The sequence below is a fragment of the Carya illinoinensis genome, chromosome 16 (assembly GCF_018687715.1).
Source record: "Carya illinoinensis cultivar Pawnee chromosome 16, C.illinoinensisPawnee_v1, whole genome shotgun sequence".
Classification (NCBI taxonomy): Eukaryota; Viridiplantae; Streptophyta; class Magnoliopsida; order Fagales; family Juglandaceae; genus Carya; species Carya illinoinensis.
In genome coordinates, this window is record NC_056767.1 from 6,394,223 (window position 1) to 6,466,311 (window position 72,089).

At 33.1% G+C, this 72,089-nt stretch overlaps 6 protein-coding genes across 7 annotated transcripts; 4 read left to right on the forward strand and 2 right to left on the reverse strand.

Annotated features, from left to right (window-relative positions):
• Positions 1-5,198: 5,198 nt before the first annotated feature.
• LOC122299564 lies at positions 5,199-6,394 on the forward strand. The gene is made up of 2 exons (XM_043109935.1): positions 5,199-5,432; positions 5,852-6,394. The coding sequence occupies exons 1-2, from the start codon at positions 5,276-5,278 to the stop codon at positions 6,202-6,204; spliced, it is 510 nt and encodes a 169-aa protein (XP_042965869.1). The 5' UTR covers positions 5,199-5,275; the 3' UTR covers positions 6,205-6,394.
• A 1,639-nt stretch (positions 6,395-8,033) lies between these two features.
• LOC122299440 lies at positions 8,034-8,825 on the forward strand. The gene is made up of 2 exons (XM_043109729.1): positions 8,034-8,255; positions 8,382-8,825. The coding sequence occupies exons 1-2, from the start codon at positions 8,117-8,119 to the stop codon at positions 8,720-8,722; spliced, it is 480 nt and encodes a 159-aa protein (XP_042965663.1). The 5' UTR covers positions 8,034-8,116; the 3' UTR covers positions 8,723-8,825.
• A 918-nt stretch (positions 8,826-9,743) lies between these two features.
• LOC122299439 lies at positions 9,744-12,914 on the reverse strand. The gene has a single exon (XM_043109728.1). The coding sequence runs from the start codon at positions 12,567-12,569 to the stop codon at positions 10,143-10,145; it is 2,427 nt and encodes an 808-aa protein (XP_042965662.1). The 5' UTR covers positions 12,570-12,914; the 3' UTR covers positions 9,744-10,142.
• An 18,566-nt stretch (positions 12,915-31,480) lies between these two features.
• LOC122298536 (uncharacterized protein At4g06744-like) lies at positions 31,481-33,275 on the forward strand. The gene has a single exon (XM_043108326.1). It carries the CDS (start codon positions 31,554-31,556, stop codon positions 32,925-32,927), a length of 1,374 nt encoding a protein of 457 aa, XP_042964260.1. The 5' UTR covers positions 31,481-31,553; the 3' UTR covers positions 32,928-33,275.
• Positions 33,276-38,454: 5,179 nt separating this feature from the next.
• On the forward strand, positions 38,455-41,994 carry LOC122298700 (probable inactive receptor kinase At5g67200). The gene is made up of 2 exons (XM_043108566.1): positions 38,455-40,093; positions 41,321-41,994. The coding sequence occupies exons 1-2, from the start codon at positions 38,611-38,613 to the stop codon at positions 41,881-41,883; spliced, it is 2,046 nt and encodes a 681-aa protein (XP_042964500.1). The 5' UTR covers positions 38,455-38,610; the 3' UTR covers positions 41,884-41,994.
• A 699-nt stretch (positions 41,995-42,693) lies between these two features.
• LOC122298698 (kinesin-like protein KIN-4A) lies at positions 42,694-57,287 on the reverse strand. Of its 2 annotated transcripts, none has more exons than XM_043108565.1 (26): positions 56,856-57,287; positions 55,914-56,060; positions 55,687-55,836; positions 54,634-54,887; positions 53,714-53,901; positions 53,503-53,627; positions 52,533-52,569; positions 51,006-51,097; positions 50,725-50,835; positions 50,246-50,359; positions 50,032-50,125; positions 49,696-49,808; positions 49,249-49,347; positions 49,052-49,165; positions 48,832-48,948; positions 48,074-48,154; positions 46,853-46,924; positions 46,200-46,293; positions 45,924-45,955; positions 45,740-45,837; positions 45,561-45,659; positions 45,193-45,414; positions 44,739-44,901; positions 43,956-44,111; positions 43,559-43,874; positions 42,694-43,142 (listed from the first exon to the last, which is right to left on the reverse strand). In XM_043108565.1, the coding sequence occupies exons 1-25, from the start codon at positions 56,973-56,975 to the stop codon at positions 43,656-43,658; spliced, it is 3,111 nt and encodes a 1,036-aa protein (XP_042964499.1). In that variant the 5' UTR covers positions 56,976-57,287; the 3' UTR covers positions 42,694-43,142; positions 43,559-43,655. The 2 variants fall into 2 exon arrangements, with proteins under 2 accessions (XP_042964499.1, XP_042964498.1); XM_043108564.1 differs by having other exon boundaries at positions 49,696-49,811.
• Positions 57,288-72,089: the final 14,802 nt, after the last annotated feature.

The following is a 72,089-nucleotide window of genomic DNA, read 5'->3' on the forward strand; positions in this document are numbered from 1 at the left end:
ATTTTCACAAAGCCTTTACCAGAAGATAGATTATGTATGATCAGAAAAGAAATAGGTGTGATGCATGCTATGAATATCTCTTAAAAGATAGACTAGAGTCAATAAAAATAGAGATAGATTTTTTAAATACTTTTACATAAACTTGAGATTCTTAGTCTCATGTTTGAGACGCTCATTCTCTTCATACAATATCATGTCATTCTTATCCATGGGAACCGGCAAGTGGAATGAAGAATCTAATAAAGATTTCAACTGTTTATTCTTCTGCCGAATGATTCATTCCCTTGTGTGAGACTCTTGAACAATTCGTTGAAGTACAACAATTTGTTCTTTGAGCTTTTCAACTTCATGATTTTTGGCTTGTAGCCGCTGAGAAAAAGCAACAATAGAGGAAGAGTAGCGAGTCCCAAGACTCACCAAGTCATAAATAGCATCAGAATCTGACTTATTAGTCAGATTATTATTTTCTTGCTGCAACATGGCACCAATGGCAGCTGCAGAAAGGACAGGAGGTTGAGATGCAGAATGCCTCATGGATGGATCCAGAGAAATATTAGAAGAATGAGCCATTGAGAAAAGAATAGAAGGCTTAAAACGAGAATGCTGAAGGAATGCAGATGAGTTATAGAGATGAGATGAAAACTTGATGCGGATTGAATGAACTTCAGGACTGATTTTATAGAGATAGCATAAAGAATAAGACAAACTATTTTCTCTTCAAATCTTATTTAGTCAAAAGAAATACAAGCTATGCTGGACACACATTGTCAAAAGTTTTCTTACTAAGCCAGCGAGATTAACAGTAGATTGTCCCTATTTTTCTAATAAACGATGAACCTCTGCTGTTATCTGCCAATGTTGACCTTGTATCTGAACCCTTTCTCGTTCCAGCTCCTCTATTCGTGGTTGCAGATCATGAGCATACAAATCTGTAAATTTTTTCAACTCTTGGTTTTCTTTCTTTAGCCTTTTATTCTCACTATCCTTATTAGCAAGCTTCTGTCGTAATTCAAATATTTGCATGTTAAGATGATCAATCTCACTCACCCTCGCCATTAACCTCCGAGACATGATCGTAACAGAGGCAGCATATTGACTACTGAGCATTCTTGATTCTGCAATAATCTTAGAATCAGCCTTACTAGAAAAACGGTTCACTGCTCCTATCATGGTATTGATGGCCTCAGGAGAGAAGATTGATGATTGATGCGTCAAGGGTTCCTGATTCAAGTCTGGAACATTAGTGGAAGAGAATTGCTCAGCCATTCTATCGTTGTGGAAAAACAGAACTCAGGTCAAGAAGCGATTATTTTTTTGGCATCCGATAGATGAAAATGATCATTTTTTTATAGAAACTCGGAGCCTTCAATCCCGTTTGTCAACAACATCAGGCGATTGTTTAATCTTCAGCCGTATTAAATTCATAGAGTTAGGCCTCGAGGCTTTGCAGCACTTGTCGGGTCACGGACGGCTCCATTTTTCAAATATCTATAGTATCTACTAACGCACCGTTTTCTTCAGTCTATTTACTTATTGCGGATCCTTTTTAATGGTGCCAAAAGGGGGAGAAGTATTAGACTAGAATATTAACACTGTTTAAATTGCTAAACTTGTTATATATGCTTGGAATTATATTTATACTTTTGCTTGAAAAACTAACGCACATTCTCAGGGGGAGCTTAAGTATTAATACAGGTTTCAGGTTCTATCAAGTATTTGTCATCATCAAAAAGGGGGAGATTGTTGAATCCAAGATTTCAAGTTTTGTGTAATTATATATTTACACATGGATTTTGATGATAACAAATGAATTCAAAGAATAAAGAAGTCTCAAGCTCAAGTTGTCTACACAATGGAGTCAAGCACATCAAGGAAACAAGCATGAGCAAGAATGGAACAAGTTCACATTAAAATTATAGAGTAATGTTGTAAATCTTTTCAAAATTCGAAATTAGGATTAATGCTCAAAATTAATATTTTATCATAAAGCATTAAAATACATTTTCCACATGTGCATGAATATTTTTGAAAATTAAATTTGAAAATTTTGAAAGATGATTGATTGTCATCTTTTGCATGTGCATGTCTTGATTAAAGGGTTGAACTTTGAAAATATTAAAGATGATTAATTGTCATCTTTTGCATGTGCATGCCTTGATTAAAGGGTTGAACTTTGAAAATATTAAAGATGATTGATTGTCATCTTTCACATGTGCGTGTTTTATTTGAATATTTTCAAAAGTGATTGATACTGTTTTAGACTTATACAAAAAGTAAAAGATTAGGTTTGAATTTTTTGAAAATGAAAATGTGCTCATTTTGTCATATGCCAAAAGTAAAAGATTAGGTTTGATTTTTTTAAAAAAGTGAATGATGTTGTCTTTGACAATTGAAAAAGAAGAACCTTTTATTTGAATTCTTTGAAAAAGTGAATGATGTTGTCTTTGACATATGAATCTTTTTAAATTTGAATATGAAGTCTCATATGCCTATAAATAGATCATTTGAGAGCTTCACATTCACAACACCAAGAGCATACAACATTCATTCAAAGCTTTCATTCTCTCTTCTCTAAGCATTGAGCCTTAATCCTTATTCATTTTGAGAGATATAGTTTGTACTGTATTGTTCTTATTTCACTCATTGAGGAGTGTTTTCTGATAACCTACCCACTATCAGTTTTTGTATCAGAAAAAGGGTGTGTATAACCCTTGTACGTGTAGAAAGTATTCTATACGGGGAATAGTTGAATCACCACTTGTAAGGTGATTGCAAGTGTAGAGGGTGTTCTACACGGATCCTTTGTAGCGGTGTTGTTCAAAGGTGTAATAGGTTTCTATCTCCACCTGAAGGAGATTGAATAGTGAATTTGAGAATTTTCAAGGGGTAGCTTGAGGCGATGACGTAGGTAGTGGGGCCGAACCTCGTTAACATACTGAGTTTGCTTCTCTCTTACCCTTACTCTTTATATTTATTGTTATTTCATATTTTGTTTATATTTTATATTATATATTTGATTTATAATTGTTATTTTTTTTTAATACAACTCAATTCACCCCCCCTCTTGTGTTAGTCATCTGGACAACATTCCTGTTTTCATGACAACTTGTGGGAAAGATGTGTGGTCCCTCCCTATCTCTAATTTATACTTTTTTTTTTTTTTTTTTCATTCATTTGTTGTCCCACTTGCAGATCGGTTTCTTTTCCACTTTGATAAACTTGAACAATTATTTTATTGGAATTCATTTATAAATTTTGGATTAAAGTTCTTCGAACATTAGGATCTTACGTAAGAGAGAGATAAATACTACACATAAAATAGACTATACAATATTATTTATTGCTCATTTTATGTCACATAATATTTCTAGAGACAATTGTAAAAAATGTGTCCCACCACTGATCGAAATCATTATCCTACAAGTCGTTACGTAGGTGGCATTGTGTGCATGTGACAACTTTAATGCCTAAGTCAATAATAAGTAAGAGATAATAATTAAAGAATACCTAATCAGACCATTTGAGAGTTACCTATTGTCCTTATATATAGGCGTAGAGAATATTGGATGAGTGTCATAAACAAATTAATTTCAAGCAATACTTAACCAGTAAAAGGCTTATTATTGACATATCAATCATATCTAGTCGCCACGTCATTCATATTCAGAGATTGAAGGATTATCCCTCTTAATAAACAGAAAAGTTAGGCCTATATTAGACTACACGGTTCCATTAAGTAGTTATCCTTTAGGGATGATGGGCCTAACTTTTTGTCCACGTGCGGGACCAAAACAATAAGACACTACCTAATTAAATTGAGATATTTTCAATTTTTTTTATTCAATTTGGTGAGAGCAATTCTAACTGAGCAATGCTAGATATAATCCCTATTTGTTGAGCTAACATGAAACACGACACCCAAGAACAAGGGGTGCGAGTTGCGACACCTCCAATATAACATTGAAGTGAGTCTCACAAATTCACAATGATGTAAAAGTATTGATAGCTAACTTTTTTATAATTATAATAATTAGTATCATGACAAGAATGTTAACAAAGCATTGATTCAGATCCTTTGTTTGCATATATCACATTTTTATCTATAGTCATGAGCCTATAACGGAAAAAGAAAAAGTTGAGTAATCATAATTAAAGATGTCTCGAATGTCTAAGTTCGGTATAAGAATCAATACCTTCTTCTTATTGTGTGGCTATTGGCGAGATAGCTATATTTGAAAAGGATAAAAAAAGAAAAGGTTCCCTACTTTTAGGTCGTCGAGTATGCGTATTTTAATATAGGTGCCTTGCCCTAGCTCCCTTCTTAGGATAATGATAGTCGTGGACCTCCCATGCACCCTGGCGAATGACCCTAGATTCGTTTCCTTTGTGCTCATCCTCTGTCCTCCTCCTTAAGTTACATGCCCATGGGCCCATACCATGTTGGGCTGAGGAAGAATGTGATCCGAGAGAGACTCTGATGTATAATATTTTCATTTCAAATTTAAAAATCTCATCTTATCATTATAATTTTTTTAAATCTTCATATAAAATATAATAAATAATTTAACTTTTTCTTAAATTTTTTAAATTTCAAAACAATAATAATATTTTAATATTTTATCTTAAAACTCAAAATTCTCATCTCTCTTACCAAACCGAACTTTATGGTGGAAAGAGGAATGTGCTTATTTTTTTGTTTATTTTTAGATTTTGAAGAAAATACCATTTTCCTTTGTATTCCCCTTCTGATTAGGATACCTCTAATGTTTTCCACGTGCCAATCTCTTAGTTGTTGTGCCCTTAGAAATTCAAGAACAAATTTCATTGCCAAAGCAAGAGATCATCCACAGTAAAAAAGATATGAGATCAGATGGTTTTAGATTATAGATAAAAATTGAATAAATATTATTAGAATATTATTCTTTAATATTATTATTATTATTAGATTTGAAAATGTTGAATTATTTATTATATTTTGTGTGAAAATTTAAAAAAGTTAATAATGATGAGATGAGATGAAATGAAACACTTTTCGAATCCAAACAAGGTCTTGAGAAAGTGCCTAAAGACCTCAAAGAATAAGTACAGCAAAAAGCTCAAGGAAATGAGCCAAGAAAAAGATCTATTCTTTTACCTTAACAAAAGGCAAACAAGACGTCCTATACCAAACCTTTTAAATGCTCTTCCATATGTATACACACATACTAGTCATTGTCTAAAGACTTCCATAAATTTATGCACTAAAAGTCTCAAAGAAAAGCAAAGGCAGCATCCCATGGCAAACAACGATGGATGTGGCAACCTAGACATCAATTACGTTGATTTTGAACCTTATTGTAGGTGGCGAAGAGACGAGAAGATCAAACGAGAAGACCCAAGAGACAGGAAAATCAAACGAGAGTTAGGAGACATTCTTGAGGTCCATCTCTATGGTATATTTGTAAAAGAATAATACAAACACAACTATAGTCTATTATTGCAAGATCTTTATATAGCTATCTAATAACATATTGAATTATACACGCACGCACAATATTATACGTATTGAATAATAGTCTCAATTTATTTGTATTTATTTTTAAATTTGAATTTTAAAATTTTCACTATTTATAGTAATTAAATTAGCACACCGGCACGTATGGTTGCATAAGTAAAATTATAATTATAGATAGTATTTTCCTTAGTAAATAATTGAAGTCTCAATGACTACTACAAGGTAGTGATCATAGAGTAATGTTGCAAGTCAAAACAAACTATATCTATTGCATGCATTCATGTGGATGGATGTGGTGTTTAATTTCTGATTTCCTAAATTTATAAAGATTTTTCTTCCTCATGTGATACTTTGTAGGATTCAAAAAGGAACAACTGAAGGTTTCCATGGCCGGGAAAACCTTGAAAGTCAAAGGAGAAATGGAGCCGGATGAGAATAAATTGATCAAAAGATTTTCTAAAGAAGTCGATATTTCCAAGGATTATCAGACAGACAACATAAAAGTTACGTTTATTCGTGGTGTTCTTTCCTTCACAATGCTTAAGAAAGTTCCCTTGTGGAGGCAGGCATGGAAACAGCTTGGCTCAGAGGGTTTCCTTTGCACGACGGAAATGGACATGGAGAAGTTGGTGAAAATCACAGCAGCAGCCTTTCTTGGGATGGCTGTTGGGTATCTTGCATCCAACCTTTTTTATTGTGAAGATGTTTAAGCTTTAAGGTTTGGTTGATTGAGCATGCTCAAGAAATATCACATTGAATGCAATAATAATAATAATAATAATAATACTAATTCATCTTGTTTAATAAATTTGCTAAATTTATTCCATGTGGTTTTATATTTGAATTGTACTCTAATTTTAAATTATTTCCTTCAATATAATTTATCTTCAACTTTGATCATTTTAATTCTTCCGTCGTAATTACGTTTACCCCGTTCATGAAACACGTGTCATGCATACCATTATAAATGTAGACACATCCCTATTAAATAGGAAATAAACTTGCAAAAATAGGGAAAAAATAAACAAAAAAGTAATTTAAAACTAAAAAATACACCCCAAAAAAAAAAAAAAAAAAAAAAAAAAAGAGATCTATAAGACATGGCCAATCCACCAACATAGGAGTTCGAGGATGACCAACTCAAGCCTATGTATTTGCTCAAAGGGCAGGCGACAAACCCGCAAATCTACAGGTAGTTTGTAAGAAAAGTTTAAAATTTTGAATTTTGGAGATGAAATATTGCGATATAAACAATTTAGAAGGTTGTGTCATATACACCAGCTTGCAAGTAAAAGAACTCGGGAGATAAATACACAAACTCCTCTCAAACTACTATTCTATTTATGTATACTCTTCAAACTATCAATTATGAGAATCATACCCTCAAACTATTAAAAAATGGTAATATAACCCCCCTTTCCCCTCAAAAGGACATTTTTTTTTAACCTTAAGAAAATATAATATATATTTTTATGTTTTTTAATTTTAAAACAAAAAGTTTCTCAATTTTAATATTTTTAATTTTTATCAAGGGCATTTATGACATATTTTTATGGAGGGATAGATACATTATAATCTTTTTGATTTTTTTAGGAGTAATTGTCGTAATTTATGGTTTGGGAGGATTGCGAATTAAGTGGTAGTTTGTCTATTTTACCCCAAAATTTTCTTAATCGAAGCGAAATCTAAAAATGGGTTTAAGAGCAAGTTGGGAATGAAATTCCTAAGGGTAAATAAACATGTATTTGTATCGCCGCTAGAAATGAAAATATCGCCTTACTAGAGATCTATTGTAACCGCAAAATTAAAGCACTATGAAAATATCTGTAAAGGCAAGAACTTCATGTTTACTTATCAAAAGTTGGTGTAGAGGCGTAGACCATTGTAATGTCGCCTTAATAGCATATACACCAGTTTTCAAATCCTCAAGAAGAAAACAGAAACAGTAATTTTTACATAAATATTACAATTATTTTTATTTTTCTTGCGAATAATAAGTCTCCATACAAAACGCTCAATTTTGTCATCATTAGACGTTACTACTAAAAGAGAAATGCTTAATTTATACAGAGATTTTATAAAAATGATTTTACGAATTGACATGACTTGATATAAAACACTATATTGTTAAGCTCTTTTCATTTTAAAATAGATATAATATTTTACATCTAACTACGCCAATTTATAAGTTCACTTTTATCTTATCTTTGCAGATATAACACTTCTCTCATCTCCCTTTGTCCTCCAAGGCCAAAATGAGTCACCTTTACTAACTTGCTGAGCATGCGTGAATGGTCTGGCAACGACTTGATGCATATGACAACATTTCCACCCATACCTTACTCATTATCTCCCATTTCTCCTTTTCCCCCAATTTTTGCAGCTCTTTGGACAGATTACATGCATCAAACAGTACATATTTGCTTCTATCACCCTTCACATGAATATGTTTAACAGCATCAAAGAATAAGCACAACAAATAACCCATGGAAATGAGCCAAGAAAAAGATCGATTCTCTTATCTTAGAAAAAGCAAACGAGACCTCCTAGACCAAATCTTTTGGATGCTCTTCTCAAAAGAGAGATCATATATACACACACTCTAGTGGTGAAGAAAAGCGAATGCACCATCCCATGGCAAACAACGACGAATTTATCACCCTAAACCGTCGTTACATTGATTTTCAACCTTATTGCAAGTGGCGAAGAGACGAGAAGACCAAACAAGGGTTAGGAGACATTCTTGAGGTCCATCTCCATGGTATAATTTGTAAAGAATGATATAGACACAACTATTGCATGATTTCAAGTATTACTTTTGTAAGGTGTTTAATCTCTGATTTCCAAAATTAATAAAGATTTTTCTCTCACATGGGTTGCTTTGTAGGATTCGAAAAGAAACAACTGAAGGCTTCCATTCATGGGAAAACCTTGAAACTCACGGGAGAAACCGAAGTGGATGAGAACACAGGGAGAAGATTTTCTATAGAAGTTGATATTTCCAAGGATTATCGGCCAGACAAGATAAAGGCAAAGTTTTCTCGTGGTGTTCTTTCCTTGACAATGCCTAAGAAAGTTCCTTTGTGGAGGCAGGCATTGGAACAGCTTGGCCGAGAGGGTTTCCTTTGGAATATGAAAATGGACATGAAGACGTTGGCATTAGCAGTCTTTCTTGGGATGGTTGTTGCCTATCTTGCATCCAAATTTTCTACTCTCCAACGTGTTTAAGGTTTGATTGATTCAGCCATTTCATGCTCATTGGATCAATATTTATCATATTGTATGTACAAAATAACTCATCTTGTCCAATAAATTTCATAAATTTGTTCCATGTGGTTTTATATTTGAATTGATTGGTTCTGCCAACTTGGATCATTTTAATTCTTATATTGTAATTTCGTTTATCCGACTCGCGGATAAATGAAACACGTGCTGTCGTGTCATGCATACCATTATAAATGTTGCGTTAGCAATAACAACAGATAGACATCGATACATACCTAGCAATAAATCTACTGGTTACTTTCCACGTCATTGACATGACATAATTTATTTACAAAAAAACATATAAAATTTAAATCTAGGAGATCGAATATTGCTGTATAAACAATTTGGAAGGTTGTGTCATACACACCAACTTGCAAGTTGAAGAACTCTTGAAGAAAATACACAAACTCCCCTCAAAGTACCATTCTATTTAAGTATATACTCTTCAAATTATCAATTATGACAATCATCCCCTCAAACTATTAAAAAATTGCAATATACCCCACTTTCCCCTCAAAAAGACATTTCTTTTTACCACTAAAAAAATAAAATATATATTTTTATGTTTTTTTAGTTTAAAACAAAAAATTTCCCAATTTTAATATTTTTAATTTTTATCAAGTGCATTTATGACATATTTTTATTAAGGGATACATTATAATCTTTTGATTATTTGAGGAGTAATTGTCGTAATTGATGGTTTGGGAGGATTGCAAATTAATTCAAGCGAAACCCTAAAAATGGGTTTAAGAGCAAGTTTGGAATGAAATTCCAAAGGCAAAGTGAACATGTACTCGTATCGCCGCTAGAAATGAAAATGTCGCCTTACTAGAGACCTATTGTAGCGGCAAAATTAAAGCATGGTGAAAACATCTATAAAGGCGAGAACTTCGTGTTCACAAATCAAAAGTTGGTGTAGACCACTGTGATGTCGCCTTAAAAGCATATAAACCAGTTTTCAAATCCGCAAGAAGACAAGAGATAACAGAAACAGTAATTTTCACATAAATATTGCAATCATTTTTATTTTTCTCCTGAATAATGACTCCCTAGACCATCCTCCAATTTTATCATCATTAGTTACTACTCAAAGAGAAATGCTTAGTCTAAACAGAAATATTATAAAAGTAATCTTATAAACCGACATGACGTAATATGACACATCATGTTGTAAATCTCTTTTCGCTTTGAAGTATCTAATATTTCGCTTCAAATCACGTCAATCACGTCAATTTATAAGATCACGTTTGTGTTAACTCCTCATAGATATAACACTTCTCTCCCTTAAAACACACCCCATCATCCCCTGTAACACACTTCAAAATATAAAAATGAAAAAGCACAACGAAGTAAAGACAAGATCGATTCAACATGGATTGAACTACTTACCCACAATCAATTTTGCCCTGGCATGACCCTCATTGATTAGGAACTGTTCTCCAAGTCCAAAATGAGCCATCAGTAACCAAACTAGGGTGATAAGCTGTCCACCTTTACTAACTTGTTGAGCATGCGTGAATGGTCTGCAATGGCTTGATGCATATGACAACATTTCAACCCACACTTTACTCATTATCTCCCATTTCTCCTTTTCCCCCAATTTTTCCAGCTCTTTGGACAGCATACATGCATCAAACAGTACAGATTTGCTTCTATCACCCTTCACATGAATAGGTTTAACATGTGTATTCACACCGAGGAGGCTTTCACAAGCAGTATGTTCCTGGGTTGGTCTTAGTCCCTTTCTGCTAAAGAATTTTTCTGCCTCAGCACATGTATCACGAAATCTTATCTGCCCAATACCTGCCACAGCAGACATCATAGTGGGTTGCATCACAAGAAGATATAGCATATAATCTGAAAGGAGCTTGCTGAATTCACGATGATCATTTGTTGAATCATCAGCAGTAGGGATTGCTATTCTCGCTGAATCATTAGCATTGACTTCCGTTTTCACTGAACCATCAGTTTTGCTTCCTTTTGCTGCAACATCAACTATGATACAGATTTCTTTAGCATTGTGCCAAAGCCAATGGATCCATCTACTCACTATGCCTCCTTGTTTTGCTGGATCAGCACTTTTGTTTACTTCTTTTTCATAGCAAAGTTCAGTAGCAATATGCCAAAGCAGAAGGCTCTCATCAAAATTAACGTTTACAACGTAGTCTGCTATTAATTTTTTATCTATTTCCAGATTCTCCACCTTTCCATATTCTTCGAGAACATAAGCACCTCTAGCTGAACATATTCTCTTGGTAGTTTCTGCATCATCTGCATCTTTAGACTTCTGCAGCAGCTCCGAAAAGATAAATTGCCATAGTTTTTTTTTGAAGGGCTGGCTAGCAACATACTTCAGCTCATCGAGTAAATCCTTAACACCTAAATAATCAACGACTCTTTTCCAGCAATATTCCCATATAATTTTCAAATAACCAATCCACTTGGTAATGCCAAACCCGGACTCAACTTTGACTTCATGGAACTTTTTTGGACGTTCCTTGAGGCAATATGTTATCAAGTTGAATCCTGACACTGATTCAGACCACCTGCGAAGTATAATTGGTGTGGCCAGCTTTGAAAACATAGTATCAGAACCTTCCTTGCATTCAGCCCACCTTGAACTCTTAATTTTGAGGTATATTTTGAAGATGCTCCCAACAATGGGAAAATTCTTTGTCTTCTTGAGAGAAGCTATAGTCCAATCCGAGAAAATAAGCATGAATAGAGCTATTAACTCCAAGCTCAAGGCACCGATCAACAGTGTGTAGGTAATTCCAATATCAGACTTACTTAAGTGAGGCTTGTGTAAAGAAATAAAGAGCGCTAGGGCCACCCAAATTGAAGTAAAGGAAAGAGCACGGAAGAAGTATCCTTTTACATCATGCACCACAACCACCTTAGTATAAAGAACTTCATAGATGAAGTTGAGTTCAACTTCTATCACTCTAAGCGCATCTTCTGGAGTTCTCACCTGGAAAAATGCTCGGCTCTCATTGCGCTCACGGAAGCTAAAGATGAGATCAACAATGAGTCCCTTAAAGATTTTGAAGAAATGGTAAGCATATTCCACAACTTCAAAATCATTTAGCCTGTCCTCTTTCACAGTAAAAAAGGCAACCTTTGATTCTTTATCAGGCTCTGCTGTCAAATCTATATCTGCAGGAAGTCCGGCGTCTTTCTTTGAAGAGTATTCCTCCATGAGCTTCGCGTAGTTGGGCCCCGGATCTGGTTCCTTAAGCATGGATTCTCGGAAGCTACCCAAGCTTGCAAGATACAGAGAACGGGTCCGTTCAGCATACTTGACGATACCTGCGAAGAACATGAGGAGAGTCGCGAGCCATAGGTCGTTGGGAATTGTTTGCAGGAAGACATAAACTGTGGCTACAACCTGAAATACTAGGCTAAGGAAGTGCCTAAGCCAGAGCTCATTATCCTCAAGGGCAAAAGCAGTTATGGTGTCCGGGCCACCAAGATGTAACAGCAAGAACGGTGACCAAAATGCAAGAAGGGCACTGTTTGCACTTTGGGTTACATTGTGGGCACCGTTTGCATTTTGGGCACCGTTCTCGCTGGAGTTTTGACTGTTGGATATGAGTCCGACAGCAAAGCTGGCAGCCCAGTCGGCAAACAAGTAAGATACCCAGATGAGCAGGATGACCAACTTTTTTCCTGTTCGTTTTCTAAACGGAGCACCCAAAATCAAAATGGTTTGCAGTAAAAGGCTTAAGAGAATAACTCCCCTGATATTCTGCTTCTCCCATGTCTTCTTGAGTCTCTGCGGAATGACCTCCACCATTGATCTCCACATTTTTTGTCACTTTTTTTCCTTCTGATCTTTGGCTTCTACTATGGCTTCTTGACCAAAAGTCTCCCTTAGTAACACAACGGAAACAATGCAAGCTCGCCCATTTACTATGCCTCTGCGCCTCGGAACCTCTATCGAAGAAATTACGCCAAGCCACAAAGATGGAGAAGCAGAAGCTAGATCAGAGCGTGTCGGTCTAGTTTGTGAATCTGTGTTGTTGGGACTGAAAAATGGAGAAGCAAAGTAGGAGGTAGGAGGACAGTAAAGAGGAGACTTGGGGTCGTCGCGAAGGTTGAGGAGACCGGAGCAATAGACTAACCCTGGTTACATAAAGCCAGCTAACACGCAGACCAGGAAGTCAAGTCGTTATTTTTATTTATATATTTTCTGTCCTTTCCTTCTGTTTTGTTTTTAATAAAGAATCAATATTTAAATAATTTCATTACAAAGCCTCAGTTCCACCGCAGATGAACGGCAATTCTTTTCTGAATTGATTTAATTATTTCAATTCAACTAATATTATTTTAACTGTTATATTTTTTAAAATTTTTTAAATAATAATAATAATAATAAATTATGTACTTACTTATTTTTATCACAAATTATCTCATTTCATTTCACTATTTAAATCTAACATAAGTCTAATTTGAAAAGTAAGTTTATATTTAAGTATTGTTTGAAATAATTTATAAATAATAATAAAATAATTTTCATTAACTTATTTTATTAAATTTTAAAAATAGAGAAGAAAATTAAATAAAATATTATATAATTAAAAAATTATATTTTAATCTTGAAATTTAAAAAGCTTATATTATTTGTTGTGTTTTGTTTAAAATTTTTAAAAAAATTGTATTAAATTTTGTATTTAAATAATAATTAGATAACGATTAAATGAAAAAAATTAAAATTTAAAATTAAAAAATATTTTATGTACCCATAGAATTTCTCAAAATTTCCAAAGCTTCTAAAATTTTTGAAAATTTTGTTTTTAAATATCACTCTACAGATTATTACAATCATATTTATTCTTTACAAAAAATCACTCACCTTGTAAAAAGTCCCCCAAAACATTGAAGTAAAAAAAAAAAAAAGATAATGCAAATCTTCTCTTAATCTTATTATCTGCAATCATATATACTAACTAATATGATAAATCTTAAACAGTCTGATCATATGTCGATTATTTAAAGAAAAATGATATGATCATAAAAAGATTATATAAAAGTAATCCTACAAATTAACGTACTTTAATATGATTTGTCAGATTATAAAATTATTTTTATTATAAAATAAATTTAACAGGTAAGATAAAATTATATCAATTTATAAAGTTAATTTTATATGATTATTTTATTGATATAATAGTACTCTTATTTAAATAAAAATCTCACTTGAAAGACACGATCATACAAAGAACATAATTTAAAAGAAAACATGAGCAGAAAGAAGATAAAGATGTTCAATATTGAACTACTTAATTGAATGGCCCTCGTTGATTTGGAAAAGCGTTGCCTAAGGCCAAAATGAATGAGCAATCAGTGCTGACCAAACTAATTAAAGGTGATAAGCTGTCCATCATGAGATATGACTCAATCTTACTTTTTGGTTGATTGAATGCTTTGACCGTGTAATCGGTTCGATTGGTTGATACTAATTTTATATTTTTTTAAAGTACTGGTTATCCTTTTAAATTAATATTACGGTTATATCGGTTTCGACCTGATTCGGTTTGGTTTTTTCAGTCTTAATAAAATACATATTGATATAAAATAATATTATAAAATTGTATGACCATTTTGAGCTAGCCGTTAAATGTACAGTGCATAATACTAGCATAGTATTGCATAGTAACTAGCATAGTAAATGGCCGACATCGCACAGTACGTATAGTGCCAACATAGTACTGCATAGTAACTGGCATAGTAAATGGCCGACATCGCACAGTGTGCATAGTGCCAACATAGTATTGCATAGTAACTGGCATAGTAAATGGCCGACATCGCACAGTGCATAGTGACAGCATAGTACTGCATAGTAACTGACATAGTTCCCTTTGTACGTCTATATATATCGTTGAATTCTTTAAGAAATTCATAAGTTTCATAACTTCTCTGAGTTCTATCTCTCTCTCTCCTTTCGATAGTTTTATAACACGTTATCAGCACGAAAGTTCTGACAATCTTGAAGCTAATAGTCCTCTACTTCAAGTAAGTTTTTCAATATATTTTTATATTCTTGATTTATATATGTAAAAAATGTCAAATCTTACAAAATTAGAATTCGTTGTTGCTCTTAAAATTATTTATCTTGGATCCTTGATGCTGAGATCCATCTGGATGCGATGAACCTGGGAGATACAATTAAAGAAGGAAATCAAGGGTCCCTGCAGGACCGTGCTAAGGCAATGATTTTCCTTCGGCACCATCTTCATGAAGAATTAAAAACTGAGTATTTAACGGTGAAAGATCCACTTATTTTGTGGAATGATTTAAGGGAGAGATATGAACACCAGAAAGCTGTAATCCTCCCAAAAGCTCGTCATGATTGGATGCACCTGAGGTTGCAAGACTTCAAGAGTGTTAGTGAGTATAACTCTGCACTCTTTAAAATTAGCTCGCTATTGAAATTATGTGGTGAAAAAGTCACTGATGATGACTTTTTAGAGAAGACATATACTACTTTTCATGCCTCGAATGAGCTCCTGCAGCAGCAGTATCGAGAGCGAAAGTTCAAGAAATATTCTGAACTTATATCTTGTCTTCTATTAGCTGAGCAAAATAATGAACTTTTATTAAGAAATCACCAGTCACGTCCTACTGGTTCTATATCATTTCCTGAAGTGAATGGTATTAGATTTACATCATTCCCAGAAGCGAATGGTGCATCTTTTCAAAGAAAAAGAGGACGTGGACGTGGTAAGAAAAACTATAGAAGTGGAGGTCCTAGAAGTGACCACACTAAAAGGGATAATAATAGATATACACCGTACCACCAGAAGTGGTTCAACTCAGAGAATGACAAAGGTCCTCAAAACAAATTTTTAAAGAAAGATGAAGATGGATGTCATAGATGTGGTATGAATGGACATTGGGCTCGTACCTGTCGTACAGCCAAGCATTTGGTTGACTTATACCAATCTTCTATAAAAGAAAAAACAAAGAAATTTGAAACAAATTTTGCTGAACCATCATATGCTTTAAATTCTATAAATGGAGAAGATATTACAAGTCTTGATATTTCTGATTTCTTTGAGGATTCTAGTGGTAGAGTTGATCATGAAAGTGTTCCTTTTTAATTAATGTATTTCCTTTATCTTATTATAAAATATTTTTATATTCTGCAATGTTTTGTAGTAATGAAAGTTTTATTTATTCTTTTATACTTGTTATAAATTATTGATGATATGATTTATCTGAGAATGGAAATGGAGCATCCCTGAAGGATCGCCCTAAATCAATAATTTTATTGAGTATCTCATATGAGTGATACTTGTACCAAAAACTCATTATGATTTATGCACCTGAAGTTGCATAATTGAAATTGTGGAAAGAATATATATTTGAATGAACGTCTCGAATGTGCTCCTGAAATAGCAATATCGAGTATGCTCCTGAAGTAGTAATATGAAATGCAAACGTTCACAATATATTCTAAATTTGTGTCAGGTATTTCAGAGACTGAGCAAAATAATGAGTTTTTGATAAGAATCATTAGTCACGTCTTACTAGATCTATATCATTCTCTGAAGTGAATGATAATGAATTTATATCATTTTATTTCCTGAAGTAAAAAGAATGATGTGTTTCATTCAAAGAAACTAAGAGATTGGACGTGATAATGAATATCTTTTTGGGTCAGAAGCTCGTATTGGAAAAGCTGTAAGCTTTCTCTTTGAGATGATATTATACAAATTATTGAATCAAATATTATGATGCATCAAAAGGTGATATGATTCAAAATATTTGTATCTTTTCATGGTTATCTTGATCATCCAAAATCAACTATGATAAGTCGAATGATTTTCATATGGACGTCCATAAAAGAACCAGAAGATTTTTTTACTATAAAGTCTTACCACCAGATGTGAAAAGAAAAATTTGCTTGAAGCAAATAAGATGAAATTATTCAACGTTATCTTGATTATCATATGTGAACCAGAAGTTCAGATGATAATTAAATTTTGGATGCAATAAGATAAAAATGTCTCATATTCTAACTGCTAAAATCCCAGCGAGGATTGAAGTCCCTGTAGGACAATTAAGAAATTCAGCAGTCTAAAAACATGTATAAAGGCATGTGAGACTTATCGATACAAAAGATAGAGTATCTCAAAAGAGAAAGGCACAAATAATTTGGTGCTCCTGAAGAGGCCATACCCACAAAACAAGCAATAAAGTCCATCCAAATTCTTTGTATAAAATTCTCCTATATAAACTCTTGAAGAGTGCCTCCTGAAGAGGTTTTTCATGAAAATGTCTTCCCTTGAAGAGGGACAGGTATCTGAAAATAACGAGATCTCGAATAATGGAGAAATTATGGATAGAAATAAAATCGTTGTCGACAACGTATTTCCATATGAGATGGCAATTGACATTACCAGAAATAATGGAGAAAGTGAATCAAGAACCGTCGAAGAAGACCGACGTAAAATATTGGCCAATATTTGAAAGAAACAATTCCTGCAGAATTGATTCACTAGTAAAATATGATGCATCGGGACTTATAGTCCAAACACCTAAAGAGGTGATGCTTGTTGAATGTCAGTGGGTATTTATGGAAAGGAAATAAAAATGTGATATATAAATCACGAGTTAGTTTCTCAATTCCTGCAGAATTGATATCACTAAGTAAAATGTGATAAATATGAACTTGAAGTCCAAACACAAATGAAACAATATTGATATGATTTTAAAGTGGTTAAATCATATTAAGATTTTTATTAGCTTGAAAGTTATCGAGAGTTTGGATATGCATGATTAACTGCATATTTATATGGATCATTGGATCATGATATATATATGAAAATCCCTGAAGGATAGGAAATGTCTGAAGCTTCTAATATGAATACATCTGGAAATATGTATTCTATCAAGTTTCAAAGATCCTTATATAATCTAAAGCAATCCAAACACAAATGAAAACAAGCTATTATTGCAGTTTATATATATGATTTAAATGTCATTGAGGCTCCAGAAGAGCTCATAAAAACTGCACATATTTGAAATATAAATCTGAAACCCTTGCGGCTTCAAGGGGAAGATGGATGATGTTATTAGTCATGAAATACCATCTTTTAATACAATTAGTATTTCAGATTCATATTATGGGTTTGATATGAAATGTGCATTATTAAAGAAGAAATAAAGCACACAGAACATTTACCAAAAGATAGAAACACAAATATGAATATTTGTGAAATATTATTTTATTATCTTGAAACAAGAATTACAGAAATTTAAGGCACTTTGCCTCATTCTTCAAATGCTCTTGTTCTTCAAGAATCTGCATGGCATCCCTATCTAAAGCGGTGGGCAATCGAAAAGAAAACTTAAGCAAGGATTTTAAATTCCTATTCTCTTGCTTTATTGATTCTTTCTTCATGTTGGACTCCAGAAGAAGTCGCTGAAGTATAGCAATATTCTCATGGAGATCGTCAACTCCACAAGTTCTGGATTGCAGTCGCTGAGAAAATGCGACAATGGATGATGAGTATCGGGTACCAAGACTCACAAGCTCATAGATAGCTTCATTATCTGCCCTACGAGTCAGATCATTATATTGCATGATAGCACCTGTGGTAGAAGCAGGAACAGCTGATGAACGAGGTGCAGAGTACCTCATATATTGGCTATGAGAAGATCGCTGAGCCATTGCAGAGTAAAAATGCAGAAAGAGATTGCAGAGTAAAAATGCAGTATGATTACAGAAAAGTGAAGAATATGAGATGTGAATGAAAATGAGCTGAATATCTCTTTTATAGAGAAAATTATGATACAACATCTCTCGTGAAGCAAGAGAAAAGAGACGAAATATAGCTTCATAGCTCAGCGGCGCTTGACAGCACGTCTGACAGCTGCGATGCCTAACAGCACGCCTGACACCTATAGAGGAGTTGAAAATCCACGGTGCTTGTCTGATCTTAAAATGCTGGCCACCGTTTTTATTAAAAAATGAGGTTAGCGGTTTAATGTTGATGAATTCTCCACTAACTGTGTTATTTACAAGAACTCCAGAAGAGTACAACTCCAGAAGAGTAGTGATGAGCAGAAAGATCCAGTTGTGATTATTTTATCAACATGGATCAAGTCCACAGTTAGTTGGATGTACAGATGCGAGTTATCTTTCAGATACACACAAGAAGATCATTGCAATTCATGAGAAGAAAGTTGAAATTGATATCAAGAAGGTACGGTCAAGTGATAATCTGGCAGATTTATTCACAAAAGCATTACCAACTGCAACATTTAAGAAGATTGTACAGAACATTGGAATGCGGAGACTTGAAGACCTTTTATCATGCACTTTTCAGGGGGAGTAACGTCTTGAAGACCTATGCTGATTGTACTCTTTTTCCTTCGCTAAGGTTTTATCCCACTGGGTTTTCCTTCGCAAGGTTTTAATGAGGCAATCTTAAAACATTTTACGGTACATATGAATATTGTACTCTTTTTCCTTCGCCATTGGTTTTTTTCCCACAGGGTTTTTCCTTGGCAAGGTTTTAACGAGGCATATTCATTATATGTGGTCATCCAAAGGGGGAGTGTTGTAAAATAACATTGTAAAATTGTATGACCACCTTGAGCTAGCCGTCAAATGCACAGTGCATAGTACTAGCATAGTACTGCATAGTAACTGGCATAGTAAATGGCCGACATTGCACAGTGCGCATAGTGCCAGCATAGTATTGCATAGTAACTGGCATAGTAAATGGCCGACATCGCACAGTGCATAGTGCCAGCATAGTACTGCATAGTAACTGGCATAGTACATATGCACAGTACCAGCATAGTACTACTGCATAGTAACTGGCATAGTTCCCTTTGTACGTCTATATATATCGTTGAATTTTTTAAGAAATTAATAAGTTTCATAACTTCTCTGAGTTCTATCTCTCTCTCTCTCTCTCTCCTTTCGATAGTTTTATAACACATATTTATTGTTAAAAATTTGTTTAAAAAAAAAAACTGTTATGTCAAAAGTTTTGATATAAAAAAAAATATTATATTAAAAAACTGTTATGTAAAAAAATTATACTATTAGTATAGCTTTATATAAATTATATGTTAATATATATAATTTATATTTATCTACTAATATCTTATATACTTATAAAAAAATATAAAGAGTTTTAAATGTATTAGGCCATCAAAATTTAGTAATAATATTTGAATAATTTTCTTTCTTTTTTGGTTCTTACTTCTTATGAATCTATTTTAAAAATGTTATTAATAAATAATATATATTTATAATATTATATATTTAAAGTATATGATCAATTAAATTTTCATGTTTAAGATTAAAATTTTATTTTATAAATTATAATAACATTATCTTATATATAATTATAATTTATATTATTATATATTATATATACAAATTATATAAAATATATAATATATAACATTAAATAAATAAATAAATAAAAATATATTAAATAGTACCGGTCCGATCTAGTATAAAAATGACAGAACTGAAACCGAACCGGTTCCAACTGATTTTCAATTTTATGAAACGGGTCCAAAACTGACACAACGGGTCCAAAACTGACACAACGGATCCGATCCGGACCGCTTTTCCAATTAAAATTTACACCCCTAGCTTTTGACAAGTTCAAACTAACCCTTTATTAGAACACCTTGAAGCCATAATAACAAGCATCTCTCATTTCATTTTAATAACTCTAATGTTTAGTTTGGACAGTAAAGTATTATGAAAAGGAAAAATATAGTTGTAAGTATAATTGTGCACTAATCTGTGTACCAATGTGATGTGATTGGTCAAAAAATAGATTTTATTGAAAACAGTGTTAATTAAATTTTAAGTATGAATAAATCAATATTGGTACACAGATTAGTGCGCGACTGTACTTGTATGTAGCAAAACTCTTATGAAAATGTTCAATTATTATTTATTATTTTATTATTATTATGTAATATTTTATTATTATCATTTTACTATTATATACAAAATATTTGAATTCACCTCACTATCTGAAAGTCACAATCGAAAGATAATGATACTAAAATTGGACATCCCCTATTGTTCATGGAAGGCTTTTTCAAACTTTTCTTGATTAAGAAAACTGTCTATACAGTTTTAAGTGTTTCTGAAATTATCACACCATATGTGTATGAGTCTCCTTTTACGAAAAAAATATTGCACATGCTTCATGTTTGTGGTAAGCTGGTATTCAATAAAGGGTAGTTGTCATTTCTTCTCCTGCTCTAAATTTTGCAGCTCTTTGGACAGCATGCATCCATCGAACAGTACAGATTTGCTTCTATATTCACCCTTCACATGAATAGCGGCTAGGTTTAACATATCATGCATGTATTCACATCGAGGAGCTGGTTTGCACAAGCTAGCTAGCATGCATCATTTTCCTGGATTGGAATTAAAAAAAAAAAAAAAAGTGTTTAGCTTTGCTACATGAGTAGGCGCTCAATAGGACTATAAATGAACCAATCTCTTTGATATGTCGCTCAATGTTCGTCCTATTAAACTTGAATCGAACTTAATTCGTGAAATAAAAAAATTGGCCGTTAAAGTGGATACCAGCTAAATTAGTAAGTAACACATACTTTACTAAATTCGACTCGATTCAATTAAAGCTTGTTAAGACCAACTTGTTTATATCCAAATCAACTCGTTAGCTCAACTTGAATAAAGATCATTCATATATTGATAAATTATACAAACACCTATGCATATATATATATATATATATATATATGTATTAGCTAATATAAGCATAACACTTTTATAATCAAATATATAATATGTACTCTAATTACTTATGCATATATATTGAATATACTTCATACATATTTATAATTTGTACAATAATTAGTCAATAAAATTTAATAATTTTATATACTAGTATATGAGAACTATATATGAAATAGATAGATGCTATCATATTATGTGTATTTATTAATAATTTATGTAGACATATAATATATTGTTATAATTATAGATAAATATTAATTGCTCATATATTAATTATTTTTAAAATTTTAAAATCTTATAATTCAATATAAATTCTACTGGTTAGTTATATAAATTTAATATTATATATATATTTTATTTATCTAATTTATTAATTATGTTAAATCTTATTAAAAATAAATAAACTACTCGATCTCGTTTTTCAAGTTAAGAGTTTAACTTAACAAATTAATTTTAAACAAAAATTAAATAATAATCTTGAGTTCAAATTCAAGCCAAGTTAGGTAAGCCAAAAATTGGCTCGACTTGATTCAATTCAATCACTGCCCTAGCTCCCAAAATTTGAGATTCGACTGTAGCAAAAGTTAAGTCAAAAGTCGTATGCAGGGGTGTTTTAATGATTACATGAAGTATGATATGAGTTGAGAAAGTACTTTAGACCTCTCAATCCAAACAATCCCTTATAGTCTCATGACTCACTTTACCCAAAAAAAAAAAAAACACAAAATGGTGAAAGTGGAGGTGAGGAGAGGTTAACTTTGAGAACGATTCTGTAGTTGACAGAATTTGGAGAGAGATCAGCCTGCACTGAAGAAGTTTCTTCCCTTTTATCTATCTCATTTCTTTTCCTCGAAATTATGTTCCTTGCTTTATATATTATCCCAAATGTTTAATTGCAACCTTTTTTTTTTTTGTTTCGTCACTTTCAGCATGTTGTATGGCAGTTCATCACCTTTCTCATTCACTAGAGCAGTTCCTTCTATCTTATTTATTTGTCACTCTTCTATTGGTATTACATTTTATACGTTGTGCCTATATCTTGTGCACTGAAGTAATCAACGTAGGAGTTCTACCCTCCATGTATGACCGGGTAGTCACCCATCCCCGCTTGGGTGGGTGACCCCACATCCAGTCCCCATCCGTATTTCTGACTATCGGCATCTGCTTGCCAGGCAAATTAACATCACCATTAGCCAAAAACACATTTTTAATAAATAAAAAAAAAATCCAATAAAATCACATATACATAACAGAAAATCACACAAATCCAGCAAGAAGTCTCAACAAATCCAACAAATCTTCATGATATCAATGCATAAAAATACATATCTATGCTCTAAACCTCATTGACCTAGGCCCACAGCCATGGGTCATAAAACTCACCCACAACTGCGGCGATGCAGGGCCATAAAACTTGTAGACCTATGGTCTTTGTAGTACTGGGCCTTTAAGTTACAAATCTACAGTGGCAATTGTGGTCTTGGATTGAAGAGATCAATTATGGCCAAGTCGTTACTGTCATAGATTGCGACTTGGCCATATCCCACAACAATCGACATAGAAGGCGGTTTAAGAGGAAGAGGAGAGAGAAAGAAAAAATAAGAGATGATGATGGTGAACCGTGAGGTCACTAAGGCGTGAAAGGAAAAAGGAAAAGAAAAGAGGAGAGGAAAGAACTTGGGAGAGAGGAGAGGATGGGAGAGAGGAGAAGTCAAGGATGGCGAGAGGATCGGAGAGAATTGAGAGGAGAGCAAAATTAGTCAATTTATAGTTATAAGGTTTTTTTGGTGAAGTATAAGGCATGTAGGTGAAATTTCAGACTGGTGGGGTATCAACCCATCCCCCGCTTGTGTACATTTCTCTGAGTGAGGAACCCACCAGGCTTTGCCCAGGCGGAGAGACCAGGTTGTACGTGAAGGCATGCTGCCTACCCCTGAATCCACACACATACTTTAATAGGAATATTTCTCTTCAATTAACAATGTCCCCTGTTTTGATTTGTTCACACCTCTCTCTAAGAAAGAAAGAAAAAAGATGTGTTACGATGGTAACTTATTTATATATTAATCAACTTTTGCTGGAGACCTTCAACCGGCCTTGCGACTAATATCCAGCCACGCGAATCACACATACTGGATATATATGGCATTTTTTTCTTGCCTTTTTCTTTTTATCTTAATCTTAATCTTAGTGAATGAGATTATGTTTGATGAGCTGATTAAGGTTAGAGAAGTGTTATAGCACTACAAGAAATATGGGTTTTTACCATGAATTTTTTTTCCCAAGCTCTACACCCATGGCAAATACTTAGCTTATAACATGAAAACTGTTCGTGGAGAAAGAAATATGATTTTTTCCACGAGATCATGTCCACGAGCAAGATTTGGTGAAAAATACTTACCTAATATCACAAACAGCATCCGTGGAAAAAGAAAATAACATTTTATCACGAAATCACATTGGACAAGTGAAAAAAATTAACATTTTACTAGGTAATTAAATTGCCATAAATAAATATTTTTTGAGATTTTAAATCTCCACCCTTGGATCACTTAGATCTGTAATTCCCTCCCATATTTCCCCTCGTCCGATCTCCCCCTCCCTTTTCTTTTTCCCTCCCCTCTCTCTTCCCCCCGTGCCGTTCTGCCTCTCTCCATCGACCTCTACTCTTCATGCCTCCACGCAGCTGACATTGCACGCCGCCACACACCCACCGTCACATCCACCTCCACTGTCGCCGACCAACCCAACCAAGCCCCTCTCTCGCGGCTTCTCTCTCTCCCGCAGATCTCCCTCTCTCTTCACCCTCGAAAACCTTTCTCTCTCGGGTTCCCAGTGCCGCCGCGTCCTCAGCCTCCGCACCACCTCCAGCTACCGGCGTAACTAGCCCCCAAAGGTCCCCAGCCCCTCCACGAGCTCTCCCTCTCTCTCTCACCATCGATCTGCTCTCCCCCGCATGGATCTCGCTCAAGCACCTCGTACAAGCCCTTCGCTGCCTTCCTCCACGGTGAAGCACCACCCCAAGTCAGCCTTCCACATGGCCGCAACACCACCTCCATGCTCCACCGCCTCCCCTTCAATTTCGTAAGCCAACCCAGAACAGCGTAACCCTCTGCTTTTGTTTACCAGATAGGTGAGTTTCTAAAGTAAAAAATGAAATTTTTTCACTCCCCTCGTCTAACATGTAGGGTTTTTGGGTTTGTTGATTTGGAATATAAGCTTAGGGTTTAGGATTTAGGATTTATTCTATGTAATTGGAGTGAGGTTTTATTTCCGGATTACTTATTTTGATTTGGTCACTATACGTTTCTGAGCATTAATGGTTCTGCTTTTTATCTGTGTTTCTTCTGGGCCATTGCCATGAATTGGCCATTAAAATTTGTACTCTGCTGTTTTTCTTTATAGTTCAAAAACCTTTTGTTCATTACAAGTGCTTTTGTGAGGCAAGATTGCTTAGAAATGGGAAAAAAAATTGTGGATACTATAGAGAATGTCTCAAGCATGAGCCCTGGTTTTCCAGGTATGAGAAGAGTTATATGCACCGTGATGTGGTAACGCATGTTACTGTCTCTTTAGCAGATTTTTTTATAACTGGAAGCGCTGATGGTAAACTCATAGATATCTTTTTTCTACAAGTCATAACCTCATAACAAGTCAACTTCAATGGATACCTCATTTAACCTAGTAGTTGTGCCAACTATTATGTTCTATGACTTCTTTTAAGGAGTTGTTTGCTTCATAGATATAAGTTTATGTATTGAGTCAGGCCTTCTTGATTGGTAGATCTCCTGTCATGTTGGAAATGGCAGTTTGGAATTCCTTGGTGCTTATCATTGTGGAGAGTGGATAATAGCATAGTTTTGAAGATTGTGAAAAGTTAGTGGTAGACTTTAAGTCATTCTTTCTCAACACAGCCCTTCATCTATTTCAACCTTTCAGGATTTTCTAGATCTTTGTCCTCTTGCTAGTTAAGTGTTTCTCTTGTATATTCCATGTGTACTAGAGTAAACATGCTTTTTCATTCAATAAAACTTTATCTTATAAAACGATAGTATAAGTTTTTGTATTTTGCTTGTGTTCTTGGGTAACGCCTATTTCATTCTCTTCAATAAAGTTACTTATACTTATAAAAAAAAAAAAGTATTATGTATTTATTAGCTGCAGATGAGGTTCTTAAACTATTTTGAATTACATTAGTGGAGATCTCTTCCAGTTGCATTATTTTTGGAGATACTATTATGTAGCTAATGTGTAGCCATGGTGATAATGAGGACTTTATTAACATTTATTTTCAGATTAATGAGGACTCTGCAGTTGTAACAGATAGGAGTAATGAGCAGTTGACATGCTTCATGATGAGGTAAATTGTGTTATGTTATTCTATTATTGGGTCATGATTGATTTTAGCCTTATTGTTAGTTATGCTCCAGGACATATTGTTAGTTAGCTCTTCTTTTCTTTTTTCCTGTTTCTGAGCAATAGCTATACAAAATTATATTGGACACATCTATTTCCTTTGCGTGAGTCCCATATACCAATTAAGGAATTTCATGCGCAAATACCATGTATCAACCTTTATGTTTCTACTAGCTATTAATTACCTTAATAATGTGCTTGGAAGTACATCCCACATTGGAAAGGAGGAACTTGTGTTGCTTCTGGATGAATATATGTTAAAATTCTTCAAATGGTTTGTCTTCTTTATAGATTAATTGGTTAATAGCATTGTGTAGAAACATCCTGTGCATTAACTTCCTGCATAGAATCTCATGTAGTTTGAGAAAACTCAGGGTATAATCCAATATCTTGAGGCATGAACCCACTAGATAATCATTGGAATCCCATGCAAACTATGGGTTGGCTTAGCAAAATTGAGCAAGTCTCAGGACACAACATGCAGAATTCATGCTATCTACTGCTTGAAGAGGTGAGATGATTTTCTGCCTTGTTATGTTCCATGCTGACAGTTTCTACAAAAAGGTTCTGCTATAGTTTTAACAATATTTCTTCTTCTATTTGAATCACTTTTCAATTATGCTTACCATTTTTATGTGTTAAACTAGAAGCGATCAATGTGTATTTTTTTACCTTCTACTCAAGCTAATAACTAAGTAAACAACTAAGGATTTCATTAGAATTTTTTGGTTATCAAGAAGTATCTCTTCCTATGTTTATGCTGTCTACCAATAAATCATGCTTAAAACTTAATTTTTCTAAACGATAGTTCATTGCTTGTGTAGTTGGGATTATAGTTGAAGGAGGGGGAGTTTTGAAACAGGTATACAACTAACTTTTTGGCTTATCAGGCTAGTGCAGAAAATTTGACATGACTTTAGCTCTGATTCCTCTTAAGTTCTAGCCCCTTAGTTTGCCTTTATCTCATCTCTTTAACTCAACCTCAATATGTGACATTAGGAATACCAAATGACCTTAAAATCTTAGACCAAAACCATCTCTAAGTAGCTGGAACTGAGAGTAACAGAAACACACAGCTCCTCTCTTTTCTTTCTACTGATTCCTCTTAAGTTCTATCTCAAAAGTGGTAGCTTTCATTACCATAGATAAGTAGTTAGAAACAGACGAAACAGACCTTATAAATCATGAGGGGGAAACCCTAAACTACCATAACCTTATAAATAATATGGAAATCCTTGGCCTGATTTGCTTGTTTCCTTGTTGAGATTATAGTGTTTATTATAGTGATTATAGTGTTTGTTCATTATCCAATGCTAATGCACTGAGTGTGTATTAATTTACAAGGAAGGATAAATGAGGACTTCATTATCTTGGATGGGCTTTTGTGAGTTGTTGGAGGCTGCAGCAGTTGGAAGTTTAATTAGAATCTGATTTCTCTGCTGCTCTAGCTGGGAATAATGATGTAAATGGTTTTCCCAAAACATGTTGAGATATATTTCTTGAATATCATGATGGTCAATCACATGCCAAGTGTTATTTATTATGTTGAACTCAAGTGTTAGATGGATAAAATATCTACATTTGTGTTGGATTGGATTACATGGACAGTAAGGTTTTTCTTGTAAACATGTTAGTAGAATTAACTAGTTTTTTTTTTAGGAAGTGTTATTAGTGTCAATTTGAATCTTGGAGGTTTGTATATAATTTTTTAGCATCTATTAGACAATTTTTTATGCCCATTTTTGGCTTAGCCTCATCTTTTTTTGCTTTTACAGTTATTATTATTTTTTTCTAAATTCTTTTAGCATTTGCCGCAAAGACGACTCACAGCAAATACTTTTTTTTTGGTCGGGAGAAGTTTTTTCCCACAAATATTGTGGTGGGTAATACTAATACCCACCAATACCTGTCATGGTAATTGCTACTCCCACAAGCATAAACGAAAATGGACGTGCTTTTGTGATGAGCTTTATTGGCTCTTGCCACGAAATGTATCGTAGGAAAATAGAGGTATTGGCCACGAATTAAACCTTTCGTGGGTGATAATACTTTTTGCGGCGAGTTTTACACCACGAGCTGCCCACAACAACAATTTGTGGGAATAGGATTTTTCCCACAAAAAGTTGGCTTTTTGCCATGAATCATCCCCTTGGTCAAATGCTGAATTTCTTGTAGTGTAGTCATAAAGAGATTTCATAAAAGCAAACTCATTAACTGACATAGTTGCATATAATATGTTAGATTTACTTTACAATAAAAGTAATTTTATAATCTAACGTATCATATCAAATTAGATCAATTTATAAATTTATTTTTGTAAAATCTTTTAATGGTTAAAACGTTTCTCTTAAGCTACATTTAATGGGAAGATTAAGCTATTAGGTTCGGATAGTGAGTTGAGATAAAAATTGAAAATTGAATAAAATATTATTAGAATATTATTTTTTAATATTATTATTATTTTGATATTTGTAAAATTTGAATTATTTATTATATTTTGTATTATAATTTATACAAGTTGTAATGATGAAATGAGATAGATTGAGAGTTCCTCTCAATCCAAACCGATTTAAAGTCTCAAGGGTGGATTGAGGTCCTCTACAGTCTACACTCTCTAGTGAATCTTGAGTACTGCTAAGTCAGAGAACATTGGTTCCACATGGAAAGGGTGGCCTATCTACTACACTTAAGTGCTGTTTGGGTAGTGAGTTGAGATAAGATGAGTTAAGAATGAAAATCGAAAATTGAATAAAATATCTTTAGATTATTATTTTTAATATTATTATATTATTTTAAAATTTGAAAAAGTTGAATTGTTTATTATATTTTATATTTGAATTTATGGGACCTTATATTGATATTGAGTACATCCTAAGATGATCCTTTATTTCCTTACTTTTAATAGTTATTTTCTATAAAAAAAAAAAAAAAAACTTATTCTCTTATTTAAAAAATATTAAGCTTGTTCTAAATTCCCATTTTTTAGTATTTTTCCAAACTGTTTAGGGTTAGTTTAGGAATACATTATATAATTAACAAATATAACATACTTACATGGATATATACAAAGGAAATAATTCGTGCCCTGAGGTACAAAAGATGGAATAAAAAAAAAATAACAACAATATTTAAAAGAAAAATGATACACATACGCCCATTTTTTATAATCATTTATAAATTATATTTTTAATGATAGAAATTTTTATAAAATTACTTACAAAAATAACATCATTAATTTTATATAAATACCCTCATTTAAAAACACGATTTTAAAAATAGTGTAAAAAAGATTAGGCGTAGATCACTATATAGATTTATTAGAAAAGAAATATTATTTATAGATGTGGAGTGCGCAAGTGCCGTACAATTTATTTGAAAAAAATAAGTAAATATAAGATACACATTAAAAAATTAATTTTTTAATAATAGAGTACTCCACTCTTTTTCAAATAGATTGCATGGAGCTTGCATATTACACGATTGTATGCAATGGCAGAGCCATCAATTTTTCTTGGCGGCGCCAACTTTTCTATTACACCATATGTTTATGTAAAATGAAAATATTACAAAATTATAAAACATATATAAAATTAAATCTTGATAATTTGACAAATAATGTAGAAATAAAAGTTTTAAAGCACAACTTAATGTCAATTTTAGATTTTTGACGATAATTTTATAGAATAATATTTATCTATTATTATTTTTGTAAATATGAAATATTTAAAAATTATTTTCTTCGTATAAACTAGCTATATATCAAGTGATCTTTTGGAATGCCATTTTTCATTATAATATTTAAGCTAATTTATCAAATTTTATGTAAAATTTATATATTTTGGTATCACATTAAGTATAGAATACTACAACTGAGACCTTAAATAAACTTTTTCTTGCTCAATGTAATTTAGAGAATAAATCATCTCTGCTATTTTTTATATAAATCATCTATCTTAAATAGTTTTTATGATATTTTCACTTTAGATTCTATATTAAAAAACTTAATGTTGTATAATAAAAAAACTCCGAGTCAATGTTAATAATTTATTATTTCTCCTAATCATAGTTTTAATTTAATTTTAGTGTGGCACATCCTTGAAAATAGATGATATATAAAAATTATACAAAACCTAAGAATTATAGAAAAAAAAATTAGAATGAGACATTTCAATGTATATGAAAATTTTACAAAATTTTAGAAAGCGTGAGAATAAGGAAATTATAAAATTTTTTGGAGGCCAATTTCTATATACATGATATTATGAATAAAATTTAGAGGTTATTTTGAATTAAAAAATAAATAAAAATTGGTAGGTTCATGGCCTCCCTCAACTCATATATAGATCCGACTGTATATATTATTACTCATTATATAATGAAAAAATATAGTTGCAAGCATAATTATGTACTAATCTGTGCACCAATGTGATGTGATTGGTCAAAAAGTAGATTTTATTAAAAACAGTGTTAGTTTAAATTTTAAATATGAATAAATTAGTATTAGTACACAGATTAGTGTACGACTGTACTTGTATGTAACAAAACTCTTATATAATTACAACGACTTATAATATATATATATATATATATATATTTGAAAAAAAAAAGTTTGTACCGATCGAACTATATATGTGTCGGTGGTCGTCCGCACATATATGTATATTTTCCTGCTTGCTGGGTACGTACTTGCTTGCTGGCTACTGCATAGGATCATGAAGATGCAAGTGATTTTGAGAAAGAGTAAACACCTTTATTCTGCCAATCATTTTCCTCTGCTAGATATTTTATTCCATGCTTGCTTTAGCTTTCCCTTTCTTCCTCCGGACTCCATTGTTGAGCCGCTTTTATCTCCTCTCTGTCTAGAAAAGAACAGAATATAGAAAATGTTCAGGGTACACCATCCCCCTTTTACATATAAAAGTGGGAGTTTTGGATAATTGGATCAGTCCTTTTGGGCGCACAGCTTCTCCTTCTTCTTCCCCCTTTTTTTTTGTTACAAAAAGAGAAACAACCAAAATCACGTGGCATAGTTTTTATATGATCTAATGAAATGAATTGGCTGATTAATTGATCCACACGATTGGAATATTTCCCATTTAATTTCGATATATATATTATATACTCCAAAATGATTCTACTCTTAAATATACAAGTAGAGTCGTATTAAAACCATTATAAAAAAAAACATACTTTTTTTCTTTAAATAATTTAGAATCTCATATATCACTTATCATTTATTCCTGATTAATATAAATTATCGCAAACACGCTGATCATATATATATACACACATGATATTAATGAGATTCTATCTTTATTTTGATTTTGGACCACTCAATTAGAAATTTCTATCTTCTCATGTAAATTAAGAAAGCAAAGTTGCAAGCTTAGCTTAAAAGGAAAAAAGAAAAAAACAAGTGTATAAAGAAAGCCAAGAAGATCAAGTAGTACTTGGCACTGATCTGCTGTTTCCACAACCTTCCCCTCTGCTTTCTAACAAAGTGTATCAAGAAAGATAAGAAATTAAGATTTATAAGTAGAGGCCAAGTACTTCTGCTGTCTGCACAACCCTAGCAGCTTCCATCCCCCGATCTCTCTGCTTTCTTTCTGCTGCACCAAGATGCTAATTCCCTGGGTTCTTTCAGCTTTGTTCGTCCTTTCTTCCTTTTTCTCGCATGGCTATGCACAGCCTGCTCAATGTCCCCCAGCACCAAGATGTCCTCTAATATCACCACCACCTCCTCCCAAACCTTTAATCCATTTCCCCCGTCCCCGACCGCCTTTGTACCCACCTACGCTCAATCTTATGCCGCGCCAACCTCGGAGAAATCCCGGACCCTTGTCCAACCGAGCTAGAATTCTGTTCATCACTCAGGAGCTCAAAAGGAATATCACCTACGACCCAAATAACTATACTCGTACCTGGGTTGGGAAAAATTACTGCGTCTTCAAAGGTTTCTATTGTGATACCGTACCTGACCTGAATATCACCGGCCTCGCCGGCATTGTCTTCAATGGGGCAAGATTTGGAGGTCGTTTCTTGAACTTTTATCGCTTTATCCGTAATTTACCGGACATAGCTATCTTCCATGCAAACTCCAACAACTTTAGCGGCGTAATCAATCGGAACCTCAACCAGTTACGCTACTTGTATGAGCTCGATCTGAGTAACAACAAGTTCTTGGGAGGATTCCCGGCGAGTGTCCTTGGTGCCACGAATCTGACCTTCGTGGACCTCAGGTTTAATACTTATGCAGGATCGGTCCCGCTTCGGTTATTCAATATGGATACAGATGTGTTGTTTATCAACAACAACGGATTCAACAAGACGATTCCTACCACATTGGGGAACACGCCGGCACTCTTCCTCACCCTCGCCAACAACAAATTCACCGGCCCCATCCCTCGCAGCATTGGCCGAGCTTGGAACACCCTGCTCGAGGTGCTGTTCTTGAACAACAGATTAACCGGTTGTCTCCCCTTCGAAATCGGCTACTTGAACAAGACGACCGTGTTCGACGTTGGAGGTAACCTCTTGACAGGTCCGATACCGCAGTCATTCGGGTGCATGACAAAGCTGGAGCTGCTCAACCTTGCTCATAACCAGTTCTATGGGGCCATTCCCGAGTCCTTGTGCAGGCTTCCAAACGCGTACAATTTCTCGCTTTCTTACAACTATTTCAGCCAAGTCGGCCCGGCGTGCCGGAAGCGGATTAAGCAGAGAAGGCTTGACGTGAGGAGGAACTGCATTGCTGGGCTTCAGCAGCAAAAGTCAGCCGTTGAGTGCTCGCGTTTCTTCTCGAGGATAACTCGAAGCTGTCCAAGAGAGAATACTTTCAACATCGTTCCCTGTACTGGGATAAGTAATACTGCGGCGGCGTCCTTGGAAGAAGAAGATGAAGATGAAGAAGGTGTAGTCATTTCTTCCATTGATGACATGACCCCTCCATCACCGAAAACCTACGCCGCACTCGCGAAGCCTCACCATTTATGATAATAATCGGATGGTACGTACGCATGCGTAGTATGTAGTAGCACTGAGCCAGTTCGTAAAACCTAAGGTAGAATAAAGTTGTCGTCTGAGTTGATCAGCTTTTGCATGTAATTACCATTTTTTTTTTCGTGAATGTTGATGCAGGAGATCAGCTCATGCATGTTCTCGATCTGCATGCTCCTCTTGATCTTCCTTCTTTTTATTGTTTGATTTTTGGAAATGGGAATTCATCGATCCTAGCTACTTTGTAATGAAATTTAATAACTTCGTGTGGGTTTGCTTGGTATATATATAGCTATCATGTGTTTTGAAAAATAAAAAAAAGTCCATCTTTGTGATCTTTCTCTACCTTCTCTTTTTTCTATTCATGGTTCTCCCATTTTAACTGGAGCCTCACGTTATTTACCATACTTCTGTTCTTGTTTCGAAAATAACTAGTAATTTGGATATAAGAAATAATTTGTAAAAGTTTAAAATATACCGGTTGGTTTGGATTCAGAAATAAAATACGATAACTAGTAATTTGGATATAAGAAATAATTTTTACAAGTTTAAAATATAGTACTGGTTGGTTTGGATTCAGAAATAAGATGAGATAATTTTGGATGAAAGATAAAAATTGAATAAAATATTATTAAAATATTATTATTAATTTTAATATTTGAAAAAATTGAATTGAGATTTGAAAAAATTAAATTATTTATTATATTTTATATAAAAATTTAAAAATATTATAAAAATAAAATGAAATAAGATTAGATTAAACGCTATAAAAATTCAAACAGGCCGGCCTCTTCAATACAATCTCTTTGTAAAAAGACAGATTCCACTTTAAAAAGTGTTGAAAAAGAAAAAATTAGATTTTTTAAGTAGGACCTACTTTTTATAAAAGATATGTGTGAATTTTGTCTATTTGAACCTTGTAGGTAGGGCTGTTCATCCGGGTTTCAGACCGGGTATCCGGATATACCCGGCCCGGAACCCGGGTTTCAAATCTGGGCCGGTTTTCAGCCAAGTTTACACGGGTTACGACTTGGGCCGAAACCCGGGTGAATCCGGATTTTTTAAAATCTGGAATCCGGGTTCCGGAATGTACCCGGGTTTTTTTTTTTTTTTTTTTAAATATTGTGAATCAATGGTTCCGGAATCACATAGCACAAAACAAAGGAAATCCCAACCAGAACTCTAGCCTCCACCGATCACAAAACCAAAGATGTTCGAACCATTTCAATACTAGCACATTGATTCATAGAAATCTCTAACATGAAATAAACGAATCTGTGGCTAGTACTGCTCTGATGAACAAAACAAGCTCACAACATGAAAGAAATCAATCTATATGTCAACCTTTTTTTACCAAAAACCCAACTTTTTTTTTACTCTCAACGATAAATCTCCCTCTTTACATGTCTTTCTATTCCGATTAACAGAGAAAAAACAAGGTAAAAGTAACAAAAAACAGAAAATGAATCCAAACAAAAACCAGAAACCTTTCTTGTTAATACTAAACCTTCACATCTAAGGTTGAAGAATGAGAAAAAAAATAGAAAAGGATCGGGGCCTTACTTGAATGACCAGTGAGTAGCCAAAAAAATGCCAAAATGAAGAGAGAAATGGAGAGGCTTACCGAGTCTAGAAGGCTCGGATGGATGTCGATGAGAGATGGGTTTGAGAGCTTGATGGGGTATGAGTGTGTTGGTGGGTGAAGAGAGGGGGGGTTGAGATCATCACGGCGGCGGCTAGGGTTTTGTAGGCTGTTTGAGAGAGAGAGAGAGAGAGAGAGAGAGAGAGAGAGAGAGAGAGAGAGAGAGAGAGCAGATGAAAGAAAGTGAATCAGCACTCATTTTCACTGGTGAGGAGTGAAGAGAGAGAGCGAGAGAAGATGGGATATGACGGCTAGGGTTTCTTTCGCCTATAAGAGAAGACAGGATATGGCGGCAGACGAAGGAATCGAAGGCACGGCTAGGGTTTCTTTCGCTTGTAAGAGAGAGAGAGCGAGAGAGAGAGAAGACGAGATATGAACTATGAAGTAGTGAGCTTATATACAAACTCAGTTAATCGGGTTATGAATATGAAACTCGGATTTCATACCCGGATCCAGACCGGACACATCCAGTTTTAATGATGGGGGTTTCGACCCGGATTAAATCCGGGCCGAAACCCTGAACTGGAATCTGGATATTCGGGTTCCAGACCGGGCCGGAAAAAAATCCGGCTCGGATGAACAATCCTACTTGTAGGTAGATAGTTGTTGCCAATATTGCTTGCCCCTAAGTTACATTGATCGAGTGCATTCAGTTGGATTTAAGTGTTGAAAAGTGTCGAAGTATGTTATAAATAGTAGTGAAGAAGTAAATAAAAATTAATAATAAAATATTGAATAATAGTAAAAAATAATGAATAGTAGTAAAAAGTATAAGAAAAGTAATAATAAAGTAATTAATAGTAATATAGTATATCGAGAAGTGTTGATGTATTCTCAACATCCAAACACAGCCAACTTTGCCAATATTGTTTGTCAGTGCGCTTGAGGCAAGCTTCGTTGCTCGTCCAAAATTGTGCAGGCCAGACGTACGCTCGAAGCAAGTTTCATTGCTCACCCAAGACTTATTTTGCATGCTCGAGATCTCAAACCTTATTCTGAATGGAAAAATGATAATGTTACAACTATTTTACTACCTATTTACTATTCTTTTTGTATTTTTTTTTAATTTTTTGTTTTACTTAATGATTAAAGAAGTAATTATTATTAAAATTATATATTTTTTTAATTTTTTCTTAATAATTAAGGAGGTTAAAAAAAATACATAAAATAAAATAATAAAAAAATAACAAATTTAAATCCTTATAGGTAGTAAATGGGTACCTATCACTACCCATTCTGAATGCTCACATTTCTCTCCTAACCACACCTACCTACTTGAATTTATTAATTCTTTCCACGTGAAACTCTTCCAAAGTCAAATTAAAGACAATTAAAATACACTTATTTCTAATTAAATAAATTCACACATGTTGATTCATATCTTATATAATGGAACGAGAATACAATATAAAATATTATTCTTTATAGAATTATCATTTCATCTTATTATCTAGACATGTTTTATAAAATAATATAGAAAAATGCTAACTGCAATTAAAAATATTTATAAAAAACTTAATTTTCTCAATGTATACATTGAAAATTATTAAATTTGAACTAAAAAAATGAGTATTATATATAAAATTATAAGGTTCTGTTTGGCCATTGAGATTTTTCAGAAGAGAATTTTAAGTTTTAAGATTAAATATTAAAATATTATATTTTAATATTATTATTGTATTAAAATTTGAAAAAGTTAATAAAAAATTGAATTATTTATTATATTTTATATAAAAAATAAAAAAAATTATAATAATAAGATAAAAATTTTATGTAGCTAAACAGTACCTAAATGCACGTAATATTGGTAAAAAAATATATAGATAGGAGAAATTTGTTTATTAGTACGAGATTATAAAGAAGTACTGTTGAGTCACAGAACACCGCCCAAGCTCAAAAAGTAAAAAAAAGGTCTGGCTAGTGGCTACCACGGAGGAAAGGTCAGTCTTTCTTGTGAGAGAGAGAGAGAGAGAGAGAGAGAGATGGGGCCGAAAGGCTACTGGTCTGGACAGCAAGTGACGAATCATTTTAACCCCTATCAGATTAACCCCCATTTAAAAAAAAAAAAAAAAGGTTTTGGTAATGAAATGTGTAGTTATTTAAAATAAAATCAAATTTATTATTAAAAAATTATTATTTTTATATAAATTATGTATTTATTATTTATTAAAAATAATTATGTGATATTTAGACACTCACAATTATAATTTCATCTGTGTAATCTTTAAATTGGATACTCATTTTTCAAAATAACAATATTAGTCAAGTGACCCTTATATTTTCTTAAAGATAAAAAAATAAAAAATGTCATTTGAACTTGAAGTCTTTCATGCTCCACAATATTTATATACTATAATTTAATTTAAAAAATTTAAATTTTAAAATTAAATTATGTCACGTAAATAATATATAATATAAAGTTATTGAAATATAATTACTCTAAAAACTTGTATTTTTTAAATTTATTTTATTAAATAAATAAGATTTGAATTTTTAGTTTAAAAGGTTGAGATAAAGAAAGACACGTGAAATAGATTTTACAATATTTTATCTTGAATTCTTTATAGCATTCCTAATAATTTATGTATCCTATTTTTTAAAACATATCATCAAAATTTACTTTTTTTTTTTTAAAATTTTACTTATTAATTTTTATAATATATCATACATCAATTTTTTAAATTGGTCTTTACATAATTTAAATGTTATATTATTTAATAGTTTGTTGGAAAAAAAGTATAAGGCGAGAGAAATTATTGTGAGAGGCAAGTACATAAATAGAGAAAAACAAATAAAATATTTTTACATTTGTGTACAATTCACACTAAATCTAACTTAACACTGTAGCAAAATGTAAAATAAATTTAAAGATACATAATCCGTCGAGGTAGTTTTGAACTATTTTTTTTTTTCAAATTTTACATAAAAATAGGTTTTACAAAACCTATTAGGAGTGCTCTTAGGATACATAATTTTATATTTATATCTCTTTTACTCTAAAAAGAGTTGCTCGTATGGTTATACAGTTCATATGAGATGAGATAAGATGTTTTGTTGAAAGTTAAATAAAATATTGTCATAATATAATTTTTTAATATTAATTTTATTTTGAAATTTCAAAAAGTTAAATTATTTATTATATTTTGTATAAAAATTTAAAAAAATTATAATAATAAGATAAAATAATTTAAATTTGAATAAACAAGGGGCATGTATATTTATTAAAAAAATAATTAATACAGGTGTTTTAGCACATAAATTACACACGAAAAAAAATATAAACAATGAGACAATGGGAAGTGTGCACAATTTCTGTGCCAACTTTCCTGTCTGTAACATTTCTGTATATATTATGGGAGGAAAAGTCTACATTCTACAATTTTATTTCACCTTTATTTCACCGCAACCAACTTTTATTGTCTTCAATTCTTTAAATTTTTCTTTAAAACAAATAAAAATGTCCAAAACATCAAAAAAGTATATTTTACCTAAGAAAATGAAAATGAGATACTATTTAAGAGTTTTTCTACATATTATCTTTACACGACAGATCATATTTAATTTTTTTAATTTTATTCTTTTTAAATTTTTAAAAAAATTCTTATACTCATGGTCTATAACCACATATATATTTGTTAAGAAGAAAAAAAAAAGTAACATTATATAAATGATATTTCTTTAAAACAATGCAACCAACGATATTTCTTTTAATAATTTTTTATATAATTATATTTAAAAGTAAAAGTATGTATAAAATAAAAATGATATTTTATAAGTTATTTTACCTTAAAAATTGTGCGCTTGTCATTTTTACTGAAAATTCTAAGTTTTTATAATTTCTTTTTACGCTTCACGTGATTTCTGAGCTTGCAGTCCGACAGCGGCTCCTAGGTTCTCTTCATGCTTTTGTCACGTAATGGTTGCCTCCATCCTCTTCTGTGTCTGCAACTGTTGGGGGATTATGAAAATATATCTGCAAGCTGGGTTCCTTCTTCTTCTTCTTCTTCCGTCCATCATTCCTCTGTTTGATCTCCAATAATGCTGAGGAAGAGAATGCAACCCCGTCCATTGATCTTCTTGTTGTTTGTGTTGAATGGCGCCTCTTTTTTGCTGTCACTTTGCAGCTTTGTTGCTTCTTCTTCTAGGCCCTTTCAGCTTACCCATCCTCGGTCTCCATCTTCTGATCTCAACTTTGAAGGACCCCCGCGTGATGATGCACTCAATCTTCTGGCATTCAAATCCAATGCCGATTCCAAGAACAAACTTTTCTTCTCTTCCAATGCGACCTCTCATTTCTGTCAATGGCAAGGAGTCAAATGCGCCAAACATAAAGTTGTTCGCCTCGTCCTCGAAGATCTAGATCTGTGTGGAGTTCTGGCTCCTGACACTTTGTCACGACTTGACCAGCTCCGAGTTCTGAGTTTGCAGAACAACTCTCTAACCGGAACCATTCCTGACCTGTCCGGACTCTTTAACCTCAAAACTCTGTTCCTCGACCATAACTTGTTCACGGGTTCTTTCCCGACTTCGATCTTGTTCCTCCGTCGGCTACGTACTATAGATATTTCTTACAACAACCTTACCGGAATGTTGCCGTCCAGGTTGGCTGCCCTTGACCGGCTCTACTACCTCCGTCTCGACTGGAACAGGTTGAATGGAACGGTTCCTGCGCTTAGGCAGTCGACCCTCCAAATCTTCAACGTCTCAGGAAACAACCTCTCGGGTCCCATTCCAGTTACACCAACTCTGATACGCTTCAGTCCTTCCTCATTCTCATGGAACCCCAATCTCTGCGGCGAGATCATAAAAACAGTGTGCCATCCCGGCCCACCCTTTTTCGGTCTGTCAGCGCCGTTTGCGGCTCCGCCTCCCTCGTCGGTGCTGGGTCAAAGTGCGCAAGTACACGGGTTGGAGTTGACTGATCACAGTACGTTTCAAAAGAAGAAGCACAAGAGAAACGCCGTGATCATGGGGTTCTCGGCAGGTGTTCTGGTCCTCATCTGCTCGCTCATCTGCTTCGCTACAGCCGTAAAGAAAGGCGGCAGGAACAACAAAGATTCCTCAACGACGCCCGTAATGATCAGTTCTGAGGACACGGCAGCCACGGCCGAGGCCGCGGCGGTGATGCAGACAGAGCAAGAAAAGGAGCTGGAGGAGAAGGTGAAGAGAGTGCAGGGAATGCAAGTGGTAAAGAGTGGGAGCTTGGTGTTCTGCGCGGGGGAGGCGCAGCTGTATACGATGGAACAGCTGATGAGGGGCTCGGCGGAGCTACTGGGTAGGGGAACCATTGGTACAACGTACAAGGCAGTGCTAGATAATCGGATGACAGTGAGCGTGAAGAGGCTGGATGCAGGAAAACTAGAGAGCACGAGCAAGGAGATGTTCGAGAGGCACATGGAATCGGTGGGAGGACTGAGGCACCCGAATCTGGTTCCTCTGAGAGCGTATTTCCAGAACAAGGAAGAAAGGCTTCTGGTTTATGATTTCCAAAAGAATGGCAGTCTCTTCTCCCTCATTCACGGTAAGTAGAAAGCGATCGAGCTCCTTCATTAAATTTCTCAGCTTCATTTTCACAATTACTTGCATCATCCATAACTTCCAACAACGTAGAAAACATCGATCGAAAATCTTTAGTTCATAACTCTAAGATTTTTAGGTACTGTCTCGCCCTACAAAATTTTCACCTTAAAGATAAAATTTTCATCTTATTATTATAATATTTTCAAATTTTTATATAAAATATAATAAATAATTTAACCTTTTTTTTTTTTAATTTTTAAAATTTTAAAATAATAATATTTAAAAATAATATTTTAATATTTAATCTTAAAAACTGAAAATCCTCGTCCGAAAATTTTATGCAGAATCAATCGTTGAAAAACAGGATTTGTAGAAGATGATCATTGATATCTGATTGATATGGCTATGACTTTAGTTTATCAATTAAACACCGAGAATCTTGCAGCTGTCCACGTTGGGACTTAGACTTAACGTTAATATCGACAATTTGATTTGTCAAAGCGAATCTTAGAATTGACTTGTTTGCTTGGGGGCCGGATATTCACCTCTTTTTTTATAAGATGCAATAGCATATAAGTTGATACAAAAATTATATCCACCTTCATTTTTTTTTTTTTTTGTATTCTTTATACATTTTATTAACGTAATTAACTGTATTATTTTTTTAATATAAAATAATTATTTTAATTAATCATATTAATAAAGTATACAAAAAATATATAAAAATAATTATATGTTTTTATAAGTCAATAGGTGCGAAAAAATTGAATAAATATATTATAAAGTTGCAAAATTATTTTAATACTATTTTTATTTTGAAATTTATAAAAATTATATTGATTTTTGAAAAATGATATTTGAGATCATGGTTGTACAAACATCGCATAGTTTCTTTGAAAAAAGTGAATTAATACAGAACCCATATTAAAAAAAACTAACTTTTTAATTTTAGATCTCACTCTTTTTCAAAGTAATTGCATGGCACACTCTACGACTGTATGTAGCATTACTCTTAATTTTTATATTTGAATAATGATTAGGTAATAATGAGATAAAAAAGTTAAATATTTGATATTGATAAGTATTTTATCTTTGATTGATGTTTGGGAATAAAATTATAAAAAAAATTAAAAATTTTAATGAATTTTGTGTGTGCAAAAAGCCCTTAGAATTGTGGTTTCCATCTAAAAGTGTTTAAAAAATAAAAAATAAAAATTTGCCTATGCAGGTTCAAAATCAAGGAGGGCAAAGCCACTGCATTGGACATCTTGCTTAAAAATAGCCGAGGACGTAGCACGAGGGCTCTCTTACATCCATCAAGCATGGAGGCTAGTCCATGGCAATCTCAAGTCCTCCAACGTCCTCCTCGGCCCCGACTTCGAGGCATGTGTGGCCGACTACTGTCTCTCTATCCTTGCCAAACCGTCCTCCGATCCCGATCCCGACTCTACTGCCGTGTACAAAGCACCAGAAACGCGCAACTCAGGCCGCCAAGCAAACTCCAAATCCGACGTGTACTCGTATGGTATCCTGTTGCTAGAGCTCCTAACTGGCAACGCACCATCACAGCTCCCGTATTTAGTGCCCAATGAAATGGTAAATTGGGTAAGATCCATGAGGGAAGAGGATGACGGTGGGGTAGATAATAAGATGGAAATGCTTCTTGGGGTGGCCATAAATTGTACACTCAGCTCCCCTGAGCAGAGGCCCACTATGTGGCAGGTATTCAAGATGCTACAGGAGATTAAAGAGACAGTATTAATGGAGGATAATGAATTGGACCCACATTAGGAGATGTCCTCTGGTTAATATGATTTGTACTAGCTATTCCATTGTGATGCATAGAAAATAGAAAATATATATAGAGATGACAAGTGCAATGTTACTTTTGCTTAATTTCTACTTCTTCTGTTCTTTTCCTATCTTCCTGTTGGCTTTGGAAGTTAAAGAATTGGTTGAGAAAATAAAGAGGAAGCAAATAAAAAAGTTTAATAAAGTATTTTTGTGTTAATAAAATAAAATAAATAAAAACTCATAGAATGCAATTAAAGCATTTTAAAAAAAAAATGACATGAATTGGTTTAAATTTAGTTGAAATCAGATGGGTATATGATGAATTCAAATTGAATCGGCTGAATGGAATCCTTTGGACCTACTCCTGCAGAGTAAATCTTGGTCCTGTGTACCGTATCCTCAGAAATTTCTCTACATGAAACTGATTAAATCGCTTACTTTTCAAGGAGTGTGGCCCCAAAAGATTGTTTGCACCCATGAAGTGTTGAACCTTAAACCTTAAAAGAAGTGATACCCATCAAAATTTTTCAAGCTTTGAATTAAATAAATCACAAAAGCATACCTTTTTATTTTTTATTTTTTTTTGGGGGCCCCGGTGGTGAGGGGTTCAAACCCAGATTTTTCATTTGAAAAACCGGGCTATATACCATCAGCTCTTGCCTACAAAAGCATACTTAGAAACATAAAAGAAGCATAATAAATTTCGTTCCGGACAGTTTCCCTTTTGCTTTGACTGTAGCCTCTACACAAACCAAGAACAGGGAAAATATACATTTTAAAGAATTTCTTTTGTTGTGACATAGCATAGCAGAGTGACTACATGTTCAATTCATTTCACCATATCATATCGTTCTTATTACACACAGTAAACAGTTAAAGCACTAATACATATTAGCTAGTCAGATCACAATTAGAAGAGAAAGAAAAGGTACAAAAAAACCCTTTATACACAATTATATGACTAGACTAAAGAATTTCTTCCCCTAAGTATCATAATGGAGAGAAGATATACCAAAACATTGGCTCCACTTCCAGACATACTCTTTTATGAACGCATCACCATTTGCACCATCACAGCTTTCAGTCTCCTTTTTGTTTATCTCAGAATCATTGGCAGCATCGAACACTGCTTTACAAGATGCTCCAAATGCAGCAACCACCGCTAAAAGAATTCAAGATTACAAACAAGCTTCTTCAAAATCATCTCATCCAAGACTGCTACAAGCAGATATCCTCCCACAACCACTTACTGCACACTGCACACAGAAAATAATGAGGTAAATCTTCACTGATGCGTAGCAAGATCTTTCAACCTGTTTTGTTATTTGACCTAGGCACAAAAATATTGACGGTTGGATGTCAAGGAGTTAATTTGGAAACCCACATATAATATCTCAGCAGCATATTGGAGTTTCGGCTGACTGTTTTGTTGCAAGTACTTGACAGCTAGGACTACTTTTTATAGACTCGGAAGGAAAATGTTATTGGCAATTTCCAATATAAGTGGAGGGTTTTCTGCATAACTACTGCCAATCAAGTGGTGTATTTCATACAAATCAAACCCTCCCTTTTTCCAGCCATCCAAGGAACAGAAAATTAAAAGGAAAGGGAAATAATACAAATATAGACTTGTAAGTAGTTCTCAAATATGAGCTTGTCAGAAAAAGATTACCTGCACATATTTTTATTCGCTCCCCGTGGTATGTATTGGGTCATAGTTATAGGTCAAAGATGAATATTGGCAACCATAAGCTGGTGACCTTAGAGGATTACGTCATACGTGGCAGAGACTGTGGACGTGGTCGTGGTCTTGCCCTCATAATTGTTTCATCGCTGTGCCTGATCCATTCTGAAAGTCTCCATGGCTTCTGCCACTTCCACTTAAATTGTACAAGCCATTGGTGATGGCTTCTCTTCCACCTCCAGAGCTTCCCAGCCTGTCCCATGACTGCCAATTTTTTCATTGATAACTGCCCAATTGGTACCATCTGCATTAAAACCAATCCATCTTTCTTAGCCAAACAGGAAACAAGATAGCAATTCCTCAATTAAAGGATCAGAGCATTAACCTTTCTTGACTGATCTATAAATGCTGCTGATTCTCTGACCAAGCCATTAGCAATGCCTGGTGTATATTTGAGCTGTTTTTGTGCCGGCACAGACATTGGAGACAAGGGACCACCCATTTCATCTGCAAAGTGTTTCAATGAATTCTGTGCATTCACCTGTTCAAGATTATCCTGAAGAATTTTAAAAAATAATAATAGGAATAACACTAAAAAAACTAAATTTCAAATCTTGAATAATATATTAAGGAAACCATGACAGCACCAACAACAGCTTTATAAACCTGTAGAAAGGGCACCAATATCCTATGTGTTTTTCTAATGAGAAATGATATTTGCAGTCAGAGCACGCAAGCGCCACACACTCATTTAGAAAAAAGTGAGTAAATCTATGATTCACATGAAAAAATTAATTTTTTAATGGTGGACCCCACTCATTTTTAAAAGGAGTGCATGGTGCTTGCACAATTCACGACTGTATCTAGCATTACTCTTTTCTAATTATTTATTACTCTAATACTTTACTAGTGAGTTACTTTTTAACTCCAAAGATTGCATAAAGTCACTTGAGCAAACTCCTTCAAGAATACTTGTTCAATTTATAATGTATTTTGACAGGATTCTTCTTTTAATGATTTTTTTACAGGGATCAATATTCAAATTCAATACTCTAGTTATGGTAGTAATCTAAAGTCAGCCGCATAACTTGAGTTTTAAGCCATAATTAGGCTATAAACTAGTAGAGCTTGTGCACGGAGGAATTTCAAATGCAATATATAATCTTACCGAAGCAGGTGTAGCCAATGCAGTTGCAACTGCTTGCTCTCTTGATTTTAATTCCTTTTCAACATCCTTTCTACGTATCTCACTTTGTCGCAATAGTCCCACTAGTTCTTTAAGTTGCTCTTTCATTTCCTTGATTTCCACATCCTTCTCCCATTGTTGACACCTGTAAAAAACATGGGAACTAAATCTTGAAATTTTGATAAGGAAAACAAATTACCATAACCCCCATTATTAAAAAAGAATTACCCATGTTATGCCTATCTTTATATCAATAAAATATCTTCTTACCAAAAAAAAAAAAAAAAGAATTACCCATGTTGCTGATTCATTCATTATGAAATTACAATAAATATATTAATGATAAGCTAATTGGATTAATTGGATCAATCAAGTTGGCCAACTTTACAGTGTTAAAAGTGAAGTTATTAGATGGTTGTCAGCTCAAAGGAAGCACCTGGCATCTGCAAGAGAATTGAACATATACTGAAGCAAATTCTTTGCATCTCCCATGGAGCGCAACTGGTTCCAACGCCCACGGTTAGTGAAGGCACGCTCCCGCTCTTCTGCCTCTGAAAGTTGTGAGGCCATAGCTACAAGTGAATTGGAGGCAATACTGAGCATGCTCTCTAGTGAAGATATTCTGGCCATTCTTGCATTTGGTGACATGGAGGATGCTCTGAACAAGAAAGGTAAAGGAGTAAAAAACCCTAGAGAGGGGGGGAAGGGGGATGAAGCATTCTCTGTTCTACCGGATTCATGTAATCTTATTTGATAAATCATAGGCTGCAGAAAAGAAAATTCAGGATTATGATCAAAATTTACCTAGCAATTCCATTCTTTCCTCTTGGAGGACTAAGGCCTTTTGAAGCAAATTCATCCACTTGCTTCAGGATGGCTAACTCTTCTGCCAGTGCTGCTCGCCTGGAGATTGCAGCAAAACTAATAAGTAGACTATTACTACACATCAGCAATATTATAAGATGAAAATATATAGCACATACACTTGACTTTGCTTCTCATATTCATTACGAACTTCCTGCACATTCACCATGACTTCCAGCTCATGATCAAGCCAACGTTGCAAGGCTTTCTCGTTGCTCTATAGATGAGACTTATGTTAGGATGGATTTAAATCATAGAATACCATCAATATGTATCCCAAGAAGATGAAACAAACATCATTACCTGGCCGTTTGTCCCATTTCCATTGGTAATAACTGGAATAAGAAAGACAATTAGAAACTTGGAGAGTGAAAGGAAAGGTCCTATCATGTAAACATCCCTACATTTTTCTACAACGCACTACTCTAACTGAGTGCACACTGACGATGGGTGAATTCAACTTTTTCATATTTATAGAGAACTTTGACAAATTAATGTTTCATAGAGGAGTCACACAATAGGAGGAAACAAAGGGCTTCCATACAAAACATATAATTAGTCATAGTTAACACGACATACCTGTGCTGTCACGGGAAGAAGACTTCCGAGCTTCTAGTAATTCTTTTAGCCTCTTGGTGGCCACTGCAGCCTCTTCTGTCTTTCTTTGAAGAACCTGAATGGAAAAACTGAAACATTCACAAAATAGCTACACTTGCCAAAACTAGAAACAATAAATAGAAGCAATTTACTTATCACATATAAGTATGTTATGGTTAGAAGCCTTGGGAGTTGGGAATAGTAACTTCCATTGTCCTTCATTGTTATTTGGCAATCTTATCGCATTCATTACTCATAATTCTTGAAGAAAAAGGACTCTGATGTCATAAGATAACACATCAAAAAGCATGCCTTTTAACCAATGATTGATGCAGCCCAAACTTTCAATACCTGTAGTTTCTAATACTTTATTTCTCTCTCTCTCCCTCTCTCTTTCTCTCTCTCTCAACTCTTTAGAGATAAGCATCTGTTGTTCGATGGCAGCATCTGAAGTGTTTCGAGGTATGGAAATATGGGCAATGATTCCCGATAGTAGGGAGCTACTGCAACTACTTGACATCCATATTCCACAAAAGCCCATTTTATGGTAGTAGCATATCAGATATTAAATGGTACTACGTGTCAGAGAGTTATGACTAAATAAGTATTTAGGCTAGTAATAGATAGATTCTCACCATTTTCTGGCGCTGGTTTAAAGCTTGAAGCTTATGCCTTTCATACTCATTTCTCCTCCCCTCCTTCCGTAACTGATTTTGCAAACATGCATAAGAAATAAGGATAACACAAATAACATAGTCAATCAAATCCTTATGGGGTGATGGTGTCATTTGGCCCAAAGGCTATTGTTCTATGAAAAGATTTTCATCAGCTGTTTCTACAGACAAGATATACTAAACAAAAGTCCCATTGAACAATATTATCCCAGACTTATTTTCTTAATCGTATCATAGAATGACCCTCAAGTTTTGGAGTTAAACATCCTTTTCACCCCTAAATTACCAAGTATTTTACACATTGCACTCTTCAATTCCTATAGACCATCAAATACTCTGTTAAAATCCAATGGTCAAGATTGGGCCACATCATTTACTTTTTGCCATCTTAACAGTCAAAAAAATTAAAGGGGGAGTACTTTTTGTCAGTTCTTGGTAGTTTGGGGTGTAAGCTGCAAAAACATCTAGTAGTTAGTGGTGAATAATACAGTGAACCCTAGAAGTTACTGTTGCCTCATGAGTTAAGGGTTCTTGCAGTCTAGTAAGGAAAATATATAGCGTACAGTAATAACCATCATGTCATAACTGTCTTTGATGAAAAGCCATAATCAGCAAACCCACACATGAACCACGGTCCCCCCCAGCAGGAGGTTTGTATTGTGTGTTTCAAGTTTGATGTTGATATCAAGTGCCACCAATCTTAGAACCAAAACCTTACTCACCAAGGATGAGGTGTACCTCTTATAACATAATTTTGACAGCTTTTAACTGAAATAATCAACAATAAGTCATCATGAATGTAGTTAATTGTAGGCTACCAAAGTCTGCATGAGCATGAATGTTCTAATAGTTGAATTTAGGTCAATAGCTTATGCCCATAAGTAGCCAGTAACCCTTAGTTGTATGAGGACAACACTTTTGATCTGCCACGTGTGCTAAATCAAGTAATCAAGACTACTGCATTTTAATAAATTTACCATAAAAAAGCAAATAAAATGCAAATTCTATCACATTTGAGCTCAATTTCACTTCCTTAAAAGCAACAACCAAGAAACATAGACCACACCTCTAGCCAACAGAATTTGCTGGTAAGAGCCCAAGAGGGTGGACTAATTTGTCTCTTCAATAATATCAAGAACCTTCATTTTTGAAAAAGAAAAAGGTAGGGAGAGTGTTGAGTACCTGCAGCAGCTCCTTCTCTCGAGAGGCCTTCCACTGCCGAAATTGTTCTGCCTCTTGTTTTATTCTTTGTTGCAATTGAACCTAGAAGTTAATAAAGTAGCACATACAGCGGAAAATAGGTTAGAGAATTTATATGCTATATAATTTGCAAAGAAAAATACTTGCTCTCATGAAATCACATCATCCACTATCGCATTTTTATTGGTATTAAATGAAAACTATTCCTATAAAGCCACATCATCCCTCCACTTATGTTCTTGTTAAATGAAAAATAAATAATACATACAATCAAGTTAAAATTATTAAATGGATGATAATACGTCTAACTAAATCAATAATTTTAATTTAAAAATAAAACTATAAGTATAAAATAACATATTTAACCAAGTAACTAAATTTTATTAAAAATTGGCAGTCTTTTAGTTTTCAAAACATGTTTCTTTTAAAGAGAAAAATAAACCTGAGAAAGAGTATAGAGATATGACTAACTGCATCATTTGATAATAGTGCAAAAGAAAAATAAAAGAGTTAGCAAAGATGGGTTCCTCAACTTTCTCATTGATTTTTTGTGGTACGTGGTATAAAGTGAGTCTAAAATATATATATTTTTATATTTTAAGATATTTAAATATATTTAAACTATTTAAAATCAAAATTATTTTAAAAGATATATTATTTTTTAATTATATATATTCCCACACATTGCTCGGGTCTGCGACTAGTGTATAGAGATAATGAAGACTAAAATGATATTTAACCTTTTGTGCCTTTATAAATTGAATTTCGTCTTGCAATCGCTTTGCTGCTTCGTCACTTTTTTGCTTTTGCTTTAAAAGCTGAACCTGACTCTCCTGTTTCTTCTTAAGATCCAAAATCTGGTGTGCATGAGTTGTAGAAGGTATTTATTAGTTGTGAGAAGTACCTTCTACAAGAAATATTATCTGAGAAAGAAAAATAGAAAAAAGAAAAGATCTTCACCTGAGCCTCTAGTGCCTTGAGTTTCTGGGCATGAATATCTTGCAACCTCTGTGTTTGTCCATCAGAACCAGCAGCAAGATTTTCAACTTCAGCCAACAAATGATCCCTCTCTTGCTGCATTAATAGAACAGATGAACATGTGATTAATTATCTGTTTCCTCAATAAAAGCATGCAAATTTTTAAATTCATATTGAACCTGCACTGATTTTTTCTCATCCTCTAGTTCCATGATTTTCTTTCCAAAGTGCTGTTTGAGTGTTGCAGTGTCAGACTCGCCAAAAAGTTTCATCTCTGACTGCATTGACATACACCCCATGGGTGAACCATAAGAACATGTCATGTGAATTCCATGTCCACGTTTAAATTGAGCATCATGGACACATAATCTTAAACAGATGATACTTATGTGTATAAACCTTATCTGCTCTTGTAAAAGAGAATGCGAGTCAATACATAGCTAATCATTCCAGATTCAGACTTTTCCACTACTGGTCATTATCAGAGAATGCTATTTTTCTTCTTATATTCATTTTAGAATAATATTCCAGCAAAGTTTTATACTAAATACCAGAATCATTCTTTCCTGGCTTTCAGGTTCATGCAGTAAGAATATCAAATGCTGTTGAATGCTGTCCATGCATACCTCTTTCTGTTCTAAACGTTTATTTAACTCGTTTAACTCTTTGTCCATGGTATTTTGCAGAAGTGTGTGCTCCCATTCCTTTGCCACTTCTTCATCAATTTCCCTTGAGTCCCCTACTAAAAATTTCAAATACAGCTTAGATAAAATGGTTCTAACTGAACAAACTCAAATTATGTTACAAAAGAAAACAGAAAGAAAAGAATGGTGAGAGAAGAAGTGATGATAAATAGGTAGCAAACCATATACAACAAACCATGGATGAAGTTCAAGCTTAATTTGAGCTGATATCATTGATTACGAAACGTGAAAAAGTCTCAAAGTACAGAGGAGTCATACCTGTCATTGTTTCACCCATTTGATAATCAGATGACTCCATGCTGCGCAAGCCCCTTTTAAGTCCATCACTTTTTACTGGGCAGGTACTACCATCCTGGTGGACAGTTTTAGGTTCACATGTGTATCCAGATGATATATTAACCCAGCCTTGAGGTAAGTGATAGTAGAAGACTAAAGTCACCAAACAAAATCAGTAGGAGAATCTAGAACATACTTGACCATCCGTTTCATATTGTTCTGCAACTGGGCATCCCCTACGGTATTCATGAAGTTCCCGACAAAGATTTTCATTGGCAGCTTCAAGCCAAGCAATCCTTTCCTTTAGAACCTACACAATCTGTTCGATTAGATAACTTATTTGAGTAATAAAATATACTTTATTTCCAAAACAATATTGAAAAGAATGAGCAATGCTAGACAAAAGGCCCGTGCAAGCACTTTTGAAAAAAGTGCGACCCATCTGAAAAACCCACTTTTTTTTGGTGGGTCTAACTTTTCTTAAATGGTTTGCACGGAGCTTGTAAGCCCTTGGCTTGTATCTAGCATTATTACTCTTTTTCTTAACAACCTGCACGATTAGTTTTATCAAGTAACTTCCGTTAATGACTCAAGTATCTTCAAGAATGTATTTGTAAAACATGCTCAATTTGTTGTAATAATGACCAACAAAGAGATATATAAGTTGCGAAATACCTGTACTTCCTCAGAAGAAGATCCTCCCATTCGGGCACAAAGCTCAGCTTGCAAATACTCTAGTTGTTGTCGCATTTTTAGCATCTCATTCGACATGGGATCTCTATTGACCTTTTTAATGACAAAACAAAGAAGTTATATCTATGGCACATTCACAGTCGAAAGAATTTTGTCTGCATTTAAATATGAAAAGGAACTTGAGGAAGAAAGAAAGAAAGAAAGAAAGAAAGAAAGAGAGGTAGATAGATAGAAAGAAAGAAGAGTCAATCCAAAAGACTTACAATAGGCTTATTTTGGATGTTGCGGGCACGATTTGCATACTTCAAAGTGTTAAGGGTTTCTTCGGCATTGATATCAGCAGGACTAATGCAGGCTGGACAAGGATGGGCAGGAAAACATGATAAAGTTTCAACCATATTTAAGAGAAAGAAACTCAAAGAAAATCTTGGGGAAGAAAGATAAGGGAAATTGAGAGATATAATAAGACCATGCAACACATAAAATAAAACATACAGAAAATAGTTATTATTCTGGTATCTTATTCAAGTTTAAGAAAACCAAAAACCAGTTAACATTTGTTGAAAAAGCATGTTTTGGACCAAAAAGAAAAGCCAGAATGTGCTATCTAGATTATTGAGCTTAAGTGTAATTGCCTGCATGCCATGAGTAACCTGGGAAGTTGTGGGGGAGGTGGGGTCATTAGAGACTCAGTCGGGTGTTTCATAGCATGCTTTGCTGCCAGTTATGGTGAGGAAACAAATTCCTTGGCTGAACGTTCAGCAGTTTTAAATGGCCTAGAGTTGTGCAGGAAACTTGGGATCAGCAGAGTGCAGCTGTTTGTTAACTGGCTGCTGGTGGGAGAGGAGATACCATGGACAGTGCGGGATATTTGGATTGGCATCTCTTTACTTCTGGCGTCATGCCATATAACTATATCCAACATTTTCAGAGAGGAAAACCGGGTTGCTGACTAACTTGCAAAGAATGGAGCTCAAGGAAAATCTTGGGAAACTACAAGAAGCTCTCAGATGCTTCCAAGGGAGGTCAGAGGATTACCAGCTGTGGACTGTGCAGAAGAATGCTCATTATTTGTGTGTTTTGTATATTTTCAGGAATAATCCGTTTCGTATACCAATAAGGATCTTAAAATGTAACCACGGTATTCATCCACTATAAGTGAGGAATTTTAATAAAAGGACCATAGAGTTACCAATATATATATGTATATATATAATAACGGGTAAAAAAAAGAGCAATGCGAGAACATGTGAAACACATGTCTTCATTCTAGCTTCTTTGCAACAGGACATGCTTGTGAGACTTTGGAGATCACACCTTTTGGGAACAAGATGAGTGAAGTAGGTGTAATGTGTAGATATGTATACCAATATGCAAATTTTTTGGCGAATTACATTTTGCACCTTTGAATTATAATTTTTTTTTTATTTGCATACTAAACGGCCAAATTTGATCATTGGCACCATGCATTACCAAAGTTTTGGCAATTTGTACACTGTTAAGATTTGACAGTTAAAAATGATGAATAGGACATGTAGCACGATCTCAATGGTCAGATCTCAACCCTTTTACAACAAACAAAAAAACAAAAAAGGAGGTTTCTTATCATGTTTACAAGATATTAGTTCCTGAAAACATATATTTTTCTTATGGCTTCTGTTGCACATATAAAAAAAAAATTACATTTGAGTCACTGTTATGATAAGAATAAAGCTTTGGAAGCCCCATTGCCAAAGTAATCTAACATACTACTCATGAGCAAACAAATTAATGATACAAAAGTAACTAACCTATCATTACAGTTCTGCTGTTACCGCCAAGTGAATCCTGTGCAAATGCATTAGTTTATTACAAAATATTGAGAAATTAAAAGGAAAATATATCAGGTTTCATGTCAAATGAATATATTTCAGGCTCAAACAAATAAAACAGAGAAATAGCAAAGTTATGAATAAACTTAAGAAATACATTTTTCACCCCCAAACTACCACGTGTTTTACACTTTGTACTCCAAAGTACCAAAACTAGCAATTTGCATCCTCAAACTACTAGGAACTATCAAATAGGAGCCATCAAAATCTGACCGTTAAGATGGAAAAAAATAGGAGCCATGGCACAATCTTGACCATCAAACCTTTACAGAGGGTACTATTTGACAGCTGGAGCAAGTTGGGGTATAATGTGTTGGTTTTGATACTTTGGGGTGCAAAGTATAAATCACCTAATATTAAAGGGGCGAAAGTTTAGTTAACCTTAAACTTAAAAAACATAGTAAAACCCTTCAAAAGGAAAGCCTACTAGCCATGTATACACATGTATAAGACTCCCTCCTCATGTTCTTTGTAGCAAATAAGCATGGATAAACGCAATAAAAATGTCAAATCCTGCCAAGTAAGTTCCAGAAGACTAGACAGTGTGTAAATATTAGCCAATAATTGCTAATATTAAGACTAAACTTACCTTTGAGATAAAAAAACACTTCATACTCAGGTACTCACTTTGTACCTTTTCTACAAAATATAATCTGTTATAAATTGGAATAAGTTAATGGCTCCACATTAATGCTAAATGAATCTCATGTCCACCATCATCATAATAATCGAACGGAAAGCAGACTAAGGAATTGCTATAAGATCTGTTTAGGAAAGAAATTTCCCCTTTGAATACAGTTCTTCACATTGTTACCCTCTTTCAAAATAATACAGGACTATCAAGAATTTACAAGAAGAGATTCGCAGATTTCAAAGAAATATATCGAACCTGCAAAAGCCGAGTAAGTTTACTATCCCTGTAAGGAACATGAACACCTTCTTTGCGCTTTTTCTCATCACCAAGTGCGCTGATGACATTACCCAGTGCAAGAAGGCCCTTGTTAATGTGAACACCTGATTGCAGATGAAAATGTCCATGTGATTTCTCTATGACCAGAAAGCTCATCTAGATGCAACAGTTTATGTATTTTGCCACCTACCTTCCTTAAAACGCAGACCATCAGAACCTGTTCTTTTAGCTCGCTCTGATCCAGCAAGATCCACTAAATGCAACTTGGCACATAGATATTCTTCATTCTCAGTTTCACTAAGATTGCTATCACTAGAAATAGCTGGATTGAACTTGCGCATTTGCTCCAATGTAATGGTGAAGATGGCATGAGAACGACTATAACAAGCAAAAAAAGAAAAATGTCACTAAATCCGATAGTGTAGACTGCATATTGAACACAGCACCCATTTTAAATCAATGCTAGTAAAAGCCAGCCTCATAGTCAGAATTAAAACATCAGATAGCTGGTCAAAAGGGCTAACATAAGATGAAAGGATCTGGATATCCTTCCAAAATTTGTATTATAAACTCGAATTCTTTAATGAGTGAAGCAAGCATTTGTATCTTGAGCTATATATTGCAGTGTCATTCATATTTTAGCATTTTAGCATGTCGCAAAATTTGCCAAGTAACAGGTTCAATTGGCAAATATGTTCATGCTGGGCTTTTTCCATCACTGGTAAATGCCTGGATTAAGCCTTGCCAAAAATTTGCTTCTTTCGCAGATCTATCCAAACTTTTCCATCTGTGGCACCAATCATAAGAAATTTTTTTTTGATAAGTAATATTAAATTTTATTGATATAAAGAAGGCGTAAGCCGGGTACACCGGAAGTATACATGTGAATACACCTCATTAAGAAGCACAATCATAAGAATACCATATGCACAATCCAAGTATCCAATTTGATTTTTAAAAAAAAAGGGAAAAGAGAGTTTCATTCTCTATATGCCAGAATAATATATCAAATAGAATATATTCTTCAGTTAAGAAAACTGAAAACACAGAAAAACACATAAATACTTGTATACATTATAATTTAGAATGAAAAGGAAATGCATAACTAACCTTGACTGGTTGTTCATATTTGTACTCCCAGTTGCCCTGCTTAGTGATCCTTGTTCCAGGCATGCAGCCATTTCCTTTAGCGTGCTTACACTGACTTCAGTAGAACCAGCCAATGTAATCACACCATTTGATGTTTCCCGGATTTGTATGGGTGATTTCACAGGAATGGGAACTTTCCCTGCATGGCCATTTGCAGTTTCTGGTTTGCTCAATGCAGTGGGATCCAGCAAGTCTTGTACTTCTTCTTTTAGAATCTTTTCACATTGAAATCTTTCAGTCAGACACTTGCTTTGAGAAGGCAGAATAGCTTTAGATGCATAGCACATACACTAGCTAGTATGAAGAAACTTCACAATCTATGACCATGACATTACACATCCACAGAAGAGTCCAAATCAACAGAGATTAGAAGATACGCTTAGAAATAGGATAGGCTATTCCATAGCAATTAGTAACATTCTTACTTGTAATTCGGTGTGAAGAACACACCTTCCACTCCAATGAAATAGCAGAATTACAAGAAGCGTTTAGAATTAACATCTCTTGCAAATCAAAATTTTCCATGTTAGCAGTGTGGAGGGTTTGTACTTCACACCAGCTTGCAAATATAATTTTCCTTAACTAATATGGTGATCTTGCAACTTGGTACAAGCATGTTGCACTTTGGTTACAAGTGAATAAAAAGTACGAAAGAAACCTCCAAGCCTAACTAATTAAAAAAAGGGGCAAGGGGGTTATATAAAACTAATCTCAATAACTATAATAATTTGAATATTAGAAAGCACATACATAAATGTTGACAACTACATCTGCCGCCATCGTGGAGAATCATCTAATTAGCTGCTATGTGTGATGTGACTGATGCATAAATCCCTTGATGAAATAATTTATTTCTAGAAGCCAGATACATACAGCATGACTCATATTTGTATGGAACATGATATCTTTTGATATAAATATCCATCGGCTACAAGAACTATAGGACGTACCACAGGGAAAAACTGATGCATTCAAATTAACGAGAACATACATGGAAACAAGTTATCCACAGACCTCAATAAAGGAAACATGCAATTGGAATTCGGTTTGATGCTTTAGAGTTTCAATCTTGCTGAACAGAACATCCATAACTTGAGGGATTATTCCTGTTGGGCAACCATCTTTGAAGCCAGTGCCCATGGTATATGTTTTACCAGAACCCGTCTGTAACAGATCAGAAACGTCAACCACAAGGGGAAGGAAACAGAAAAGTGAGCATTGCTCGAGCAACAAAGCTTTACCTGACCATAAGCGAGAACTGTAGCATTGTATCCTTGGAACAAGCCATCAACAAGTGGAGCAATACATTCTTCAAACATTTCAGATGAGGGAGAAGCAGTGCTCCCATAGACACGATCAAAGGTAAAGGAATGCGCGCCAATCTGTACCTGCATCACAGTTACAACCACCACATTTAACCACTTAATATGAATTTACTACAATACTCGGAGGTGTGTATAGGAACTTAAAACACATGGTTACCATATGTGTGTCAATGCATGCTCAAGAAACAGAAAGTGTCTACATTAGCTGCGTATTCCTGAGATAGTCATGTATAGGTTTTGCACCATACAATATACAAGTAATTGGAAATCATATTGTTTTTTTATTTTAAAATCGTTGACACATCGTTGAGTTCTTAACCCAAGCCAGGAAATTATAAATGCAAAACATAACAGACGCAACTGACATAGTAGGTGGGTGGGGTATAATCCGATAATTTAATCGAACTGCAACTTTTCTATGTAATCCCCACGTCTAATAATTAGACAATCCAATACCTCCCATCTATAACTAATGACTCCATAGCGACCATTCCAGGCAATAACTTAACACCGATCCAAAATCAGAAAATAAAGCTTCACAACTATGGGAGTCAACTGGATGGAAAAGACCCCCTTCACTTTTCCGTCACAGAAAGAGACCAATTAAGCCATCAATGGCCGGTAACCAACCAAATATGGATCCAGATCTCCCATGATACAGAAGTCAAGAATTTTCTACTAAAACGGCAGGAAAACAACAAAGTATTTACAGCGCTGTACAATGACTAAATTCATGGACAAGACAACAGGGAGAGAATTGGTTGAGCATTTCACTTGAAATTGAAAAACACACACGCACACAGAATTAGAGCATTGACTTGTCGAATGTGTGCATGAGAGAGAGAGAGAGTCGTCTACCTGGGGCTTCCCGGGCACGACTGTGACACAGTCTTTACAGCCTTGGAGCCGCTCATCGGCGATGAGCGGTCGGACGTGAACCGCCACTTTAACACAACAATCTTCCCCAGCTGCTTCCATTGCTAGCTAGGTAGCCAGCCAGCTAGCCAGAGAAAGAGAAGGATCGATCACAAAACGAGAAATGAAATCAAGAGAGAACCCAGAAAAGATTCCTCAATATCCAAGGAAAACCGTTGTCATTGTCTGACAATTCCCATTTTCCCAATGACCGGAAAGCGATTCAGCAACTAACAGAGAAAAACAAACAAACAGACAGACAGACAAACAGAGAGAGAGAGAGAGAGAGAGAGAGAGAGTGTGTGTGTGTGTACGCGTGCGTGAGTGTTTCTTCAGACAACAAGTTTAGAGAGAGAAAATTGTAGAAATAGTTGAGGGAGAGAACAGAAGGGGAGGGGCAGTCGCGGACTTTCAAGTGGTAGAGGTAACTGCAACGACAACCACCACTGTCACTGTCATGTTTCCTTAAGCTTCACTGCACTTCACACTCCCCACCTGCTTAGACGGCTCCCGTTTGTCGTAACTTTCATGCCACTCTTTCCCAAATTACCCCTCCCTCTTTCCCCTCCCCAACGGCTCTCACCCGTGCTTTAAGCTCCCTACTTATTTTACCATCTTGCCCCTCGGCCGCTAATTCTTTATAATTTATTCTCTTTCCTCTTGATACTATTCCTTAATTATTCTTTATTTTCTAAAAAACATTGTATTATCGATGAGCGTGACATATGACGTAGATTCATCACATACAATTACATAACCATATCATATTTATTCTTGGATGTTTCCTACCTAATCATGAGTAATATTAAATATAATTTTAAAATAAGTGAATTTTACATATTTTTTTAAAATAAAATTTATTATTAAAAAATAATATTTTTATGAAAATTTTAGATTTATCTACTTTTAAAAAACATATACAACATTATAAGATTGTAAATATTATTTATCAAATATTTTATATGTTAAAACTCTCCAATTACTCTCTAATGTATAAGATTTTATATTAATTTAAATTTTAAATGATATAATTAACATATACTGTATCATGATTTGATAATAAAATATAATTTAAAAAAAAAATAGAGAAGGAAAGATACGAGGAAATGGAAAAAGTGAGACCAACACAGTGGACATAGCCAGCTGGTGGTTTCCTCTCATCACATGGCCTTTTAGTGGCCTATAACCCAATGGACCCCCACAATCACTCAGTCAGAAACTAGGCTGGCCCACGTTTTACAAATATACAGCTTTCATATATATATATATATATATATATATATATATATATATATATAATAATAATAATAATATTATATACAATTGTAAAAAATATATAAATATTATGTAAATTTAAAAATAAAATAAAATTTACTATTAAAAAATTAAATCTTTTTATCTAGATCCTGTATCTATGATTACATAGTACTTATACACTCACATTATAACTTTAATTTCTCTTATATATATATATATATATATATATATATATAATATATAAATATATATATATTTCCTTCTTTGTTTTTTTTCAGCTTTTGAAGCACGGTGTTACAAAAAGTTAATCACAAACACTTATCATCATATCTGGACCCAACAATATAATTGGTTTTAATCCAATCCACAAATTTCATTGACTAAATTTATACGAATCTTTAGACCTTTTACGGTATCATTTTCTTTTGTTTTTTATTTTTTTTTTGTCTCGACTTGTCATTTTCTATTTGGTTTCTTAATTTCTTTTTTACATATAATTATTTATTTAGGACAATGCTATTGTCACACAAACTCTCCATCGAAAGTGTCCACCAGTATATAACACCAATATTTAATCTTTAAAAAATTCTATACACTATACTATAATTTTATTAAATAAGATGTGGTACATTTATTACTAGTAAATAATAATTTATTATATACTCATTTATCATTAAATAATGATAAATACGCTATATCATATATAGTAAAATACAAGTGAGGATAGTGTGGTGGTGTATAGTATTATTCAAAAAAATATTTTCTTAAGTATTAAATAAAAAATTATATATATAAATCAATTAGTAGCCACCATATGTGGCTTTTTTATGTGAGATAAGTATTATCCAATTATTTATTTCCTAATTATTATATTTTTGTAATATAAATTATAAAATTTAACATATTTTATACACAAAGTATTTTTTTATTTTTGCACCCACAAAAAATTGTAGATCAATTATAATGATTTTGTTTCTCTAAATAATAGCACCCATAAAACGCAAACTCAATTGTGAGAATCTTTTTCAGATTTTTACAAGTAAGAAAATGTTTTCTTACACAAAAACAAAGTAAAATCTATTAATTTCATTGATTAAAAACTTATGATTTATCTATGTAATATGGGTGCTTTGCATGAATCATAGGTTGAACCGAGTAAAATATATGTTATATTTGCATAATTTTCAAATTACTCTATCGAAAAAATATTATTTAACTTATAGAGTAATGTTGCTCATCATTCTAATTTTCATTATTTCATGATGTGACATTAGATAATTAAAACTATTTATTATATTTCACTTGTGAGCCTGACGATATTAATTTTTTCATTTTTTGTTTCTCTATAAATTTGAACTTTTAATTTATAGAAACCTACATTAAGTTTAAACTCCACCATCACACTTTTGTATATATAGCCTTGGTGATTAAACGATTGTGCAAAACTTTATTAATGCCTGTTTAGGAACACGATTATTCTCATATATTATCAAATTATTTCACTATTATTCATAAATTATTTATTACTATTCACAAATTATTTCACTACTATTTATAGATATTGTAAAATATTCGTAGTATCGAAACGAGCCCTTAGTTTTCAAAATATAATATACAAAGTCATAGGGAACCATTGCAATGAATGTTACTATAAGAAATAATATTTATAGTTTTGGAGTACACAGACCTTGCGTACTCATTTTGAAAAAAATGAGTAAATCTGAGATCAAATCATTTTTTTAATAAATAAATCTTTTTTTTTTTCAAAAAAAGCGAAAAAATCTTATATATCTTAAAATTATATCTAGCGTTACTATTTTATTATTATTATGTATTAAAGAGTTTCTTTACAAAAATGGTAAAAAAGATATTGCATCCACAGAAATAAACTTGGAACACGTACGTACGTGACACGATCTAAATATATAAAACTTTATGGGCAAAGGTGTTGCTGGTGGAAGAGTTGTTGGATATCATTAATATAATATAAATTAGATCAATCAAGATTCAAACCCCAAGCAATCCATGCATCCAAGTAGATAAACAGCCACTATCAATCACTTCTTCGTTTTTATTATATGCTAACTATCCTAATTAATGCATGACACCTTATTATGAATGGATCGAGCTAATCATTTACGTCGTAAAGAATTAATTACAATTAATCATTTTAAGTCTTATGTTAAAATTTTAACAAAAATGCTAAAGCTCTCGAATTCGGGAGTCAAAAAATCTACCGAATGCTTTTTTTTTACTTACTGATTAAGTAAATTTTTTAAATGATGTTGTGAGTTTTTTTTTTAAATATTTAAAAATATAAAAAATAAAAAAAAAATTGGTGCATTCGGTACGAATTTGGGCTACATCCTTCGGTGGATGTAGCACCGCTCAAAATTTAAACGTGACGGTTCAAATCCAAGTTTATATATAATCATGTTGATCCCTATACATACACATATGGGATTCATGGGATCCATGATATGTACACAAAGTGGTGTGATAGCATATTGTATGCTGATAATACAAATTAAATTGTTTTTGATAGTTGTAACAGATTATTTGTAATTACAATATTGAATATTTGCGATAAAATATATTCATTTTGACAGGAAATAATTATTTTTACAGGAAATAATTGATTAGAAATAAGTAATTTTCTTGTAATGATTAATCAATCTCTTGATATCTAATCGATTTGAATTATCTAATTTTTAAGAGAAATAAATATATCGTTGAAGAAATTGAAGAGAACTGTACGTATGTCTGTATCATGTACTAAGTCTTACGTACATTAGTTAAATGTATATATACTAGCTAGGGTCGACGATATCTATGCATGCATGCATACCATGCACAAATCTGATTACTGCATGTCATGTTCTTGTGCTATGATAATTTGCAATGTTAGGATTTAAAGGCGAGGAACTAAGATATATAATGTATATTAATTTAAAAAAATAATAGAATGCATAAGCGTTAATAATTAAATTTTATGTAAAAAAAGAAATTCTTTGATTGGTTGTTCAATCGTTAATTTCTTCTGTTGAATTTGTTTGTCTATTTTTTTAACATAAATGATATTTGTAGTCGTAGAGTATGTAAGTACCGCACATTTCTTTTTAAAAAATTGAATAAATACGGAATTCAGATAAATAATAATAATTTTTAATAGTAGACCCAATTTTTTTTTTCAAAATGATTATGTGGCACTTGCGCATTCTACTACTGTATGTAACATTACTCTTCTTAAAGCTGGTTGAGGTTGAGTTAATTTAATTAGTAACTATTATCTTCTTTGTCTTAATTTCTTTGGTCCTGAAATTCATCTCTCTTACCAAATATATTTTCTTTAAAAATGAATGCGGGAGAAAATAATAGTTAATTCAAATATATATATAAAAAAAAAGAATTAAAATGAGATATATAATAAGCTATTATACAAAAGTGATAGAAAGTATAATATTTACAAAAATGAAATATTTAATAGTGTGGTATATAGTATTATACACACATATAAATATTTATATATATTTACATGATGATCTCGATTATCTCGATTACCTACGCTCCAGTGTCGTGGTATGAATTGAACCTGGTCTATAACGCATGGCATATAACTAACATGTTCCTATGTTAACTTGAACTCATTTTAAGACGAGATTTCCATTAGGAAAGTGATCGAAGATGGTTTTTTCCCCCCAATTTCTATGAAAACTAACAAACCATTCGTGTTATATATATATATATATATTCAGGGTTCCCTTTTATTTTCCTTGTTGTAGACTGCAAGCCAAACAAACATCCCGACATGACAATTCTTTCTGCAGTTAATTTCCAAGTACGTGCTCCATTTGGAAAAAAAGTTACCAACCCTGAAGTTCCCTTTCCACAACCTAACGTATCCTGGCCCTTCATCTGGGTTTCCCTACATATATATGTACGTTAGATCCGACCGTTAACTACTTGTTGGATGGAGACCAAGCAACGGCCATATATACATAGGCCCCGCCTATGTTAATGTTCCATACAAATCTCACCTGGCTAGCTATATATGTTGTTGTTTTATTAATCATAGCTAGTTGTTAATTTTCTTGGATTTTTGTGGTTAAACCTTATCTTAATTACCAACCCCTATCATTAAAGGGCTAAGAATGATGTTTAGTTTGTTATTTCGGTAAATAATGACGATCGATAATCATTATTTAGGAACCATTATTATGATAACAAAAACGATATTAGGATCGAGAATGACAACGATATCGTTTTTGATAGATGATCAACTAGAACTAGAAATGCTTGATCTTGCTTGAACAAGTTTGTTAGGAACCATTATTATGGTTACACATACAATCTTGTTAATTAAAAGGTAAACTTGACATGTCAAATGGTTGGGAAATAAGCTCTCCACCCTAAACTATATATCGATCGCTAATTTTCTAAATATGCATGGTGTCGAAGTTATTATTTTTGATACATTGTATGATTGCAATAGGCCTAGTTTATTTTCATAAGCAATTTCATCTCATATCATATAATCATTACAATTTTTTAAAATTTTCAAACAAAATACAAAAAATAATTCAAAATTTTCAAATTCTAAAATAAAAATAATATTTTATTCAACTTTTATCCCATTTTATTTTATCTATATAACCAAATGCGAAAATTTTCATCGTACAATCCATCTAGTCTTGACCGTTAAGATAAATGAAAAATATGTGATATGATATGATACAGTTAACTCTTTATAAGAAGATGGAGATTTCCGCTTCTTCTTTTTTTCCTTTGTTTGAAGGTGCATTAATTAATATATAAAGGACAATAAATGAAGAAACAATTGAAGGTGCATGACAAAAGTACTCTTGTTGGATCATTAGCATGAGTACTAAAACACAGATATTGATCAGAAAAGAGAAAAAGAACATGAAAAAAAAAATCATTAGCATGAGTGCTCCTTTTTTGGGAGAGGCTGCTGCTTCTGTTGCAGGGGTTTCTTTTTGGTAATTATAACCATGTGGTGATGTTGAGCTTTACATGATCATAACTATTAACATTAATAGTCGATCTCAATCTTTCTCATGTCCCCTTTGATCATCATTATGGAGCAGATCCTCTTTAGTTACCATGAATATTAATAAATGATAGTCATGATACGATTATAAAGAAATTTTATAAAAATAAATTCATAAATTGACATAGTTTAATTCGATACGTTAGATCTATTTTACCATACAAATAACTTTACAATGTGACGTATCACGTCAATTTGTGAGTTTACTTTTATGAAATCTCTTTATGATTAAAGTATTTTTCTTAATTAATACCATATTAATCATGACTAAAACTTAGGACTATCAATCTTGTTTTCCAAATTATAGGGCATGCAGGTTGTAGCTAGGTTGATTAAACACACAAACACACACACACACATCTATATATATATATATATATATATATATTTATATTATGGTTTGATATATAGAGGAGAGATATGATTCTGATCGATGGCATAATTATGAATGCAGGTCCTCATGATCTTGTCCACTCAAATATTGGGAAATGATTCTTTTTTTAGTTGTCTCCCACCATATCCTGTCTTGGATAACAGCTTAATGCAATGCCCACCCTTTGAAACCCTTAAAGCTCTGCTATCTGTGTACTATGTACACTCCATTATTCCGAGCTCTATGCTAAAAAGCTAAGGAGAGTGGAGACAGAACATGTGCATCAAGGTCGATCAAAAGGATATATGCCTCAAATGTATCTATATATACACAACTCGGCCGTTGCATAGATGCATCATTTATAGTGAAATTCATTACAATTATAAAAAAAATGTCAAAGCACTAATTAATACTATTTTGAGTCGGGCTATTGTGCCACTCAGCTCTTATTGTTGGGTGTGCTGCTTAGTTCATTTTTAACTTAATGATATGAATAATCACAGAAAACATTACCTTTTATTTTTAATAATATTGAGTTATAAATATTATTTTTGAAAAATAAATATTTTCGCCATCCATTCATCTTGATTGACAAAATCTTCTATCAAAATGACACGTGTTTTAGATTTTAAGTTTAAATTAAAAAATATCATGTATTAATCTATTAAAAAATAATATAATTTCCAAAATGTCAAAATGAGTGATGCTTTATTTTGTTATGCAGTTCAGATGAAATGCGAATAGATGTTTTGTTGAAAATTGGAATAAAATATTGTTATAATTTAAATTTTTAATATTAGTTTTGTTTTATGATTTTGAAAAAACTGAATTATTTATTATATTTTATATGAGAATTTAAAAAAGTTATAATTATTATACAAGATGAAATAAGATAAGATAACAGTGGGGCTACTTGTGAGATACATTTGCCTTGTATTACTATAAAAACAATTGTTCTAAAATATAAATATTGAGTATACAAGAAGAAAACTTAATGATAAGGTAAACAAGGATAATATAGCTCATTCCAATTTGAAATTACTAATTCAAATTGCGTTAAGTTTAAACTATTATGATAAGGTATACGACGATGTTCTTTTTACTCGTTGTGGTGGTTTTTCTCTTTCTTTACTCTTAAAACCCCTTGATGCTAACCAGTATCACCAAAAGGAAATAATAATAAATATTGCAGTGGATCATAACAGTCAAAATAGTATTGGACTATATGACTCCCATCTGCATGATTGAAGACCACAATATTTCATCATCTTATGCGTTCTGAATCATCATCATCAATCCAAATGGCTGCTATATTTAGGAGGCCGAGGGAGCATTAAAAACATGCTAATCTAAACTAAAATTTGACCTAATATGAATCTGGTGGTTTTCCAAGTTGGACAAATCCCCAAGGCTCATAAAGAAAATTGAGTACGGATTGACATGAAGAATGGCTATGAGCTGAGCAATAATCGATAAATCCAACCTTCTAGTATTATGAACATGATTCTCCTATTCATGTTTAGTATCATAAAAATATAGTTATAGATATGAAAGACATCCATCCAAATGAATCAAGTCATTAATATAATGATAGATTTTGACCTCGAGTTCGGAATGTATAAATAAGTCGAAAAAAAAAAAACTCATGATGATTAGAGAAGATACAAACACAAAATCAATCAAAGACACATGGATATCACAGTGGCGCAAGGAAAACCTATGGAACAATCTTTTTAAAATTAAAAAATCTTCAACAGTATCGTATAACAGGAATTAACCTTGATGAGAAGCACAAGGAGAAAATGCCACCAAACTAAGAAAAATAAATGCTTGATGTATAAGTTTAATATGATTTGTTAGATTGAGCTACATGGCCATCAACCATCAAATCATATTAGTTTCGGAAGAATTGGAAACAAATTAATTAAAGAAGAAAAATAAATGTTTGATGTATAAGTCTAATATGATTTGTTTGATGGAAGGTGGAACAGCTGTCTTAACACGCAAAGATCAGAGTATAGTTGTGATGGGGGGCATCAATGAAGGTAAAGGCCTTTTTTTTTTTTTTTTTTTTTTTTTTTTTTTTTTTTTTTTAATGTTACTTTTGGCTTTTTAGAGCTAAGTGTCTTAGGGTGACTTGACATTTTAATGTAACAGACTCTTTTGGTGTACTGCGGCTGACATTGCTGAATATCAAAACAATTGTTCTTCTTGCCACTATTAAGAGCATTCAATACCTCAAAATATTAGATTTTTCATAATTTAAGATTTATTATAGAGTTTTAATCAAAATATATCTCATATCTGGATTCCTATTTTATAAAAAAAGTTTAGGAGATAAATTGTGAGTTGGAGACTCACTGTTTATCCCTAAAATCATTTTTTATCAATATGTTTTTCTAATATATAAAATAAATATTTTTTCAATTATCTACAATTTTTCTCATATTCATATTTATTATAATTTTAAATAATAATTTTAAAAATAATTTAATTAATTATGAAAATATAAAAAAAGTTTTAAAAATATTATTATATCCAAAAAAATAATAATTTAAATTTTTGTTTAAAATATTCACTAGAATAATAGTTCAAAACATAAAAAAAAAAAATATTGAGTAGTTAAGTTTGTAAATGGAATTGAGAGAAAAAAGTAATAAAGAAATAATAGAGAAATATTATTTTAATAGAATAGAGAAAGGATAGGGAATAAGATGTAGGAGGTTTTTGAAAGATGAATAAAATATTTTAGGAAATGTAATTTTTAACTAAATTATAGGAAATTTTATTAAAAATGTGATGTGAATGCTCTAATTAGGGGTGGGCAGTGGGGGCCCGCCCCTCGCTACCCCGCCCCCGTCCGCCCCGCCTTCGCATGGGTGGACGGGGTACCACACATGCCGGGGCGGGGGACTATGAAATACACTAAGCAGGGGCGGGGGGCGGGCAAGGCTCAACTCGGCCCCGCATTTTATTTTATATTTATAAATATATATTTATATTTTATAAATTGTATATATATAAATATATATTACAATTTGTTAGACTCAGCAAGTCCCACATTGCTCAAGTAAGACTCTTGTATAGTCTTGGAGTTCTATATAAGATGACTTAACGTGCCGATGCCATTTGCAATCCTATGAACAAGTCTTACTCTCTTGTGACTCTTGTGAATAAGTATAACAAATTTAAAAATTAATAACATAATTTTTATGTTATTAGAGAACCGCTCGCTGCCTTTTCTTCGCGAATAACATGTGCAGGTAGCCGAGGAGAAGAGAAGCAAGCTAATATATAAATTTGAATTTACAATTTAATTATATAATAATTGGGGTCTAAAAAAACAATTTAAACCCAAAATTTTTTTTAAACCCAATGGAACATAATGTTCTTGAAGTGGGCGAGGGGTGGGGCAGATGGGGTGTTCGCCCCACCCCCGCCTCCAAGGGCAGGATGCGGGATGGAATTTCCATCCTCCACATATGCGGGGTGGGGTGTGGGGAAGGGGTGCCCTCGCCCCTGCACGGGTAGCACCCTAGCTCTAACAACATCAATGTAACTGCTAAATATCAAACACCACTATTGGAGAGTTATAAGAGAACAAGGCAGTCTTTACAGAGATGGAGAAGTTTGTCTAGGATCTCTAGTTTGGTGAATGTATTTTTCTCTTCAAAAATTTTATGTGCAATTATTTTTATGTATTCTTTTGTGTATTCTATTGATGTGATTGGTTGTATATTAAAAAATTAATATAACCAATCATATATGTAAAAGTAATTATAAATAACATTATTTCTCCAATTCTAAAATTCTAAATGGCCACAACAATGTAATACCAAAACTAGACCTAACTACCATATTGAAATTAATAGCCCAACTATAAAATCCAATGAATTCATGGATCATTATATGTCTAATTGCACAAATTTAAAAATCTAAACACACACGAATGTTAATAAAAATATGCATGTGTGCATGCGGAATCAGTTTGTAATTATGAGTCACGTCCTCAACTTGTAAACCCAAGTGAGAGCATTGGTATTGGTTTGGTCAAATTCATCTTCAAATTTGGCCAATAACAACACTTTTTTACATTTGCCTACTCCATTAAAATTCAATCCTCACATTGGATTAGCCATTCATTCTCTATATAATAATAAAATATTATTAAATTAATAAATTTTTTATTTAATTTATTTTCTCACATTTGGTAATTCTACCAATTAAATGTTAATAATAATTATATTCTAATTAGATTAATATTAAAAAAAAGTATTATTAAATGTTAATAATAATAATTATATTATATTACATTAATATTATTATATTCTAATTAAATTAATATTAGAAAAAGTATTATTAAATGTTAATAATAATTATATTATATTAAATTAATATTAAATGTTAATATTAATTATATTCTAATTAAATTAATATTAAAAAAGTATTATTAAATGTTAATAGTAATTATATTCTAATTAAATTAATATTAAAAAAATTATTATTAAATGTTAATAATAATAATAATTATATTATATTATATTAATATTACAAAAAAGTATTATTAAATGCTAACAGTAATTATATTCTAATTAAATTAATATTAAAAAATATTATTAAATGTTAATAATAATTATATTCTAAATGTTAAATGTTAATTATATTCTAATTAATTTAATTTATTTGTTTGGAATGAGAAATTAATATTTTAATGTTTGATGAATGAATAGTAGTCTTCTATCTTTAGCTAACTACTATAGCAAAAGTCTAAATTATTTTAGATTTGTCCAATTTAATGTGAAGGATTTTTGAGCTAAATTATGTAAAATTTGACCAAATATTTTATTTGACCAAGTCAATGTGAATGCTCTGAATATCCAAAGAGATATGTCGGATCAATGAATAGTATCTGCGCAGCAGTCCTTTCTGTTCCACCTCAACTCTCCCTCAAACCACCTTCAACAACTTATCACACATCTAAACCACCTCAGGTGGCACAAGCAACTTATAGCATTAGGGGCTTAATAAAGTTAAATTTTACTTAAAAAATAATTAAAATATAAAATATAAAATAAAATATAATAATATATTTAATAAATAAACAGTAAATTTAACCAACTAAATTTATTAAGTAGAAATGACTGACTAAATGTTATTTTTAAATTAAAAGATTCACTTCCTACTACCTCTTTGTTTAAGGTGGGGTTAGATGTTGTTTTACTTATAAGTTGTTCTCCCTGACAAGAGCCTGTATGGTGTTGAAAACTGAACAACTCATCATAATGCTAACAACTACGAAAATCACGTACACACAATGAGCCTTAAGTTCTCGTTGCAGATAGTTAAACTTTAAACCACTTTACTGGGCTCATATTAAAGCAGGGCTCATATTATTTTTCGTTTTTTTAGCGGCGTATCACTCGCTACATCTCAACTTACTTTACATTCAAATTTTTAACTTATATGTTTACTGAGAGTTATTACAAACAAGCAGAACACAAACCAGAATGTAACTATAATATTTAATATAATCATATTTAAATTATAATTAAAATTAAAATAATAAAAAATAAAAAAAATTAATATTTTAATATAATAGTAAAAGATTTATTAAACTTATTATTTAGTATTGTAAAAAGTGATTAGTTAAAATTTATAAAAGTAAATTTTTTAACTAAATTTTAACTAAAATTTATTGAGTCACTATTAATACTTTTATAAGCCTATAAAGCAGTTAAAATGCTTTTTTAAGATCTGTCCAAAAAGGAAAAAAATGAAGGAAAATCTGCAGCAACTCGACCATGAAAATGATTTGTCACTAACTTATTAGAACTCACAAAATAGAAACACTAGGGCTGAGCACCAACCCAACCGGACTCAGATTTGGCCTCCTCCGACTCCGACTCCGACTTTGTCGGAGGCCGAATTCGACCTCCGACTCCGCTTGCACCCCACTCCGGTCCGACTCTGACTCCGACTTGTCGGAGCGAAGTCGGAGTTGGGCTTTCTGTTGAGATTTTTTATTGGACTTTTTTCTTTGACCCAATTAACATTTCAATTTTACAATTTGTAACTCTAATCGAATTTGGGCTTCTATATCAATTTTTAAAAAAAAATATAATTTGAGATTTCTAATTTATGTAACCAAAATTATCATATTAGAAAATAAACTAAATTCAAAATCCATCACTATAAAAAATAAAACTAAATTCAAATGTGCAACCAAAATTAAAAACTAAATTAAAACTGAATACCCGCATTAAAATTATATAACCAAAATTACAACCTAAAATTAAAAATACATAACCAAAATTACAACCTAAAATCATTTATTCAAAATTACAAGTTAAAAAAACATAACCAAATCTAGGATCCCCGATTCCCCATGCTATTGTCATTTTAACAACAACAACAACAAAAAACAAAATAACATAGAGCCAAAAACACCAATCATCCAACCCATCCAGATTCCATCATCTATCCTCCCAAATTATCCAATCAACTCATGTCTCATCATCCATCAACAAGTTCTAATTCCAACATCAATAAGTTACAATTTACAACTTGCAATAATAGAATCAATACAAATTACAAAAAATGTCATTTTTCAACTTGTGCCTGAAAAAAAAAAAAGAACAAAATTAGTAAGGAAATAAGATACCATATAAATTTATAAAAATAAAGAAAGTAAAATTGAAATAAGATACTAGAAAAAAGATTGTCAATCATCCTCACGAAGTATGCTGGCCATAGAATTGACTAATTCTGCATTAATATGTTAAAATATAAGAAATTAGTATTACAAAATGTTAAAATCAACTCATACAACAACTTAAAAAAATCTCTAAATACATTACCTAAGTCTAGCTTATAGCTCTTTGCATCATCAATGGCTTCCGAATAATTTTGACTCAAGCATATAGGAGTAGACTTCAACCAATTTTGCGAGCACATAAGAGCTTCTACAGTTCTAGGAGCCAAAGAACTCCTAAACGGATCCAGGACACAGCCTCCTGTGCTAAATATTGACTCAGATGCAACGGTGGTGATAGAAATGACCAAGATATATTTTACCATTAGAGCAAGAACCAGATACTTGGTGGAGTTGACTTTCCACCAAATTAAAATGTCGAAACTCCCCGTAGGAATCTCAATGTTCTCCAACAAATACTGTTCTAACTCCGACATACAATCCATCAAAGATGCTGTATGCTCTTTATGGAACTCTATCAAAAAATCCAAGGGATCATAATCTGTAACAGTACTACTACTCTCTATTGATGCACTAGCTTCACCGCTCTGAGTTTTATTAGTACCAGTTACGCACCCACCACCAAACTCTACATATGCCTCATACAAATATTCCATATCCCTCTTGAGGAGTGCAACAAATTTCTCACCCTTCTCCTCACCCAATGTTCTCTTGAACCAATATGCTTGAATGACCAATTTGAACCGCGGATCAAGAATAGCAACAATAAACAACAACCAATTTATTTTTTCAAGATCACCCCAGTATTTATTATACTTTGTCTTCATTCTGAAAGCCATTGAACTCAAACGTCGATTACTATTGTCATAAAAATTATTCAAGTGTTTATGAATGACAATAAGCTCTTAGACATAATTATTTGATGTGACATATAGTGTACCAGAAATACTCAATGTAACACCATAAAATATTTGAAGAAACTTCGAAAAGTTTCTTATGGTCTCCCAATCATCTGGCCCATGAGCTCCTTGACCCTTTTTCCCATGTCCATCCTCAGACAAATAAACTCGTGAGTAGGGATTTTCATCAAGCAAAAGTTGGAAGGCTTTTTGATACTTGTCAGCCACGTCCAACATAAGAAAAGTCGAATTCCATCTAGTAGGCGCGTCAAGAGTCAAAAAACTAGAGTATGAAACTTTTGATCTATCAACACAAGACTTGAAAGTGCAAAGTCTTTGGGGAGAAGACTTCACATACTTAATCAAATTTCGAACCCTTACAATTGAGTCATCAACATCTTCCAAACCTTCACTCACAATAAAGTTTAAGATGTGTGTCGTACACCTCATATGAATAAACTCGTGACTTGCAACACAATCCGCACTTCCTATTTCCCTTGTTCTCAACCAATCAATAGCGGAGTCGTTAAAGGTAGCATTATCCACTATAATTGTGAGGATCTTATCAATGCCCCAATCAAGCATACACTCCTCCAACTCCCTCCCAATCGTTGCCCCCTTATGGTCACTAATCCGAACAAATGAAATGATCCGCTTATGCAACTTCCAATTATTATCAATAAAGTGAGCGGCCACACACATGTAATTAATATTTTGGATAGAAGTCCAAGTGTCGGTGGTCAAGCATACTCTTTGTTTGGTGGTCAAAAATATTTTCTTCAAACTATCATTCTCTCTCAAGAATACCCTCATGCAGTCACGCATTACTGTAAATCGAGAAGGAATAGAAAACCTTGGATTAAGA

Excerpts from the sequence above, each read along its gene's own strand:
- LOC122299564 (XM_043109935.1), top strand. The coding sequence starts at position 5,276 with ATGGCAAACAACGATGGATGTGGCAACCTAGACATCAATTACGTTGAT. Across the intron at positions 5,433-5,851 it reads TCTTGAGGTCCATCTCTATG|GATTCAAAAAGGAACAACTG; the intron begins GTATATTTGTAA and ends GATACTTTGTAG.
- LOC122299440 (XM_043109729.1), top strand. The coding sequence starts at position 8,117 with ATGCACCATCCCATGGCAAACAACGACGAATTTATCACCCTAAACCGT. Across the intron at positions 8,256-8,381 it reads TCTTGAGGTCCATCTCCATG|GATTCGAAAAGAAACAACTG; the intron begins GTATAATTTGTA and ends GTTGCTTTGTAG.
- LOC122299439 (XM_043109728.1), bottom strand. The coding sequence starts at position 12,569 with ATGTGGAGATCAATGGTGGAGGTCATTCCGCAGAGACTCAAGAAGACA.
- LOC122298536 (XM_043108326.1), top strand. The coding sequence starts at position 31,554 with ATGCTAATTCCCTGGGTTCTTTCAGCTTTGTTCGTCCTTTCTTCCTTT.
- LOC122298700 (XM_043108566.1), top strand. The coding sequence starts at position 38,611 with ATGCTGAGGAAGAGAATGCAACCCCGTCCATTGATCTTCTTGTTGTTT. Across the intron at positions 40,094-41,320 it reads TCTCTTCTCCCTCATTCACG|GTTCAAAATCAAGGAGGGCA; the intron begins GTAAGTAGAAAG and ends TTGCCTATGCAG.
- LOC122298698 (XM_043108564.1), bottom strand. The coding sequence starts at position 56,975 with ATGGAAGCAGCTGGGGAAGATTGTTGTGTTAAAGTGGCGGTTCACGTC. Across the intron at positions 54,888-55,686 it reads TGCATGTTTCCTTTATTGAG|ATTCTAAAAGAAGAAGTACA; the intron begins GTCTGTGGATAA and ends CAATGTGAAAAG. Across the intron at positions 49,348-49,695 it reads AACGTTTAGAACAGAAAGAG|TCAGAGATGAAACTTTTTGG; the intron begins GTATGCATGGAC and ends ATGTCAATGCAG.